A 71,677-nucleotide genomic window follows, 5' to 3' on the forward strand; every position below is an offset into this window, starting at 1 on the left:
ATCATAATATTTTGCTCCTAAAAATAAGCTTGAAACATAATACTTATTCCGTTCTATTAATATTGCAATAATAGACTTTTTGCACTATTCATCACTCTTGTTTGACCATATAATATGATTTATATGTTAAGCAAAATATAGTCATGTGGGATCTTGTTGGATTCATCTCATAAAATACTTTCACAATATCAACTTTTTATAATTTTTACTGTTACAAAATTATAGATATTTAGCATATAAAATGTGTTTTGAAATGCGTAATTTCATCCTTGTTACAATATTAATAGAACGGAGGACGTATATAACCTAGAGCTCTTTGATTTGCAAACTATGTTCAAATGCTATGGTTTAATATTAATGGTCATATTAACTTTGTTCTTGTTGGTTTTGCCCTTAGTTTAGCCGCCGTTGCCACCACCACCATCGATGCTCCTCTTCCTTCCTTTGTTTATGATGGCTTTTCTAGTGCACTTGGCCTTCTTGCCGTCGAAATTGCCTCAGTTAGACGCTTATTATTCTGCCTCTATATAAAGGAGATTTCGATCGTGGTGACATTTTTTTATAATTCAGAAAATAGTGATGAAGATGTACGTCGATGTCAAAATGTCAAAGAATTGGCATGAAAAACATGAATTTTTTTTTAATTTTTGATTTAAGGCCTAAAATTTAGGCTCAAGGTATTAAGTACAGGTATATACCGTTGAATTTTTATACAAAAATATATTCCATCTAGAGTATTGTAATTTATTAATAGTAATTAATTTATTGGTAAGGCATGAACTAGTAAATTTTTTTTTTTTTAAACATGGCATGTAATTTCATAGTTAAGTAAGAAGAATTGTAGTATATTACATCATTCCATGTACAGTATTTTTGGTAAAATAATCGATTTTTCCATAATTTTACTTATTTGTTGTTGCTTGCAACGTTTGTTATTGGGTGAAGGGTTTTAAAAATAGAGATAGATAATATGATGATGAAGTATAAGGTTTCCTTAAAAAAAAAAAAAGTATAAGATTGTAGAGTGACGTTAATCAAATCTCATATAGCAATTTTGAAAGTAAGCACTATGCTTTAATTTTGATATACAAGTGTCTTTTTTTGACACTTAACAAATTGACAGGTACAATCATACTCCATTTGTTTTTCTAAATTCGATCTACTCACTTTTCATTTTTATTGTTTTTTGAAATCTCTATTAACTTTTTTTTTGTTTATGACAACAATATTTTTTTTTAATCATCTACAACCCCATTTTGCGGCCTGAGATCAATTGTATTAATATTGTAATTCCCTTACTCACTATCTCTCTCCTTTTTATAGTCAAAGGACCTACATGTGCATGACCTCCATTTTTACTTATGTTTTTTAGTTTGCGTAGTTACAGTAACTTATATAAGTAGAATTAGGTCAAATTAAATCCAAAAAAAAAAAAAAAAAAAAAGATATGATAGGGTGGGCAAAGTGCATATCAAAGTTATATCCCATAATCTTTTTTGGGACAGATTTACAAAGACTACAAACAAAGGATTCGTTAACTTTTAATCTACACAGACAAGCTAAGCTAATTTAAACTTGAAAATCAGTTTGATCAATGCATTTGGATTCAATACTATTCAACGCGTCTTTAACTTCTTTAAATATATGGTGATGAATTCGACTATTTGAGCACTGAATGTGCATTATGGGTTGCTCATTGCTTGATAGGTTTGAATAAAGTCTACGTACATCTAAGAGATAGAAGAGCTTTAGTAACTGCTTCCCCACCAAACAAGCCGTAAATGATATTTTCTAAGAAACTTAGCGCTTATAGCAAAACCTCATCACATGTGCATATATAGAGTTATAAGATCCATTTTCCAAGCACATTACTTCTACCTATTACTGATATAATTCTCAAATGACCAATTCCAATGAAAAAGAATCACCAAATTTGAAATCTTCAGCAAATTAAAGTGCATGACCAAATCAAGTGATTTATGTATAACTTGCAATTGTACATATATGCTTTGACAAATAATCATAAAAATGCATCATAATTAAGATTTCAATAAGCCGTCTCTTTGCCTAAAAGCACATCACGTTCCATATTTTCTTTTTGTCATCTCAATTGAAATCGTACTCATTGAATTGTAACCCTTATACACAAATTCATTTTATTAAGTCGGTGCAATGTATGTCTACCAAATTCGAACTTATTCAAAATTTTGGTAGTTAGTCACATAATTTTTTTTTTTTTACCTTTATTCTCACCATAGTGGAGTAGTCTCAAAACTCTCAATGATTAATAATGTAGAAAATGTCTACAACTTAAAAATAAAAAAATTAACCATAATATTTTAAAGCGAATATATCACTACTTCTTCATTCCATTCTCTTTTTGCTTGTACTAGTAATCTTTAATTTGAAAAGAAAGAAATGTTAACTAAGAAACAGAATATAGGAAAATAACATAAATATTATATAAATAATAATTAAATTCATATCGATATATACTTCAAAATGTTAATGTTTTAGAAGATTTTATAACGCGTAGTTGAAGATATTGATGCACATACAAACAAAAATGAAAAAAGGGAGTAAAGAAATTCAATTTTAATTAAAAACATATCGGGTGTTGATTTTGGTCACTAATAATTTGTGACTAATTTAATTGAACGGTAAATTTTAAAAATTAGTCGTTAAATCAATACTATTATTTTAAAACACGAAGTTGGAAGGGCACTTGTCCTCTTCGTGCCTTTCCTGTTTCAAAATAATTTTTTTTAATTAAAAAAAAAAACAATCATACATCTCTTCAATCTCAATCCCTAATCTTGCCTATTCAACAAAATAATTTTTTTCACCAATATATATATATATATATATATATATATATATATATATATATATATATATATATACCAAAAGAATAAACTCACGCTTATAACTCAGGTTTTTTTTTTCCTAATTTTTATGGGGTCTTCTTCTCCAACTGGCTCCAAAAACTTCCATCATCAACCCATACCATCTGAAAGGACTGAATCAACAAACACTAACCCCATCATCAATAATACAATCAACCATTTTCATTGGCGTCTTTTGGCTTCTCTCAATCTAATTATATAATGTTTCCATCTTTTTCATCTTTATTAGTATTTATATGATCGTTATCAATTAAATATATTGAACTTTATCCTGTTTAGGCATTCTACAATACATTTGAAGATCAAGGTACATTCATTTTATTTTATTTTTCTACATTATTTTGCTTATCAATTAATTAGTATGGTCGACATATCAATATTAAAAATTTCAATAATTTAAATTTTAATTGCCTGTTTTGGTGCATGTTCATGTTTATAGTAATTTCCAAGTTTTCAAAAGTCATATATATTTTGGAAGATTCAAATTGTGGTATGAATTCAAATTTATTGAAGAGTCGCAGTCTAATTTTTCACCGGGTTATTTTGAAATTAAGAACTTTTCTGTATTTTCTAAATTGGAAATTACTTCCTTTCCTTCTTTTCCTCATTCTCTTCCACTTCCCTAATTCTGTAATTGATACATTCTAAATTATACTTTGTTGCAGAGCCCTTAAGACATTGCTTAGTTTCGGATACTAATCGCTATAAATTTCTTATTCAACTTATTCGTCAAAATCAAAGTTAGTTTTTTGTTTTAATTTCGTTATATTGATTTTGTAGTAATATATGGTTGAACGATGTTATTAATGTATAAAAAATTGATTTTGGGCCATCTGTTAGTATATTATTTTAATGGATGAATTTTATTTCTGCAGTGTTAATCATACTTTGGATGGCATTTTTTGGTACAAGACTGTATTTGACGATAAAATTGATTCAATTTTTTCACTACTTAGCATGTAGTTGTTGAAGGTTTCATTTTTTTAGTATTTTTATTCACTTTCCAACTAATTTAAATTGCATTTTTGATGTTAAAATTTTACTTATACTTTCACTTATAATGCATTGTTTGATTGTTTCTGATAGTCGTGGATCCATTATGGGTTGCGGTTTTACTTGGTGATTGAATATTGGTGTCTCTTTTCTTGCAAAATGCTGAAAATCAATATTGAGGATTTAGATGAATATTGTGCATGTCAGTTTTTGCACATACTGTGAGTTTGGAGTATAAAGTTGAAATCCCGTATTATTTTATTAATGTTGTGTGTCAAAAAAAAAATATTAATGTTTATTTTATTGTCTATTTAAAAAAAAACAGGCATTAATAACTATTATATATAAAGTTTATTTTAAACAAACAAAAAACTACAATACAAAAAACAGCCGTGCATTCCTGTCAAAAAAAAAAAAAAAAAAAAAACCATACGTCACACGAGTTTAAGATTAGTTAAATTTCAAAACTAGTGCCATTTATCGACTAAAGATACATTGACTGACTCTATCCAACCATTATTTATCAATATGTAATTATTTTACATATCATTTTCCACTTTTAACCAACACAACTTGCCAATTAATAAAAGCGTGGATTATTGTTGTGCAGTGTCATCATTTTTTAGTAATACATAAACAAGTTACAGTACTTCGTATCAATTTATTATTAGTTTACTTTTAATAAATTTAAGTTGAATGCAAAAGAATAACCCGAATCGTGAAATATTTCTAGTATGAAGTTATATATAGCTAATATAATGCTTAATTACGTTGATCAGAGTTATCTTATTTTGTTAAGCTTTTAACTATGGAGCATATTAAGGGAGTTCGTTCTAAACCCCAATGGCTCCGTCCCCTAGAGTCCTACGCACTCTTCACATCCTAAGACTCACAATTCATTCTACTTGAAAATCATACTAGTAATAAACTAAATAACTTCAAATTAGTATGTGATTTTGAATTTATACCTCCCTGATATGACATTCTAAATCAATATGTTACATTTTAATTAGCCAAATGATTCCCTTAATACAAGAAAAAGAAGTAAAAAGGATAAAGGATGGGCTTGACTACATTATACATGATCTCCCTTGCTAGAATTAGATAAGATCATTAGACTTTAGACATTTAAAATTAGGGTTACATTTTTAATTACCAACGTAAGAAATTGGTAATAATGAAATAATTGAATTATTTGATGAGATTAGACTTAGAAATTGGGCTAGAAAAAAACCTAAAAACAAACAAAAAGAACTTGGAAAATGTCAAACCTATGAAAAGGAATTTTTTTTTTTTTTGGTGATGTAATAATTAAATTGAAGGTCAATTTAGTAGGTAACCTTTGCCATAAAAAGTACAGTAGATTAATTGAATGAAGTCGTAAGTTCTAGAATTAGAGTAACAGTTAAAACATAATCATCACACATTTCTTAATTATTATGGCCTTCTTACGTTTTGTGGCTACTGAGGAAGACATGTCTCATTTACCGTCAAATCTAAGATTTTTTCTACAGGTTTTTTTTTTTTTTTTTTTTTTTTTGTTTTTTTGTTATCATAAAGTCTATTTGGTTGAGCTTCAATGATACTTTAACGATCAACGTACATTAGGGAAAACGATGGACATTTAATTTGATTAATTTGTTTTGAAATTTGATGATTTCAACCGATATGACATTGACTGAATAGGTAAAACTAATTTACATACATCATACTTCGATATGTTACTATCTTAATGGTATTATTAAGTCGTGATATTAAAAATGATTTTGCTAATGGTATTTCTTTTCATACAACATGTTCAAATGTCATCCACCCTTATTTTAAAAGTGGAATATTTAGCACTTACATTTTAAGCATAAAGTATTCTTTTGTAAGAGGGCGTGATGATGTATAGATCCATTCACGGACTCTAATTATAACTTAAACTTTTAGTTGAACAGGTTATTACTTTGCATTCATGAACTCCCTATCTAGAGGCTTGGACCATACCATACTAATTATAACTTAAACTTTTAGTTGAACTGGTTATTACTTTGCATTCATGAATTCCCTACCTAGATAGAGGCTTGGACCATACCATATTGGTTTTCGTGGTTCCAAAATTGTTTTACCTCCATTACATATTATGTGCAACGTTTGAATTTTTTATATCTCATAAATAATAACCAAAAGTTGTACATAATATATAACAGAGGTAGTGTGTAGTATATTGTTTGGAATTTCAATTAAATTGTGATTTACGGTTAAATTAGGTGAGGTTTCCAAATATGTTGTTAGTTTTGGTGCCAAAGCGCATCCAAATTGGACCATGAACAACCCGGTTAGTCATTTTTTTTTTTAACAGGTAAGATACGCGGAGGGGTGGGGCACCTCTTATCATAGGAGGTGTGATGAGGAATCGAACCCACGCCAGTCGGGGGGGAGATGGAGGGACTAACCATCCCTCCATCTCCATGATCTTCAACCCGATTAGTCATATAGCATTGTGCATAATCAAACGTTTTTACATCATAAACCGCTTGTCAAATGAAAAAGAAAAGTAATAACATTCAAAGTACCAAAGAGGCTGTCATAATACCCTTGTAACCTTCATACAGAGATTCTAGATAACACGGATTTATAAATTTATAATTATGCATGTCACCTCAAAAATTGCGTTTGTCGGTTGAATAGGGTAGAGAGAGCAAAATGTGGATTAGTTTTACACGGTTACTCGTACGGAGTATTACACAAATACACACCCTCGTTTACCGTCTTTACATCAACTTACAAGTTACTCCACAAATTAGCAGATTAATACTCCGTACTCCATTGATCATTACATATGAAAACGAGTGCAACTAGGTGCATAACAGCTATTTATTTGGGATGTATATAAGAGGGCTAATTGGTAAATTCACATGACACTGGATAATTTTGTATTTTTTTTATGGTTACAGTGATATTTTTTAACATATTATTATACATGTATTTTATACTATTAGAGTATAGGTTGTCTTAATAGTGCTATTTATGTAATAATTAGGGGTGAGCATGGGTCGGGTACCCGTATCGTTAACACTAACGGTTAGAGTAACCGATAACCAATATCACTAAAAGTGATATCCATTAACCGAACCGATAAGTTCGAGTATCCGGACTTCGGGTACCCGGATTTTCGGATCAGTTATCGGGTGCCCAATAAGATATCCAATAATGATAATCAAACTTAAAAAATGTAGTTACTATGATATCATTCAACACAAATTAACAACAATACCACATGATCTTGACCAAATTATTTATAATATTACTAATCATTTATATTATAAATGATTATGAAGTAAAATAAGAGTTTAGATTTTGGATAATTAGGTTTAAGTAGGAAAAAAAAATAAAAAATTGTTTATTGGATCGGAAGGTAACCATTAATTTTAATATGATACCCAATAACCATACCCGATAACAAATTATCGGATCAGGTACCCGAACTGTTATGGTTATCGGATCGGGTACCCTAATTTTTGGATCGGTTACGGATCGGGTTTTCGGGTAGTTTTGCTCAGCCCTAGTAATAATGGTACAATATTTGATGTACAATTGACATACTTTATTTGTACCGCTAGCTAGAAAAACACACTACTACAAAAACTAGAATAAGAAACGAAGATACAAAACGGTTAACTTAGATAGGCGATCTCTAGGATTATATAGAACGCCTATCTAAGTTAACCGTTCTATTTGATTTATTTTAATACTTTTATTAAATTGTGATTTTATTATATAGAACACATTTCTTAGTTAACCGTTCTATTTGATATATCCAAATTTTACACTTATAATATAGGTCACCCCTCGTAGTTAACCGTTCTATATGTTTAACATTGTTTTTTTTTTAAATAAAAAAGAAAAATCTAATATACCAAAAGGCCCAAAATTATAACCCTGACTCCTCTTTCCTCTTAGCCGTCATTCACTCATTCTCCTTCATAACTTCCCCTCTTCTTCTCTCACTTCTTCCCTCCTATGAAACCCTAACTCCTTTCTCTTCTACCTTCATCCCTCAATGTTCTAAAATCGACAAAGAGAACGGTTATCTTTGCTAACTGTTCTCTTTTATTCATTTTTTTAGAAGCACATAAAACAGAAAAGAGAACGGTTATCTCTTGCATATAGAACGCCTCTTGTACTCGTTCTCTTTTCCCTTGCATGTAGAACGCCTCTTTTACCCGTTCTGTAAATTTTACATATCGCTTAGCAGAAGAACGCCTCAGAAGGCGTTCTATAAGACCTATTTCAACCGTTCTCTATTCCATTTTTTGTAGTAGTGACATTTACTTCATCCGTTCTTTTTTTATTGCACCATAGGAGTTTGACACAAGATTTTTGGTAGTGGAAAAAAGGATGAGAGAGAAAGGTAAAAATATAAGATTGCCCATGTGATGGTATACATAAACTAAAAAATCAAATGTTGAAAAGTAAGGATATAATTGGTATTTGTAGTGTGAACACAAATATTTCTTTCCTAAAATATAAATGGTGCAATATTTGTGATACTTCCTTAAAAGGCAAGTGATGCAATATTTAAAAACAAAGGAAGTATAACACTAAAGCATTTAATGGTACTATTTACCTATTTAATGGTACTTTACACCAATGTTCATATTTACTACTCATCCACCACTTTTTTTTGTCTTATTTATGCTATTTACAAGACAAGTATATAGGAGCTATGCGCCAAGATTCTCCATAACAGACGACGAACTATTCCCTTCGTCCCTTATACAATGCCCTATTTGCATTTATATATGAGTCAAATTTTAAAAGTTTTGACGTGGCCACGTATCTTGGATATAGTACTAGACTAGTATAGTACCCGTGCAATTGCACGATTTTGATAGTTTAAATATTAAATCTCACAAAATCGAAATCAAAGTTAGCCTAATGCATAATAGTGATATTTTTTACATTATTTGATTATTCCTTCTCAATAATGTGTATCATGTTATCGCGTATTATAATTTTAATTCAACGTTGAATAATTTTTATTTTTAATTTTTTAAATTAGAGATATAAAAGGGTTTATAGTCTTATCTCATATATTACCTAGGGATGGCAATGAGTTCAGGAGCCGACCTAAATCTAATTCATATTTTAGGGTCTGGGTCCTAATTAAATGGATCTGGGTCGGATCTGAGTCTTAGTGCAATGGATCCGGGTCTGAAAAGTTCAAACCTAGACCCAACCCAGATTTGACCCATAGACCCGTAGATATTTTTTAATAAAAAAATGACATAAGTCATAAGCTGTCTAATCTAAAGAATCAGATGAAAGGAAAATCTAAAGTACCTAACTCCAAACTACAACCGGTACTGCTCCAAGGGCTAGCTCCTACTCTCATCAAGTTGGTTGTCATATGTTTAATAGTATTTTTTTTTAATGTATCTTTTTTATATGAAGCTTATTTTGATATGCAATATGCAGCAAGATTACTTAATGTATGTATATGACTACACTAGTAGAAAAAGACAATTGGGAAGCGGTTCAAAACCCCTAATGGGAAGCGATTTTGAACCACTTGGGATCGGGGGACATCCCATTACCCCTTTAAATGCAAACCGCTTCCCACTTGAAGGGAATGGGAAGTGGTTTAATGCCTGAATCGCTCCCCATTATGGATTTAAAAAATAATTTTTTTTTTCACAGAAATTGATACACAAAAATAAAAGATATGTATAAAAAATATATATTTCCATTAATAATTAGTTGTAATATTACATTATAATTCAACAAAAAAAAATACTACTAAAGTCACCACCACACACAGCTATTCCGCCACCACCTCATCTGACGCCACCATCGCAACCGACGCCACCCCGCATCTGAAACATAAAAAAATAAAAAAATAAAATAGCTCAAAAAATTTACTCATTATGCAAATAAATTGAAGCGAAACAAATTCATTAACCCATCAATAAATTTACGAACCCTAACCAAATTTCAATTCAAAAACTGCAAATACACCATAAATCTAACCTTTATTCAAGCAATCAAACATAAGCTAACCCTTCAGAAATGCATGTAGAAGATGAAATTTGAAAAAAAATATAAAAATAAAAAAACTAGATCTAAATTTTTACCTAAATTAATACTCCGTGTAAGATCTAAAAACGATGGTGGTGCTCGGTGGGTGTCGCGTCGTTGGAGTTTTTGGTGTGGCGCTATTGCTCGAAGGTGCTAGGTGGTTGTTGCTCGGTGGGGGTTGGTCGGTGGTATTGGTAGGTGGTGTTGGTCGGTGGTTAACGGAGAGAGCAGAGAGGGAAGGATATGGAGAGAGGACGTGAGAATGGAGAGGAGAGAGAAGGACATGGAGAGATGACGTAAGAATGGAGACAGGAGAGAGAAGGAGAGGACGTGAGAATAATGAGGGGAGAGATGAGAGAGAAGAAGGAGCTGGAGGGGAGAGAGAAGAAGGGCGTGAGAAATGAGGGGAAGGAGGAGAGAGAAGAAGGAGGTGTGAGATATAAGGAGGGGTGAGAAATATTAGGGTTTCTTTAGCAAATAGGGAGCGGTTCACTGTTCAAACCGCTTTCAATTATAATATTTGGCAGCGGTTCACCCATAACCGCTCCTTATTTGTATGTTTCAGGTTTCTTTTTTTTGGTGGGGTTTTGTGGGTTTTTGGAAGCAGAATTCAATAACCGCTTCGCATTTAGGGCTGCCCATTTTCTTTTTTCTACTAGTGCTATAAATATAGTCACACAAGTAATAGGCAAGTTATTATCTATTTAAAATTTAAGTGATTATTAAAACTCGAGACCTGTTAGATCAGTGGATCCGGGTCTAATTTTTTTTAGACCCATTAGATTTAGGTCAAATTTTCGGGTCCACCTCCAATAATCTGGGTTTGGGTCTTGTCAAACTTGACCTATATTCAACCCATTTTCATCCCTAATATTACCCATATGTGTACTTTTGGTTTAATCAACATAATAAAATTTACTCTTCGTCCTATAATGTGGTCACTGAATTTTTAATCAAGTAGTTACGCCCAAGATAAATATTAAATCCTAGCTTAGGTCTAAAGACAAAGATAAACCTTTAGCAAAAACATAGTCAGCTTCCACCGAAAATATGAGAACCACACAAGTAAATTTACCTTCGTCAATTCTATCATGCATTGGAAGTAGCTAGGAAATCACCATTATCACAAGTATTGTGGTCGACGACATGCATAACCGGCCACTAAATTCTGGATTAAATCCACTTGATTTTCATTATTGCCAGTAATTTAAACATCCATTTTTTTTCAAATGTAAGATTTGATTGTGGGTGATAATTTCTACATTGCTTTGCAGTTCCAAGTTAATTTATTTTTTCCTAATTTTAATTGCTGAATTGATTGTGACAATTGCAATTCTACTTTGTTGTGCATAATGATATACATTTGATAAAAATTTGATAATTTTGAAAGTTACCGTGCATAACTTGATAATTTTGAAAATTACCGTGCATAATGATATACGGTTGATTGTGACAATTATACTGTTATTATATAATTAGAGGCTACTAAGTTAGATTTTTTTTAAATACTTTATTGCATAATGATATACTATTGATAAAAACACAATTTATGCTCATCATTATAAAATGATATAAAATATGGATATAACTCATATAAGGAAATACTACACTATTTTAATCATATATATTAGATAATATTTTGAAATCAAGGAAATCATATTGACAGGTTCATATACTATGCCTAAATATTATCTTATTTCCTTCTCATATATCTTTTGGTTTATTATTGTTTATGACATTCTATTTTCGTATTTTTTTTTTTTTGACAATTAACAATAATATATACTACGTACTTGTATACATTTAGTTATACATGATAGCATATACATTTTTTTTTTTTTTTTGTGTTATAGCATATACATTATTTACTATTAATCTAATAAGATCACTATTCAAAATCTTGCTTTATGATTTATACACAGCTCAAATGCCTTATTTTGTTAACTTAAATCTATAATATGATATTTGTATTGTTTATACTACCATATTTAGTTGTATAAGATATCCTATATATATATTTACTATATTTAATGACACCGATTATTGGTTATTAGTAACTAAACAGACTCCTTTAGATTGCATATTAATATATTACAACAAAATTTAGAATTACCATAAATAGCATTCTATAATTAGGCGGGAAATTTTTCATTGTAAGAGCGACATGTGTCAAGTTTTAGGTTAAGCGTTCTCTGTTTTAGTATATATATATATATATATATATATATATATATATAGATTTCTTAAGGCAATTTTAATTGACAGGAGTATGTAAATAAAGTGAAAAGATATATCTCTCTTTGACATTCATCACACAATTTTGTGTTATAATAACGTTTCTTTTGAGAAAGTACATTAATTTTATTTTTTAACATTTTTTCTTTCCAAATGTTCCCCTTTTTATCTCCCTTCAATTCTCATCATATGTGTCCTTTTTTTTCCTTTTTCTTTTTCTCTATACCCCTTTTATAATTTTTATCAAGCCGACTTTGTCTACCTTAAAAATATTCGAATGTCACATCTGATTTCCAGAAGGTGAAAAATACAACTTCCAAATGGAAAAAATTACTATTACGTCCGTTTTTATTTAGTTGATACCTTTCTTTTATCACGTTTGTCAACGCATTATTTTAACGATTAATATCTCTAATTCTCGACAATGTAAAATTAAAAAGTGGTTATTAATATAATATACATTTAGACGATTTAAACAAGAGTCTGCTTGACTATGTTTTAACATAGCTATAAATCACAAAAGCTAGTCAAAGTGTAGCTTATGAATAGTGTAAAAGTCAAAAGGTGTCAACTTAAAAAAACAGAGAAAGTATTATTTAGAAACATATATATATAGAGTATTCAATGTAACTACCATAGATGATGAGCCGAGGCATAGTTAGTACAAGTATTAATTCCAATACCAAAAAATTAAGGCTACACATACAAATACACAAACCATCCAATATGCATGTAGTACATGAGTCAATCAAAACCCATCTTAGCCATGTCCTAATACACATGCATTATTGGTTATTTGTATCAAGACATACAAATATTAGGAGACAAGAAACAAGGAAAAGAAATTAGCATACTTTCATGACCATTTTGGTCCACCTTACTCCCACAATATCCCCCACATTTTCCTCCATCTTTATTCCATATGGACCCCATTACACCAATATAATCTCCCTTCATACGTTTTCTTCTCTTCCATATATAAACAACCTCCAAAACCTCTTTTTTGATTAGTCAAAATAAAACATATCCTAAGTTTTTTTTTATATAAAGTTTATACAACTTTTTATATGGATTATTATTCTAATGGCGATCATGAACATAAATTATTTTATTCAAACACTATGAAGATGAAACAAAATATTTTTGTAAGAAGTAGTGGGTTTAGATCAATTATGGGGATGCTTGTAGCAGCCTTGCTTTTGTTGGTGTTGCCACAAGTGTTGCCGCCTACGTTGCCGCCACCGCCGTCGTTGTTGCTCTTCCTTCCGGTCGTAATTATGGTGGCTTTGTTGCATTTTGCCTTGTGTTTATCTCCTAAAGTTCCTATCATAATTGATGCGGATTATGCTTGCATTTGATCCATAAAGAACAAGCTAAGCTAGCTGCTTCTTTGATCTAATGTTGCTATGAGTTTTTTTTTGTAGTGTTGATCAATTATCAAAAAAAGTTGTACGCAATTAGTATATATCTCTACCTTTAGCATATATTATGGTGTACAATTTACTTAATTTTTTCTTTTTTAATTTTATTTTTTTGGAAATGTATATCCTTTAATTTATAGGTTACGAAGTATTAATGTCAAAGAGTTTGAACAAGTATTTCTGATTTGGAAATTGAAGGTAATAATAATATCAATTCAAGCGGATTTCTTTCTGAAAGTTGGAGAATATATGTACAAGATATATATTTAGGCTTATATATTTACTAATTTGAAAGAATTTGTGTTAATTCCTGACCAATTTAATAGAGGAGATGATTGAGTGGCTAAATTGGTCTTTAGTTTTTCGTAAAATATGTTTTACTCATTTGATTTTTACTTATTTGAATTGAACTTATGATGTGCTCATTTTCTCATTTTACTTATGTGATGAACTTATCTTGTTCGAACATACTTTAATTTACGTGAACGAACTTACTATACAAAAGACTTTATTAGAACATACGAAGTATTTAATTAGTTGTTATTTGAATTTGGGTCCTTATCATTTTCTTGAACTTGATTATCAAAAGATTCAAAACTTATTATTAGACTTTATTAGATTTCTTTTAGTTGTAAATTGAATTTGAAAAACCCTTATTCATCCTTGTTAGAAATTATTTTTCTTGAACTAATGTAAATGTTTTCAAATTTATTATATGAACTTATATTTTGGGAAATAAGTGAAAATAGGTGAATGGAAGAGGTCCTTATTGTATTCTAGTCAATTCTAGGAGGATTTAATTGTACAATAAAATTGGAAGAATTATGTTAGAATTCACCATCAAGAGAAATCAAAGCTTCCCCAATTCAATTGCATCATTTACTTCTTAATTAAAAAAAATTAGGTCAGTTACTCAGTTGTACAGTAGTAATTAGTGTGCAAAAAGAATATTGTATATGTTATTGTTTGCCTTGTTTTATGTTTATGAGTTTATCATCATAATCTTTATTGATGTAGTAAAAGCTTAAAGCCTATAGTTAACCGGCTGCATATAAAATTGAGGATTTGTTTCTCTCATGCCACATGTCGATTGAGTTTGGTTGTTAGAACTTTTTTTCAACCTATAGATAGTCTAGATTCTCATCCTTCTAAGTTTACCGCTCTCTCAACAACTATTAATCTCGTGAAGGGAATTCACAAGTACTATGTGAACAAGATGCAACTAACGCACGTCATATCTGTAAATTACAAAGGAAATTTACAAGTAACATGTGAGCAAAGAGTAACTAACGCATGTCATATTTGTACAAATGTATATCATAGCCCCATAGTATACTTACATCTCTCTACTAATTTTATCATTTTTTACTTAGTAAAAATTCATAACTCGCTGATATATATAAAAACAATTGAGAAAAACCTCATTAACAACCACTTTCAATAGAAATTTGTTATACTTCTTGTTGGCATATGGGCGCATAGGTGCAAAATAAACTATCACGAAGACACAACCCTTGTGACTATATATGTGGCCTAACAAGCTAAGAGTTCAAATTTTAGGTTGTGTAACATGTCTAGGTATGTAAGAGATTTCAAGCAAAGGAGTGACATGACGCGACTCGGTCATGAAAGTTTTTCCCACTAGTTGGCACGCGCCATAAGACGTGCATGATGTGGCATTAGGCCTGACCCAACATGGCGCCTGTTGTTGGTAATTGCCCTCTTAAGCTTCATGTCAAATCTCCACATCTATGTACGTGCTTTCCTCTATAGTATACAATACCACCTTTAGTTATAGTACTTGATATATCATTATGAAAATTCATAAATACACATTCTTAGAAATTCAACAAATATGCCTAGGATGTTAACATGAAAACTTTCTAAAAAAAAACAGCACATACAAGTTCATTTCTATCACGTTGATTAGTAAATTAAAACATCACTTATATACATAACAAACCATCAAATAACTATTGTCATTTATGGAAATAATATGTTAATGGCTACAGAAAGATGATCAAATTACAATGTAAGTGAGTCGCGAATATTCACGAATCAAACAAAATAGTGTTCGAACTAGACAGAATTACAAAATGAACTTTAGATTTTTGTTCGAACCCATTTACTATGCCAACAAAAACTAGTTATGATCAACCTTGTTCATGAGAGTAATTCGTGAACTCATCAGCTCATTCGCACCCTTAATGACAAGAAATAAGCTCATAAAATGAGCTTTGGGCCAATTGGATCAAACCACAAAGTGAACTAAAAGAGCAAGAAATAAGCTCAGGTCTATAATACCCATTTCACATTCAATCTTCACATCCCAATCAAAATTCGATCTTTGACCTAGGGTTACAATCGAAATTCGATCCCCAATTTTTCTCTCTCTCTTTCCTCACTTTCTCTCTCACCGAACAACAATGGCGTTGCGTAGATTCATCAACGAGCTTCGAGGTGTTACAGTGAAGGAAGTTCCCGACAAGGTGAAGCCTATGCTATCTTTCTCCTACCTCAAGGAATCATTCGCCAAAGGAATCGACAGTTACCATGCTAAATACATCGAGACTGATTCAATCATGCCTCTTTACCATGTTTGCTTTGGTGGTATGGCCTTCTCTTACCTTGTTGCTCTTCCCGAGGAACGCCGTCATCTTGAGCATGCCCAGAAACATGGTCATTGATCTCCCTCCTTTTTCAGGTAATTAGGTTTTGATTGTTTGAAATTGATTGTAATTGATTGAATTTGGAGCTGGTTAAATTGATTGGATTGGAAAATTGATCTTGAGGTTATTGGTTTTTATGATTTAGGGTTTGATGTTTTGGGAGTTTCTGATGAAATGTGGTTTTTGATCTTCTCGTTTGCCTCTGATTGAATGATTTACTCTCAGTTTTTTGGGTTATAATGTTGAATTCTGTGTTTTTTTTTTGTCTGTTTTTAGTTGAAATTGGATAACTTTGAATTTGGTAATTGGTGTGAATTTTCCGTTCTATGCTGAAGGACTGTAATGATGCGAGTTACTGCTCTATTATAGGTGAAATGTGACAATTTTTTGTTTCTTGATCGGTTCCGTTTGAATCTTTGTCGCCGAATTAAGAAAATCTGATGAATAATTTGATTTGTCATGCTGACACTTGTGCTGGAATCCCTTTGTCTAGAAATATGAATCTGGTGTTTCAAGTTAACAGCTAGGATACCAAGTTTTGTATTCTGCCATGGGTGAAGATTTAGACGCTTATTGAGGCATAGTTTTTACGAAGATGCAAGGGAGTTGGATGGATGAGGAAGTAATCTGGTGCTTTGTGATATTTGGTGACAGCCTTTTTCACATTATGAACTGATAATAGGATTTTATGGGTTGCTACATGTTACTATTTAGAAAGTGTGTTAAGAGTAGGGATGTCACGATGCAACCAATTAGATTCTGATTATGAGTGTGAATTTCATTAATCTTGGAGAGCTACAGTTGGTCTTGCCTTGTGTTAACCATAATGTTTCACTACTGATGTATGACGTGCGGTACTAGGTAGTAAAACTTTGAAGATGACTAATGATTATGTGGTTATTGAAGTAGATGCAAGGGGGATTGAGGGCAGGGCGAGGAAGTAGTCTGATGCTTGGAAATGGTGCTTTGTTCTTCAGGAAGTATTTGTGGACAGCCTTTTTACATTATGAACTGATGATAGGATTTTATGGTTTGCTACATTTTACTGTATTAGAAATGTGCTATGAGCAGAGATGTCACAATGCAACTAATGAGTATGCAGTCATCCGTTTTGGAGAGCTACAGTTGATCTTGCCATTGACTACTTATGTATGATGTGTGATACTAGGTCTTATAATTGTGAAGATGTCTACGATTATGTGGATATTGTAGTAGATGCAAGGGGGATAGGGTGTCTGGTGCTTGGAAATGGTGTATTGTGCTCGAGGAAGTATTTGGTGACTGCAATTTTTACATTATGAACTGGTGATAGGATTTTATGGGTTTCTACTTTTTACTGTATAGACATGGTGTTTTGTGTTTGAGGAAGTAGATGTCCATGATTTATGCTTATTCTCAAATGCATAGTTTGCTGATAAATGCTGTAGTACCACCTAATGTTTTAAGTAGCATTTCAATTGTGTCCATGAAGAACCATTGTTTTCTTGACTTAAATCGAATAGGTACAAGGCTTACAGAAGTACTGAAACAACCTAGCTAATTGTCTTCTAGTTGTGGGCATGGTGTATGTGCATGCGTGTCTTCTTGTATACTCTATATAGAAATGTAGGGGAAGTTAGTATATGAGGTTGGGTTGTTGTGTTTTACAACGTGACTTTTATTGAACTTCGTATCTTGTAGCTTATTTTGCGCTGGATTCTGCATGTGTTAAATGTAATAAACTAGCATAGGGGGAAGGGACACTTTTGGTTATGCAATTTAGTCAATTAGTATATCCTTTTTTTTTTTTTTTTTTTTTTTTTTTTTTTTTTTTTTTTTTGGGGGGGGGGGGGGAGGGGGGCAAGAGAAGAGAAAAAGGAAGTCAGAGTGTATAATTAGACTACAGAGGCTATTAGGACGAAAGGATGAATTAAGCTTTACTTGTTTGAGGTTACTTTACTTTTCTTAGCATTGGGAGTGTCCACTGTCCAGCCACTCAAAAGTGCTGGACCCCATTTGATGATTTAATTGCATCGAATTTCAATCTACTATCAATTTCCCCTAACTTTACACATCTTCCTTATTTTTACATTTCTAACATTTTTGTCTATTACAAATTTGTATTTGACGGTGCGAATTTGACGAAATGGAGTTTTCTTGAGTTCTTGTTTCGTTACCATTCTTACCAACATTTGAACAATAAATGGAGGAGATAATAAGGACATGCTTTGAGAACTGTAAAAAAATTCTTGAAAAATACTCAATGGAGCATTCTCTGTACTCAAAACAACTACCACATTTTTTTATTGGATGAAGGATCTCTCCAGGTGGTGGCGATTTCCCTTCCTGAGGTGGAGACAGAGAGTGATTAAAGAGGTCGAGCAAGCATTTCAGGCAAATATGTTGGTGGTTATGCTAGTGACAGTCAAGGTGATTAGAGTTCCAAACTGAAATTCTAGTGTTGAAGGGCAAGGGGTTCTCAATGGTGGTGCAGTGGATTGGGGTCTGGTTGTTTTGCAGACGTTGAGGATTTTTTGAGAGAGGTGATGCTGATGGCATCTTATCTGGTGGCCCTTCGCCTGCAGTAGCTATTGTGGTAGTGTGGTATCTCTTACCAGATGAGTTTTAGAGGTTGCAGATAATGTGTTCCAAACCGAACTGTGAACACCCCTAGAGGTATCCACTACCACAAGAGGGTTTTCATTCAACCCAAGTTTAAGAGAGGAAAATGGGTGTAGGAAGATACGCTGGTTGTGTGGTTCCTAGGGGTAAACACTTTTGTTTCTGCAGATTAGTCAATTAGAGCAGAGAATTTGTTAGAGAGAAAAGAGGTGAGAATGTATCAGAGAGTATCAGGGTGTGATGAAGTAAACTAAAATTGGTTGTGAGTTAAATTTTTTATTTTTGACAGGGTGAGTTTTATTAATTTGATGTTTTTTACTTAGCATGTGGAGTGTCCAGCTATTGAAAAGACTTATAATGCGATCCTCTTTTGATGATTTTATTTTATCAAATTACAATTTATTATCCCAACTTAACTTCTTCCTTGTTTCTGATAGATTCACTTATTTTATTAGAGACAATCTGACGACCCTATTTAAATGTTCTTAGGGGGTTGGAGAGATGAATGAAAAGAATTGTTGGCTGGTGTGTTCTTTGAATGTGGTAGGTGAAAGCTTTTACTTTATGTTGCAAGTTAGGGTTATTTTAAGAGGTCTGTTAGAAAGAAAACAAATGAAGCTAATAAAAGCTGACGTACTTAGTAAAATGATGAGGTATGTGATGAATATTAAGTAAATATCCAAATTGAGTAAGGTGATTGAATCAGTTTAGTGCAAACTTGAATTCTACCATTCATTGATAACCAAAATCAATTGTTCTCAAGTCCAACTGAAAGACGTAGATCCTGAAACATCTTATCTCAGCTCATTCATGATGCATTCCATATCCTACTGTATAGTTTAGAGTTATGGAATTGAAGTCATAAGTAGATCTATCTTTGGAATTGAAGTCATAAGTAGATCTATCTTTCATATGTAGGATTGTTTTGATGTCGGAGTTGAAGTCATAAGTGGATTGTTCTATGGGTAGATGTGTAACTTGAGCTCATGGGTGAACTCTGAACTTTTGTTGCATAGAAGAGCTAATGCTTTGTTTCTTTAATTAGTTAATGTTCTTTTGCTCTTAGTGCCATATTTGGTAGCCCTTTTTGTGAGCTTGGTGGATGACTTGGGCACATGACTGAATATTTGTTGCTTGGAAGAGCTATTGTTTTGGGTTTCCATTTTGATTTGTAAGTAAGCTTTGCTTACAACTATCATGTGGGTCAGTCAACAATTATTTGGTAGGGCTTTATCATGCACACCATATACTGATATACTGCTTTGTAATGAAAATGATCGGAAGATTGTTATGGTTTTTGGAGGTAATATTTCCTCTGGATTTCGTTTGGTTGCTGTTTTTAGGTGATTGCTTTAGAAGTGCATTTATTGATATTTCTTGTGAGCATGGGTTGCCCTTTGCTCAGTTTTCTTTTCATATGAATGTTGTCTTACCAGAACTGTTTTTTCATGTATGCAGGTTGAAGTTTGCATGTTTGGGAGGTTGCTGGAGTCCGTCAAGTTGTTTTTTTTTGCTTTTGCCTGTTGAATTTGTAGAGTGCTTCACAGCATTAACCAAAAAATAATAATTTTTGGGAACATATTGATGGGTGAGGTTGATATTGTAAACCTCTGAAAATCAATTGAATCACTGTTCTACATATTGAAAATTAACCTTTCCAGTTTTGTGGAAATGTAGTGTGTTACTACATGCGTAATTATCATTCCGTTTACTGCATTGCACATATCCTTCTAACCCCTGTTGTCACTCTCTAAAGAACCTGTTTCTCACCACAGCGTGATCATTCGCATCATGTCGCATAATCAAGTGCAACAGTTAGAAGCTGGACATAGGTGTATGATGATAATCCCCGCACACATGAAGTATAAGTGTATAACGTCAGCACACTATGTGCATGATATAAATAGCAAAAATCAATTACTATGTAAAAAAAAATAATCGCTATTTCAGCTTTTCAATACTCTTTCCTAACTCTGTAATACTCAGATTTTTAAATGCCTTAAAAATTTACTTCAAATTTTGAGGATTGAATTTTGTGAAATGGGTTTACTTTCATGATATAGAGCCTAACGTCGTTTGTATTCTACGCTTTAATCAATGTGAAGATTTCGACAAGGATGTTATGGCTTTCCTTTCTTTCACAATGAAGGTTATAACTAAAAACTAATTTAGATTAAAGACCAAGGGCATAATTGTGTCATCTTAATAGTTAAGATAAGTTGAGACAGTTTTTTTTTTTCCCTCAAAATCTTCAGATAGTATTGTAGCTGATTTTTTCTTTAAAAAAAAAATATTGTAATTGATTTCAGACAAAATAAATTCAAATAAGTTCATACAAAATAAATTCAAATAAGTTTAAATAAATACAATATATAAGTATAAAAGGAGCTCAAATAAAATTTAAATTATGTTTTAATCCAAATAAGTTCAAATAAGCTAAGCTCTGTTTGATTCTTGTAATTTTATCTGAAATACTGATGTCAGCCTGCCAGAAAGGTGAGAAGGACCCTACATTTGTGAGGGGCACGTGCCCTGCATTAGGTCAAATAGGATAAGGTGCTTAAAGCCGACTCTTTGCTTAAGCTTGGCACGAGCACTTAATATGCCATTAATTTAGAAGACTTCCCTTCCTCCGATCCATATTTGAGGATGAAGTGCTATTTGTATTTATTCTAATATTTTTTTTCAACTGGCCTAACTACTTGCATGCACCCCACTATGCAGCAATGTTGCGATCTTTGGTGTCATCCAGAATCTTCTATTTCTAAATTCTTGTTACAATTTGGCTAATTACAATTTAAAATTTATAAATTTCCCCTCCTTTGAATTTTCTATGATAATTTTATCAAATTAATATGATAAATTAGTCAACCATCATCATTTTACATATAAGCAGGTCAATTGTCGATTGAACAGTGTGTGGTTGAAAAAATTAGGTTTCAACATGAGTACAATTTTGTATATACTGACAATGAGAATCGTTATTACTTTCTACTATTCGTGATTTCCAAAGCGAGATTAAATAAAAAACATACGTACATCTAACAAGATCTTATTCATATGCGCTTGGTTTAAAAAAGGTGCATTATTCAGAGTAATATCTATCTAATCAAGCGTGTTTGATCACCCTAAACTCAATTAATATGAAGTAGTGTAACCATTAATACATTTTATACAAGTATATTATAAAGTAATTAACTTTCCAAAAAAAAAAAAAATGTATTCTTTAATCTTATCAACATTTTATAGATTATAATAACTCTTAAATCATTTTAGTAAGGGGGGAGTTGACACTCTTAAAGTCAATGATCGAACATCATCCTTCAACGTCTTCTTTATTAATTGATTTAGCATCAAATTTATTCGATAAAGACATAAGATGCTATAGGATAGTTATGTTGTACATACTTATCTTAAATATTCCAATTTGACAAGTGTCTATTTTTTATTCATTGCTTATTTTTAATTTAATTTTTTTTACGAATTTTACAGTATAAAATTATACTAGTATACAGTTATCCTTAAGATGTGATACCAATAAAAATGATTAAACACTATAAAAAATAATTACTCCACAAGCATTCACAAGAAATGCACAAGCTCATTACACGCATAATTATATAAACATCGATTATAAAATTTATATGTAAAGTTATACTTTGTTTAAAATAAGGTTAATGATAATTAAGTTTAATAACGGCGTAAGAATTCACGAGCCAAGCAGGTTTAATCGTCACTCTTTATTTTTAATTACTTGTTATAATCCAAATACATTCATAAACATTATTAAATCAAATCACTATATATATAATCGATCTAATAACTAACTTGCCATATCATTGTCATACATTGCATCTTATCAAAGCAAATAAACCCAAGAAAAAACTTACGCGTTTTAAAAACCTTTCAAGAAAATGTTGGCAATGTCTCCTTTATGCCCTACTACTTTAGGATGGGAGTATCCCTCAGAATTAGACACAAACCAAGAATTTGATAACTTCGATTTTGATATCGATATCGATTCTATGTTTCTTGCTAATCACTCATCTTCTCAAGCACAAGATTGTGGAGTTAATCATCAAGTATTGTCTAGTGATCATGCTAAGCAAAGCGAATCGCCACAAGGTACAAGCTCAACAGATCAATTTGATGATAATCCTTTGTTATCGAAGAAGCTTAATCATAATGCAAGTGAGAGAGACCGAAGAAAGAAGATCAATGACATGTATTCCTCTCTACGTGCTTTGCTCCCTGCAACTGATCATAGGGTAAGCACTGTTTTTTAGAACAATTATTTTTTCTATCATTTCCTCTAATTTTTACAAGAAAAAAGGTTTATAGCGTATTTATAACATACGGAGTATAATAAAATTGCTCTTTTATAAGGAAATTCTTTTATTCGAACTAGTACAATATTTACCGCTGTTAAGACAAAGTTATTAGGTATAAACTATAAACTATAGAGATATATTTTCGTGTCAATTATTTTTGCCTTGACTATAGTAAATATTATTTTGGAAAAACCATTACTAGGTTTTGTCAATTAATTGACATGATTTTTTACAAGTTGATGTAAAAATTAAAATTATATTTTGCCATTATCCAACTTACGTTATTCTTACGTCCAAATTAAATATGTTACATATTATTGCAATCATTAATTGCTTTCTAACATGCTTAAATTATGTTGCAGAAAAAACTAAGCATTCCAGCAACAGTTGGACGGGTGCTTGAATATATACCTCAACTACAAAAGGAAGTGGAGAAACTAGCTCGTAAGAAAGAAGTAATTTTATCAAAAAAATCAGCATTACAAGGAAATGTTGGGAAGATTATTCAAGAAGAAAACCCCAAAAAATGCATAGTTAATGAAACGACGTCGTGTTCAATTTCTTCAAATAAATTGGGTGATAAAGAAATGGTGATTCAAATATCGACATTTGAAATATTATCAATTTGTGAGGTGCTTTTGGTGCTTGAGAAGAATGGTTGTATTGTCATTGATGTTTCATCTTTTCAATCTTTTGGAGGAAGGACTTTCTACAATATCCATTTGTGGGTAAGTTTTCTAATTGATTTCATTACTATAGAACATAAAAGAGGCTCTTTCTTATAATAGTACATTGTGAATTAGTGTCTAGGACTTCGAGGAAAAATTGAAATAATCACTAGTCCAAACTATGGTTGGTCTACTTTAAAAGTCGTCAATAATTTTGAAATTTTAAAATTGTAATTTGAGTTACTTGTTTGTTTATTTACCCTATCAAACCCATGTAAAGTAAAGTATCATACTATCACGTGACACATTATTATTTACCTTAGCTTACTTTTATTTTATAAGGTAAGCATTAAATTAAGTACTTGCATGTTGTTGTATGTAACAGACGGAAGGAGCTCAAGGAAGCTACAACGTAAACTTCGAGAAGTTAAATGAAGTGTTGTTGTCTCTGCTTCAAGAACAAAAGCAGATGCAAATGCAGATGTATTCCTAATGTATTTGGTTGAGGAATAATAACCAATTCAAGTATATAACTCGTATATGCAAATGCTTTTTTTTTTTTTTCGTTTTGCTTGTTGTATACAGAGCTATAAAGGATATAAATAGTGGAGCCGCTTAATCCAAATTCTAGATATCAACTTACAAGATTTTATGGTCTAAGTTAATTTACATTTATGTAATTTAAGTGTTTTAAGAGCAGCTATAAAATTTATTGAGATGTGTAGAACTCTAGATTTCAATCACACATTAATCTCATTTGATGTTAAAAAGATGCCTATAGATATCCATTCAAGTATACGACGAATAGATTTAAAACAGCTTTAGCAAGAAAGATGTACTTCATTGTGAATAAAAAAAAGCATGCCTTCATTAGGTGTTCGGGTAGAGCACCTTTTTTTTTTTTTTTTTGGGAGTTTTTTTTTATATATATACTCCGTACATGAGTGCTTTGTATAGTATAAAACTCCGTAATTAGTTTTTAGATTCGGGCGATGCCCCAAGTTATCACATTAATTTCATGATTGAAATCCTTATTTATATTTAATTTTAATAAAATAACATATAATAATAATATGGTAATAGCTTAGTGGCTAACTCTATATTTTTAAAATTTAAGGTCATGGGTTCAAATCTTAGTGAATGAAAGACTCGATTGATTGAGAAAGGTGCCACGTAGCAACTAAACTTCTTTAGGAACGCTTTTTAATGTATAGATATAATATACTTGAGTGGGAACTTGAAACTGTTGGACTTTGTTGGGCCAAGCATGAGGAGAGACAACTAATACATTAGTGAAGTTCCATCCTAAAACCATATGAAAATCATATGGTTATATTATATATTTATACGTTATATATGTAAGCTAGTCACTTTATTTTCAAAAACTTTTTAGAATTGATGTCAAATGATATGGAGTATAACTATTTTTATTGCATCGTATAGAGTTGTGAAAAACCAACCTGATTTAAATATGGCCCAAACAAATCCTAAAAGACTCAAACCTAAATTTAATCCATATACACACTAGCCTAACATGACCCAAATTTGATACGACTTGAACACACAAGATCCGGATCGAATCTAACTTACACGCCTGATTCAATAGCTCTAGCTATAAGTCTCTTGAAAGATTTGAAACATAAGAGGGTATGCTAAGAACAAATTATTAAGTGGAAACCAATTCAAATTGAAAGTATAACTATTAATTTAAGGGTAAGAGAGGAAGGGACACTAAGATTGTGAATTTTGAAGATCATATATATTAATCTGATAATTGATTATAGATCATATAAATGTTTAGGCATTTTTTGATCAAATTATATCATTATTTATAATAGTAATTTGAATCTTGGGTCAAAATCTCCCTGACTTTTAATACGTTTGGGAGAATATATAAAAATTGAATGTCGTGATGATAACTTTACTGAGTAGTATAAACTTTAACCTTTAAAAGTTTTAACACATAATAACTTTTTGATGTTTGCTATGAATGTTTATTTTTTTTTTAAAGTGAATTACTTGATTCATAGCCACAAATCTAAAAATAGAAAATTAAGCTTTCTATGTTGGATACTTTTAAAAGTTTTAATAAAATACAAATATGATAGTTGACAGGTATATCTGTACTTCCTTGATATATATCTAATCTCGATGAATTTTCAAAGTGACCAAATCCAATGGAAAATAATTAATACTTCGTAATGATTACAAATTAAAGAGTAAAGAAAGGCAGGTCAAGACTCAATAAGAGATGCATATAACAATATCAACTACTAGCCATTTCATGCTTTGTAAAATTGCTCCTTTTGCTTTTGCATGCTTTGGGACAAAAAGAAAACATGCAAAAACACTTTCTAAACAATACGTCCCCTCGTCTCCAAGCACATCACGTTCTATTTTCCTTTTGCAATTTGCAAGCTTATACATGGGCCGATACGTTAATAGTCGGTGGCCTGGTGCCATTAGTTTCCTAGTTATTAGCCATGTATACCAAAATCGATATTTAGTTGTATTGAGCATTATTCGAGTTTATTGTCAATTAGTTTATTATAAATTAAAATTTGAATCAATACTATTATAATAACCATATAAATTATAATGTTGTTATTATTATTTTTTTTCCAGAACAATTATATTACAGCGAGACAAAATTGAATTATTTTGGTAGGGCAACATTATGGATTTAAATTGTATGATCAGTCAGGAATCGATTTTTATAATATGTGCATTACAGTTCAAAAATTAAAGTTTTCTTAAAGTAGAATGATTTATGTTAATTATAAATCGTTACTTACTTCTTTCAGTTTCTTTTAATTTCGCCTTTAAAAATTGAGACTTAATAAGCAAGTTCCTGCATGAGTATATTTTTCTTACATAAATTGATTAATACTCTTGGATCAAGATATTTCTCTATAAAAAAATATTTTAAATGGGACAAACATGAAGGATAGGAGGGAATACCTGTATTTTATTAGAACTAACAATATATATACATTATTATTGAATCTTAAGAAGTTTTGATGATGATGGATATGCAAACTTCAACTAATGCGATTTCTCTAAGTATTGAATTAAAACAGGTGAAATTGACTTTGAAAGTGGAAGAGTAACCTATCTATGAAGATCCAAGGAGAAACAAAAGAAAGACAAAGAGATAGAAGAAGAGTTCATCATTGGAACTAGAAGTGATCCCTAACACGATCACAAAGAGAAGCTTCCTAACAGGAGCTTTAAAGCAATCTGAGAAGACTAGCTTGGACTGTGTTGAAGAAGCAAGTTCCACAAGAACTTGGACTGCGAGTTCCAGCAAGGAGCTTGAGTGTTGAAGACAGCAGGAACTTGATCCTGGTCTACGTAGAGCCCAAGTATTCATACAATGCGAAGCTTGATGAGGCAATTCGGCAAATAGACTAAAAGTCTTTTAATTAAGGTTTTTATTAAGTTTATTTTTACTAGGATTGCTGTAAATATGTTTGGTTAATTATGCATGAAATCTATTAGAAGCGTGGCAAAGCTTAATAATATGGAAAGTTTTAAAAAGATAAGTTTTTAATTTATGGAAAAGATCTTTGACAGATTTTATGAGATAAAATTTGGTTTGCAAAATAATAGTCTTTTTCTAAATTCTATCTTTATTGAGTTTTCCAAAAGATTAATTTCACATTGGGTTTTATAAAACGGCAGTTTTCATTATTTTATCTTTTAAGAAAACCCTACTTTACATACAAGTGTTTCTTGTATACTCGTATAAAGGAGTGATCATAATTGTTACAACTTTTGAGTTTATGCGTGAAAATCTGAAGACTGCTTAAAGAGTAAGTTTGCCAAGTTCATAGCTTTGTCATATTAGTTTTGGATTTCATGTGTAGCTTTCCAATCACATATTAGTGTCAATAGTTTGTATTGTTTTGGGTATTGGGTGAGTGATTAGCTTTTGCATACAATGTGGTAGGCTTTGAGAGTGAAGTCGAGTGTTTAGTACGTACTTTGGGAGTGCTGTGTGGAATCTAAGTCCGGGACTTAGGTTGGGTTGGATAGGGTCCTATCGAGTAGCAAGTTCAGTCAGGAACTTGTGAGAAAGATCTGCGATTGTAATAGGTTGTAACTAGGAGTGTTGCCCTATTATAGTGAAGTGTTTGGTTTTGAAATTCCTTGGAGGGTCGAGGTTTTACTTCCAGTTGGGCCCTGGAAGGTTTCCTCATAAAATCCTGTGTGCATTGCAAGTTCCTTTAATATTCTATTTTATATTTCCGCGAAAAGCTGCCACTGGGAACTCACTACAATTCACCCCCCTCTTGTAGAAGTTCTTCTCAACTAAAAATTATAAGTTTTACAAATACTTTCTATGAAATTTTGGTTAACAAGGATCATAATATTTTTACCTGATTTATATTAAACTTACTCATAATTAATTTTTTGATCACTAACATCGATTATACCTATTAAAAATTAGTTTTGCCAATTGAAACTATGTACAATCTAAATTTATTAGATAACAATTTTTTGAGGGAAATTTTATTAAAAAACATGATTTTTCTTCATTATATTGTTATAGTGTACTGTGTAAATATTCTTAAAAGTTATCAATTTTTACAAATTAACAGTAATTTTTACTAAATACATTATTGCAACAAAAGTTAAATTGGGGAGGCAAGGATTGGATGTTGTTGTTCACTGTGACCTTTGCAGGACACGAGAGGAGGATTTACAACAACTGTTCAGATTTTGTAGCTTTGCACAAGATGCATGGAGGGCTAGAATACTCCAAATCCACTTAAAAGCTAATAATGCAGACCAATCAATCTTTGATTGGATTCTGTACTATATCCGGCTGTTAGGATGGTTACATTGGGCATAGAACTACCTTTTTTTATAGCTAACCCTTTGGGGTTTGTGTATTGCGAGGAATATTAGGGTTTTCTGCCTTCAGGGGGTTGTAAACTTGTCAACGCCAGCTATTATTTCTGAGGGCTTACGGCAGCAAGGGTTGTTTACTAAACAGTTGGAGGATAATTTAAGGTGTCTTCACCCACCAGAGATTATGTCTGTTTATCCGCCTTGGGTTATGCGTGCAATTTTGCATGATGGAGTAATCTTGGTTGATGGATCTTGGAACAACCATACTTATAGGTCAGGAATGGGATGGTGTCCGGAGATTGGGGGATCAGGGCCTCATGGTTTTTTTTGGGAGGAGCTTACTATGGCTTGGCACTTTTAGCGCTACACGTGGAGATGAATGCCTGTCTTGAAGGGCTTCGATGGGCTACCAACAGGTGTTTACAAAACGGCTATTTCACCAAATGCCACTGACAAATTACGAAATTCATCAAATGCCATCGAACTTTTCAGAATTCACCAAATGCCATTGACAACTAGTATATTAACACAACGTGCCATTAATGATGCCAGGACGTTAGTTGGCCGTTATTGCGAAAATACTATTTTACCCTTTCTTTGTGTTTAATGCCGCCATTAAGAAGTTGACTGTCTGACTTCTCTTTTTTCAATTATTCAATTGTTGTTGGACCTTGTTCTTCCATAACTTCTCCCCTGTTCTTCGAAAGTTCACCAAAACTGAAACCTTGAAATCTCTGGCAACGAAGAAGCAAAGTTGGAGCATTGAACGACGGAACTCTGCAACAAGTTCGAACCTTTTGGTGTTCTTCATTCTGGGCGAACCCAGAAGTGCGAGGAAGTAGTGCCAGAACTTGAAGGAAGTTTGAAGTGCAAAATTCAGTTTGAGGGGTTGGAGATAGCACGCAAGGTAATAATCTATCCATCGATACTCTATTTCGCTTTTCGATTCTGATTTTTTTACGAAAATTGTGTTAGGGTTAGGGTTTTGCAAGATGATCAGTGCAATCTGTGTATTTGAATTGGCCTTTGTGAAATATTGAAAAAATGCATGTTAAAAACTGGAATTGTGGGTATGAATCTGTCAATGTGTGTTTTGGGGTAACCCGGTTTGTGTTTATCGTAGTAATTGTGTGCTTGAGAGTTAAATTTGCGAGTTGATCAGTATATTTGAGTGCATATGTGTTTGTTGATATGAATGATGTGTGTTGAAGTGCATTGTAGTAATAAGTAATTTGTTGTTCTTAGGATGAGTTCAGTGTGGCTTGATGTTCATTACAAAGACCAGGGGTTTGATGTGAGGATTGAGGATACTGACAGAACAAGTCTAATGGACTTGTTTGAGTACATGTTTGAGGATTCAGAAAGGCAAAATGTGATCCTTCCCAAATACTTTAGTTTGTATGTAATGCCTCCCATGACTAATAGGAAGTTAGAGTTAACTGGGGATACTCAAATGCTGCAAATGTGGGATTGGTATGAAGGTAGGGAAACAATACAAGTGTTCTTAGAGGAGAAGAGTGGACCTAGTGTGGTGTTTAAGGATGTTGTAGCTAGTTGGGAAAAAAGGCTTAAGGCAAAGGCTGAGAAGGAAAGAATAGAACTGGAAAAGGCCAAGAGGGTGGTTGAAGAGCAGGAAGCTGAGAGGGAGCTTATGGAACATCAACAGTATCAAGTTGCAGTTGAGGTTCCTGTTGTAAATGCAGAGGAGATAAATGATGTTGAATATGTTAGAGTTTTTGCCACCCCAGAAGCTGATGTGGTATTTCCTGGGGCATCACAGCCTCAACCTGAACAAAGTACACAACCACCAACTCCAACAAAAAACTCTCAACCAGCCTCTCCTTTTAACCAGCCCAAGAAGCCATCAGCTAGGAAAAAAAGCACTCCTAGGAAAAAGAAAACCACTCCCAAAAAAAGATCCCAACCCCCTCCTCAACCACAACCCTCCACACCAGTCCCTGAACCACAACCCTCCCCACCTGTCCCTGAACCACAACCCTCCCCACCAGTCCCTGAATCACAACCCTCCCCACCAGTCCCTGAATCACAACCCTCCCCACCAGTCCCTGGACCACAACCCTCCCCTGATCCTTCCCATGTACCTGTCAGTGAAGAAACAGAAGTCCCACCTCCACCTCCACCATCTGCTCCAGCAAAAAAGGGGAGATCAAGACCTGAGGGATTTAGGTCAAAAAAGACTGCTTCTAGCAAAGGTAAGGGGGTTGGTGTCAGTCTGAGGAGATCAGCAAGGAACATGGCTACAAATGTTCCTGTCAGTGAAGAAAACTCTGATGAGTTTGGAAGTGACAATGAGGATGATGATTATATACTTTCTAGCAGTGAGGAAGATGATGATGAGGCAGATCTCTGTGATTTCATAGAGGATGAAAGAGACACAGATGACCTTCATGATGATGTTCCAGAGAAGCAGTTTCAGGATTTTTTGGATGGCAGTTCAGCAATGGATAAAACATATAAAAATGGCAAAATTTGGACCAATCAGGAGTTTGGATCCATCACTTTAGAGCCATGGCTCATATTTGCAGACAGGCAGTCATTTCTAGATGTGTTTAAGGACTACTGTGTCCAAGAAGGGTTTGGGGTTTATGTAGAAAAGAGTGACCCAACAAGATTGATAGCAAGGTGTGCTATTGACACATGCAACTGGAGGATTCATGCCTCCACTATGAAAGACAAGATCAGCTGGGCAATCAAGTCTCTAACAGGAGAGCATAGTAGTTGTGGGAGATTGGAAATAAATCCAATTGTGAGTTCTCAGTGGCTGTGTAGGCATCTTCAGTCAGACATTCATGCCAATCCTGACATACCAGTTGATGCATTACAGAAACTTTGTATGGAAAGGTTTAGGCTACAAGTGAAGAAAAGGCTGTTGTACAAGGTGAGGGCAATGTCCAAGGAGATTATCCATGGTGGTTATGGGGAGGCCTACTCAGTGTTGCCTAGGTATGCTGAAATGGTGAAGGAGACCAACCCAGGTAGTTATGCCCTGGTCACATGGGGTGAGGCCACTGCAACTGAGCCCCCAAGGTTCAAGGGTTGTTTCTTTTCTTTTGCTTCCCAACTAAGGGGATTCTTGAGAGGATGCAGGCCATTCATTGGCATTGATGGAGCCCACCTGAGTGGACATTTCAAGGGCATTCTGCTAACTGCTGTTGGGATTGATGGGAATAATGAGATTTTTCTCATTGCATATGGAGTGGTGGGTTCTGAGAGTATTGACAGTTGGGGCTATTTTCTTAGGAATTTGAGGTGCTTGTTTGAGAAAGAAGGTTGTAGGAGAGATGATTGGACCTTCATCTCTGACAGAATGAAGGTAATCCACCCTCATATTCTTGTTCTTACATGTCACTCTTAGTTTAGTTTCTCATGTTTAACAATTACTCATTACACTGTTTTGTATGCAGGGGGTTGACACAGCAATTAATGAGACATTCCCTAGAGCAACAAGAAGAGTGTGTTGCCAGCACCTATACATGAACTGCAAGGCTAAAGGATTTAGTGGTTCAACATTTCACAAGCTGTTCTGGATAGCAGCTGATGCATACAACGAGTATGTGTTCAACAAGGCAATGCAAAAGATAAAAGAATACAACCCTAAGGCTGTTGAGTACTTAGAGAGTTGCACTGAGGTCTGGTCAAGGCATAAGTTTGATCCTGCCCTCTGTTGTGACCATAACACAACAAATTTTGTGGAGTCTTTCAACTCATGCACCAAGCCATACAGAGATTTACCAGTTCTGAAAATACTTGAAGGTACGACTATTTTTGCATACTGTTTTGAACCATAACACTACTATGTTTGCATACTGTTTTGAAGCTGAACACACAAAAATATACTGTAATCCATGTTGTTAACACCTTTTTTTTTTTTGCATACTGTTTTGAAGCTATAAGGCAATGGGTGATGAAGAGGATTGGCTCAAGGTTTGACAAATCACTAACCATGGGGGATATGGACCTGACTGAGTATGCAGACAAGATTCTACAAACAAGATCAGATGAGTCAAGGTTATGCTATGCTATTCCCTGCGGTAGGGATGAATTTGAGGTCAGAGACCAACATGTCCATTTTCCCATCAAGCTGAGCACTGGCATATGTGGTTGTGGGAAATGGCAGCATTCTGGACTTCCATGCAAACATGTGCTGAGGGTCATATACCACCAGAGGCTGCAACCAGCAGACTTTGTAGCCCCCTGTTTCAAAGGGAAGGCATACAAGCTCACTTATGCAGAGCATTTGCACCCTATGCCTGACCCATCACAATGGCCATCAGGGAACCTACCTGACATATTGCCCCCTTTGGTGAAAAGAGCTGCAGGGAGACCAAAGAAGCAAAGACAAAGAGGGCCAAATGAATCTAGGAGAGGGAAGAGGCATGCAACAGTAAAGTGCAGCTTATGCAGTGAGTTGGGACACAACAAGGTCACTTGTTCATCAAGGAAGAAAAGGGCTGCAACTGAAGCAAGCACATCAGCCACCACCTCTCAAGCCAACAACAGAAAAAAGAAAGCAGCATGGATGCAAAGTTTCTCCTGTTTTTAGTGCACACCCAGTTTCTCCATGTAATTTTTGAAGATTGACAGTGTTGTGTGTGCTATTTTGTGTAGTATCTTTTGACTATAAACTTGTAATTAAACAGGAAGCATCTTTTGGGTACATGATTTGAACAGGAACCAATTTTTTGGGCACAAAATATAACTTCAGTTTTTATTAAATTTCAATCCAATTACACAATAGTTTACTTCAATATTACAAACATCACTACTACACAAATCAGTACCCCTAATTTAATTATACAATCCACGACTTTCTGCTGTTGCTTGATTTTCTTCTTCAACAGTTTCAATTCTTCATGTACATTGCTTTGGCCTGACCCATCCCTTGCATAACAGCTTCCCCTGCTCTGACTTCCCATGCTTTGACCTTCTTCATGCATCACAACCTTGCACCATTTGAAGCTATCACATGCATCACACTTATAATAAAGCCTTTGGAGATTTGATGTTGATTCTGAGCTTCTAATTGCATATTTTCTACCACAATTGCATATAAAAGTAATGGCATTTGGTGAAATATATAAACTTCTCAATGGCATTTCATGAATTAAGAATTTCATTAACGGCCAACTAACGTCCTGGCATCATTAATGGCACGTTGTGTTAATATACTAGTTGTCAATGGCATTTGGTGAATTCTGAAAAGTTCGATGGCATTTGATGAATTTCGTAATTTGTCAGTGGCATTTGGTGAAATAGCCGTTTACAAAATGTAACTACTTACACAGATTTAGCGTCGACAGTGCATATGTTGATTAATACTAAGGTTACAAATATATATTAGCCTGAAATGAACAGTGGATCACATTCGTCATTTGGGAAAAGGTTTTGACTGGTTTAGTATTCTCAAAGTGCAGCGAGAGACCGTCCAAGCAGCGCATGACCTGGCCACTATGGCTAATAGTAGTTTTACGTCCTTTAATAATTTGTACTAGTTTTTGTTTAGGCCCTAAAAAAAAGAAAAAGAAAAAAAAAATTTAAGGAATGAAATTTATTACCGTCATTCAAAACTGATTTTTTTTTACTGAATATTCACTTAATTAATTCAAGATTAATTTACACACTTTTTATCATCTAATTCAAAAATTGTTTTAACTCTTAATATTGGGAAATTGTTGTAATCACTACTGAAATAATTGAGGTCTCACACCCTCTTACATCCAGTAAAAAAAATCAAGAAATTTCAATCACATTTACTATTTTAATAATAATAATAATAAAAAATAAATGTAACATTTCGTATTAGATTTACATTTAGGTTGAGCTGATGATCAAAAGATAAAAGAGCCTGTCCCAACTTGCATGTATCATATCTTGTTCTTTTTATTCTATTATTATTATTCCCTTTATCTTATATTATAGTATTATAGTGCTCATTTCAATTCTTATGGTTAATAGATTCGTCTTAATATGTAGTTCAATAATATCAATAACTTTTTATAAGTTTTATTATTGCGAATTTAAAGATATTGATGATTAAAAGTTGTTTTTAAAAATTGTGCATATGGAAATAAGCACTATATTATGGGGACGGAGAGCTCAAATAGAGCAGCAATACCCTGTCGATCTCAAATATATCCAGCCAAAAGTCCCTTGATAATTTACATTTTAATTTCTACGATCATCTTTATTTTAGAGTGTGTTATTATTGTTATTATTATTATTATTATTATTATTATTAAGAAAATGTTATACAGAGTGCTAAGGGTTATATGTAAGGAGCTAAAAATGGAAAAAACTAAGGAAAAGCTGAAATTAATAATCCTACCTTTTTTTACTCTTCTTCTTAAAATAGTTCCACTTTTTAATTAACTTATAATTATCCCAACTTTTATACCCGTATTCTTTTAACGGTCCTTGTGACCAGTTACCGGGTAATCAAGTCCTTAATTCCCTATTGACTTAATTTCCCTCCTAATTTAAGAATTCTTTAATCTTCACCAACTACTACTCCTCTGTTAGCGCCATATTACTGCTCTTCCTCTGTTAATTTTTTTTTTTTTCTTTAAAATTTTTTTCGTTCTCCTCGGTGCTCATGTGAAGGCAGTGAACTGAAATCTTGCGTAAAAAGGGGGAAATTCGTGGACTTGGTGTATGAATTCTACAGCAGCAGCAGTAAAGAAAATTCTTATTACAGAAAACATATATAAACCCTTATAATTGTGATTGGTTTTTGTCAATTTCGAATTGATCTGTTGTGAATTCTTTGGTTGTGTATTGATTAGAGTATATTAGGAACTTGTTGATAATTAGGGAATTGTGACGTTTTTAATTTGGTGTTCGTAGTGATTAGTGACTGACCCCTCTTCAATGGCTTCAATTGTTGAAGTCACTCTTAAATTTTGGCATGGTGGGAATTTTAAGAAGGATAAGAATGGTGAATTAGTGTACATGGATAAGACCTTTAAGATGAGAATTTAGAATGAGAAGATAAAAGCTTGTGGGAAATTCGTAACAAAGAACAGAGAAGATGCAGGGAAAGGGAGGAGAATAAAATTGAGAAAAAAAATAAAGGTCATTAATAAAATAACCAACCATCAATGCCACATGGATAGGTGACTGCCAAGTAGGTTAGGAAACCTGCTACTGCAAGTGAAAACAGGTGAAAGACCATTAAAAGAATATGGGTTTAAAAGTTGAGATTATTATAAGTTATTTAAAAGTGGGACTAATATGAGAAGATAGGTAAAAGAGAAGATTATTAATTTCAATTTTTTTCAAAAATTAATGAAAATGTGACATTAATTACATTGATGTGCGTGTGATTTTGTCATGCATTCCTAAATTAATACCAAATAAGGAAAGGTTGTTAAATGGTTATTCATACCTCTAAGGGTTACATATAGCATTACCCTTATTATTATTATAAAACTTGCAATTATCATTAAAAATTAAAGTAAAAAATAAGAGAATAATTTTTTTTTTCTTTTTCTTTTTTTTGAAATATAATGGAATATTTTTTGGAGACTTGTAATTGTGGGGCGGCACCGTGGTAGGCCTTAACTTTGGTCCAAATGAGTTGAGACTTCCACTTCTTGTGGCCTTATATCTTCAAGAGGTCTTGTCTTGTGTTGAACCGAAGAACATAAACCTTTTCTTTTCTTTGTTTCCTTGTCACTTCAAATTCTTTTAAACGTTTATGGAGTACTACTGTACTACCTTAGTTCTTTATTTTCTTTGTTTCATTGTTGAGTCACTTCAAATTTCCTCAATTATATTTGTAATGCATATATAGTTTCTTATCACTAACAACATTTTAAAAGTTGATATTTTAAAAAGTACATAAAGACGAATTAAACAAGATCTCACGTAACTTTGTTTTTCGTTAGATGTTGTAAATAAGTCATTATATATTGTTAAAGTAGAATATGTAAATATAATCAAAGTCAATTTTTTGTAATCATAAAAATACATCGTAATGTATAAAGAACACAAAGATATACTACGTATATGTTATCTATTGCTACATTTATATATATCTCTTATGAAAGTTTTATATCAATTGCAAACTAGCTTCTTCTTACACAAGCTCTGTATCACATGGGTTAAGGGGCCGTTTTGAAACAACCCCTTAACAATGAATGAATGAAATAGTATAAAAAAAAGCATATGTACCTTGATTTTATAACAATATTGTTGATCATGTTCAAATAATCTAAATTTAACTAATTTGAAAATCTTAGGTTGAAAAAACTTGAATATTGGCTCTAGCTTGAATAAAAATATTACAAACTGTTGGAAAAATTGTGTTTAAAGATTAGAATTATGAACATACAAACAAGACAAGAATGCATGAACTGAATTGGTGTTAATTAGTTGTAGTAATCTGGGACCATGTACTATTTGGGTCTTCAGTTGTATGTATTAATCAATTCAGTCAGGCCGCCATGTACTATTTACCATATATATCATATCATATTACTAATAAATAAAGCCGGTTTCACAGCCAGGTCACGAGACAGCGACATTTGACATTCCAGTTTTTCGCCAAGTGTTGCGCCAAGTAGGAAATAAATATGTATTGTTGTGACACATATGATGCTAACTAAGCGATTTTTGGATAGATTTTTTAAGATAAGATAGTATCACAGGGGTTACTCAGTCAGTTTTGTAGGGGTTACTTTGTCCGACCAAATGGTGTGGCTAGCCGCATACAAAATGCATTGTTATTTAATTTATTTAAAAAAATATTAGAAAATCAGTAAAAATAAATTTTAATCAGTAAAATTAATTTTAGTTTGGTAAAAATACTTTTATTTCAGTAAAAATAATTTAAGTTCAATAAAAATAATTTAAATAATAACGTATATCTACAACAAAAATGTAAAAAGTATTATTATACTAATATAAGCCATATGATATTGTATGTCTAGATATCGTACATTATCAGAACGAATTATTCATTATTATTTTTTTTTACGGGATCAGAATGAATAATTTGACCGTATTTTAAAATTTTACCAACCATCTAGGCATTGTCCGGACACAAAACTAGTATATATATTATTTGAATTTTAAACCAAGATGATATGTCGAGGGATTATTGGTTTTCTCATTTTCTCATTTCTCATTCTAGCAATTCCCTATATATATATATATATATATATATATATATATATATATATATAGGTTCACCCTTTGGAGTTTGGGCTAATTCGGATTCAGGGCTCAATTCTAGAAGGTTAGGTTACAGTCTCCTCCCAATTGTTGTTGTAGAATATCGAACACGCAGTCCTCCATACCATGTGCAACCCCAATCACCACTACATCAACAGTCAATTGGTACATGTAAGTAGTTGGAATTCGAATAATTAAATATATAAAATATAACATTCATTACACTAATCTAGTGTTCTACGCGTGATTTTGTCATGCATTTCAAAATTAATATAATTTTCTCTTTTCATAAAACTTAACTATAACTCCAACACATATCAAGTTGAAAATTCTTAAGATTTAGATTGGTTGATTAACACTTTAAGTGAGGGATAAACACATTCGACTACATAATAAACATATTGGGCAATGAGTGGAAGTGTCAAAAATTGACCCGACTAACCTAACCCGAAAGCAAACCGATCAAAGTTCTCCTTTAAATTTCGACTTGTATGAACAGAATAATTTATCATGACTCAAATTTAACATAAACCCTACTCAGCCTCACCGAATCCGATCCATTTGTTCGAATTTGACCCAATAATTTAATATATTTTGGGTATTCCATATAGAAGGTTTGACTCTTTTTTTTTCTCCTTTTTTTTAAATTTTTTTTTAATTTTTTTTTATTTTTTCTTTCTTTCTTTTTTCTTTTTTCTTTTGAGCAAAAAAGGAGGTTTGACTTAAATTATACTCGAATAATGTTAGGAGTGTAGGACTATATGTACAACTATTTATGTATAACTATTGTTAGGAGTATAGGACTATATGTACATATAGGACTACGGATCGAATATGGAGGGGAGAAAACCTACTCAAAGAGTAAAATGTTAAACCCCTTTAAAATTTATATTTCAAAGAAAAAAACAAGTCATTTTTAAACAAAAAGACTTGGAAAATGACAGCCATTGAGAAAGTCTGGCCTGAAGTTTGTTGATACCAAAGAAAATCTTTCATTCAAACGTCAAAGAATGATTTTGAGATGAATTGGTAAAGTAAAGCTGTGACGTAACAATTTTAACGTCAATTAAGTAGGTAACTTTGTTCATAAAAAGTAGATTAATTGAATGAAGGCCATCTTCTAGAAAATACTAAACAGTTAAAAACATAATCATCACAGGTTTCTTAAATAATTATGACATTTTTAACTCTTACAAATATTATAAGTTGAAAATGAGGGATACTTCAAGTAGTTAGAACTAGGAATGAGCATGGGTCGGATACCCGTACCATTAATACTAATAGTTTGGGTACCCGATATTCAATAATAAATATGATATCCATTAACCGAACCGATAAGTTCGGGTACCCGAACTTCGAGTACCCGGATTTTTAGATTGGTTATCGGGTACCAATATGCTATCCAATAATGAAAATTTAGACTTTATAATCTAGTTATTATGATATAATTCAACACTAATTAACAATAATACCACATGATCATGACCAAATTACTAATAATATTACTAACCATTTGAATTATGAAGTGAAGTAAGAGTTTAGATTTTGGATAAATAGATTTAAGTAGGAAAAAAAAAATGAAAAATTGCTTATCGGATCGGATTGGGAAACCGTTAATTTTAAAATGATACCCAATAACCGTACCCGATAACAAATTATCGGATCGGATACCGAACCGTTATGGTTATCGAAACGGGTACCCTAATTTTCGGTTCGGTTACGGTTCCGATTTTCGGGTTTTCGAATAATTTTGCTCAGCCCTAGTTAGAACTCCCCTTTCGATTCCAAGTGATCGTGATCAATTCTCATCACCCGTCCTAGTGGCTCTCTAAACACCAAAAAACAAATATTATAAGTTGAAATTAAAAGGTGCAAATCACTTAAACAAATTAGTTTTAGGTTCAATAAGTTGGGTTAAAAGTCCAATAAGGTACAACAAGCAAGTTCTACTCGTAATAAGGTTTAATTAGGCCCACTTCTACATTTATTCTCTCTACCACTTGCAATTAGGTCTAATAAGTTTCATTAGAATCCAATCTGTTCCAATAAGTTTCAATTAGACTTAATAAGTTTAAAAAAATTCAATTTAAATAAGTTCTTGAAATTTCAGGTGAAGAGAGCGTACAATAAATTTAACATTAATTAAAAAGACCTATTGATGTATAATTGGTCATGCATTTTTTCTAAATTAAAACTAAAATGTATTGAATGCTTAAATTATATATAGTCGGAGGTATACACTTCCTTGTTGTTTTTAAATCACAACGTTAGAGATTTTTTGCTTGTTGATGCAAATTTATAAATTTAATATCTTAAGTTGTATTCTAATAAAGATTATTTTTTAAAAAAAACCCTAATATTTTAAAAGTATTTTTTTTTGTTTTTTTTTAATCGAATAAGATCCCACGTCACTATTGTTTTACCAATGCATAAATCACAGAAGATGATTAAATGAGTGTGTATGAATTATATAAATTTTCATACTTTACAATTTAAAAAGAATGGAAGAAGTAACAATGTAACAAAATAAACGTTAAAACGTCTTTTATGTTTGTTAGATAATTAGATAACAAAATAAGGTTAAGCTTTTACCGTTACTTGAGATATAAAAACATACTTCGTATACAGTAGCATTATAGCCCCTTAATTGTTGGTCGATCTTCCGCGGAAAATGGTGGGGGGTTTTGGGGAGGAAGGAACATTATTGGAGTCATAGTCCTAGCTAGTTCCATCCCACCTTGGTTGGACCAGGTGATATAGGCTGGTTACATGGACCCACACTCCAATCATCAACCTGCTTCTAATTCATGGTGGTCAGTTAACTTTAATGCATGAAGAAGCATCTAGAATATGGTACCATGTTTATACAATAACAACTCTAACAAGTACTCAGCTCGTACGTACTAAGATATACGTGGAGCGATAATAATCAAGTAATAAGGATTATATTGTATCTCACAATAATGAAATTTTGGGATCAATCTCTATTAGGGACAACTTTGGGGCTGAGAATTCTCTAGCCCATCCCCCTTCCCACCCCACCCCTTTTAAGGAGCCTTATCTGTTAACTTGATCAGGTTGATTTGTGAAGAGGTTCTGGTCCGATAGAAAGTCTTCTCCTCATCTACAAAAATATAAGGTGTAGATCCATAAATTAATTATTAGCCACTATCCTCAGTGCTATTTACTCATGTATATGTGCGGGGACCGTTCAAACTATATATATATTACGGCCACACAAACTTATTGCAATAATTGAATTTGTATATAATTCTTATGTTAAGATCGATATGTATTTGAAACAAGATTGTTTTATGTATGTGCCCCTACCCTAATTGAGATTGACAGGCTAAGATATATATGTAATACATATCTCAAAATAAAAATTGTTTAATTGCATGAAGAGTTGAAGACTGTAGTGTAGTAGTATGAGTCAACCCATAACCCATATCTTAATACTCATGTATGCAATATGCGTCATTGGTTATTTGTATCAAGACATAAAAATAGCAGACAAGAAATGAAATCTTAATATAATTGCTGTCCAATAAGTCCACAATTTCTCCATCTTTATTCCACATTTATATGGACCCCATCATAATATAAATCCCCTTCATGTCATTATCATATACTACTAATTTCTCTTCCCATATATAAACCTCTAACAAATTAAATGTAGTTAAATTTGAGTAAATAAATCTTATACATATTTTTTTTTTTTAGTCTATTTGTAATGGTAATCATGCACAAATGAAGCAATATTCCATGAAAAATGAGACCCAAGTTTTGTGAAGGAAGTGGGTTTGGGTTGTTTATGGGGATGCTAGTAATAGCCATGTTTTTGCTAGTTTTGCCACAAGTATTGCCGCCAACGCTACCGCCACCACCGTCGTTGCTACTTTTTCTTCCGGTCATAATAATGGTGGTGTTGTTGCATTTTGCCATACACTCACCACCACAACTTCCTACTGTTATTGATCCTGATCATGCCGTGACTACGGAGTTTTAACTTTTGAGTTATTGTTCAAGCAATATTCCCTAGTTCTTTTTTTTTTTTTTTTTTTGAGGAAATCCTTAGTTCCTAATTTCAACTTAAATATGCATATATTTGAAGTCCATTGTTTTTTTCTTTAATCCTTTTAGGTTATAGGTATGTAAAAATTATTTTATAGAAGTCTCAAAAAGAGATTATGTATTTTTTTTTTTTTTTTGAGGAAAAAGAGATAATGTAATTAATAATCAAGATTTGATTTCAGATCAACTTTGAGTAACTAAGCTTAGCTTGAACAATTGTTTGCTTTATTTTGTATATTTCTCTTTCTTTATAAGATATTTCTATAGTTTAGTAAAATGGGCAGTCATTTTTCCACGAAAGAAATAAACTTTTTCAATGAAAATCACCATATAACATATAGTTCTCAATATTGATATATGCGAAAGAAATAAATTATTTGTGAAAGAATCACTTGCCAAATAATGTAAAAGGATTAGTGTATTTTGTGTTTGGGGTGAAGGCTTAGCTTTAAAGTCAATTTTACTGTCAAACATGGATATATGATACAATAATTAACTTCATAAGTTAATACTGGAGTTTGATTGGTATGGAGAAGTGAATCCTTTGTTTTGATGATAGTATGGTTTATTGAAAAATTGAAAAGCCTCGCAAAATTGATCTTAAATGATAATAAAAACATAATGATTTTCACAAGTATGAAAACATTTTGCTGGCTCATTTTGAATTAGGAAGGGAAACGAAAGCCTTTTCAATTTTTTTTTTTTTTTTGTTTTGTTTTTGTGTGTAATTAGTTTATTAGTTCATTTAGTTGGTGTCTTTATATCCCCATAAGTTTTCCTTATTAGAAGTGAAACAAAGATAAGTATAAAAGTTTTAATTAATACATTATAAAACTATGCCGTACCTTGTGTTTGAAAAAGTATTCTACTCATTTAGGTTATCCATACTCATAAGTTTTCCTTATTAAAAGAGAGATAAGGATAATTACTACTTTAAATAAATATGCATAATGAAACCATGAACTGAAGTATACTAGATAAGTAAATTTTTGCACTTCACATATGACCTTAAAAATCGTAAATGAGTTTAGATATCATGTTTGTGGCGGCAGAGCTATCATCTTTACAACACAAGTGATTTCAGATGAATTAAAACTAATTCTTAATAAAATGTAAATAAATTTTTAATTTTATATCATGTCAGTAAACATTAGATAGACTTTTATGATATTAAAATCTAAAACAATTAATATTATATATACATTATATTGCACATATATATATGTATATTATATATATAATATGGAAAATCCTTCAAATTATTTTTACCATTAGCCAGGGTGGAACCTTTAGCACCTCACGTATGGTCTTAAAAACTGTATTTTTAGGTGGATATACCAAAGGTTGTTAACATAATAGTAATGATTGATGTGAGTAGGACGGAGGACTAGCATGAAAGAGATTTAAAAATCATTAATATTTGCAATATGAACATTATTATATATGTTTGTGAGATTAAAATAATGATCAAATACTTACTTCGCTATATATATACAGTATCAACAATATGATAAGAGGGCAAAACCCTTTCTACTTCCCAAAAACATTGCAACTCCAGTGCTTACCCCATTCATAGCTCCAAATATAAATCGTTGATTAGGAGAGTGAATGTGTGCAATGATTGGCGATATTACAACAAGTTGATTTAGCAATGTTGTAACATCCATCCATAGAGAATTCGTGCCTCCACAATTGTTCTTGTAGCTATAAGAGGATTAGAGTTTTGTGTGTTTAGCCAAAGACCGTGAACAATGAATTGAAGGATTTCGAGCTAATATGTTACTGCCAAAACATGGATTTATGGCACAATAAATGACTCTATAAGTCAATACTAATATTCGAACGCTCGTAGAATTGGTCTTGAAGGAAAATAAAAACAAAATTATGATGATACTCACCAGTACGAAAATATTTTGTTGGTTCCAATTCATTTTGGATTGTGAAGGAAATTAAAACAATACTTGTGTGTTATAGAGCATAAAACTAGAACTAAAGAGAATTACTACTTATAGATAAGCTTATATATATCATCACTAAGATCATTACTAACACTATTACACATCGAGGGCGGAAACGGTTTTGTTGGGTGTGTACGTAATTGATTTGTTATTAGTTCATTTTTTGAGTTTGGATCGGGGATTCAAAGCGAGTAAGTTACATTAGTTCTTGTTGAGTTCCGAATTGATAGACAAGTTCAGGGTAGAAACTTGTGGAAAAGATCCGTTTATAAGTAAGTTATAATTAGGAGAGTTTGACCTATTATAATAAAAGAGGATTTTAGATAAATCCCTAGAAAGTCAAGGTTTTACTTCCAGTTGAACATGGAAGGTTTCCTTATAAAATCAGTTATTGTCTTCTGAATAATTCAGCTTTTGTTTTAATTTCGCAAAAAATTGCCTATATGGATTGGAATCCACTATAATTCACCTTTCCTCTTATAGTAGTTCAAAAGGTTTAATTAGTCTCAATTAGCATATTCAAATACAATTTTGAGATCAGTTTCGTAGTAGTACATGAAACACTTCTTAATTGGTGTATAATTAATATTATGAAGCTACTATTTTTCACTTTTAATCAACACATACTTTTTGTCTTTTGTTTTACTTCCTAAAAGATGTGGCTATTAGGGTTGTGAATGAAGTTGGAGACTTAATCACATAGAAGAGAAATGCTTCACATTACTTGTGTGTGTAATTGTTGATCCTATAATAGAACTCCCCCCCCCCCACCTCTTCCCCACTAATCAATAAAATTATGGAAAATTATAGAGTTCGACCTCTAGTTTTGTAGAATTTCACATGGTAGGATTTTTAATTTTTTTTTTTTTTTTTTTTTTTTTTAATTTCTTAGTTCATGACTTGGGCTACACCCATTTATGGTCGTGGTGTTGGCTGCACTAAAACGGTAAAGCCATAATTTAGTCTAATTTGCCTTACAAAAATAAATACTGAATTGGGGAGAAAAATGAGAATGTATTATTATTACTCGTATGTCACAAATTCTTATATGTGGTCAGCTATTATAGGGTTATGTCGTCAGTGTTACAGGGGTTACTTCATTCATCAGTGTTATAGGGGTTACTTTTTGTTCTACTACAAACGACCGCTTGATGTGGCCAACCGCACACAAAACTTGCTATTTTTTTTAATAAAGAATGTATAATTATTTAAATTAATATAAAATTTAATCTAAGGAGAAAATCCATTAATTATAGTTGTAACCGCAACTTTAACACGCCCAATATTATCTCATTCTCTTCAAACCCCATTGAAATTTTCATCTCATATTCCTTCCACCAATTAAAACATTTATCACCCAATAAATAAAAGTAAATCTCCTTGCCTTGCACAAATTTTCTAAAGTTTTTCTTTTCAAAAAATAGGATTGAACTTAGAGAGCAAGGGTTTCAAAAGCCTATTTATTCTTTGAGTTTTTTATATCAATTTTTTATTAATTTAATCTACAATGACTAATCACAAAAACAGTCAATGCATGAGTTGGAAATCCGCCATATTGATGGTGGTTTTCACGGTGATACTTGTAGCAACACCACACGTACTCGTGGATGTTCCGCCACCGCCGCCGCCGATTATCCTTTGTATTCCGCTTATCATCGTTGCTATCCTCTTTTTCTTGGGTTTTTACATGCCCTATAAACTCCCTGATCATCCTAATATTGTTTTTCCTTAATTTGATGATATTGTAATAACTTGCAAATAACTTGGTATTAATTAATTAATAGTTATTAAAATATCTTCGTTGTGACAATAATCCTTGTCTTTTTCTTTATATGTACGTACTCCATGAATCTTATCTTTGCTGATTTTGCTGACTTTTTCATTCTTACTAATGTGAATTAGGAGAATAATTTACATAATTAATGTCAAGTAATACGCCCCATGTACATGCATGCATGTTAGTTAAAAAAAAACAAGTTAAGTATTATTTACTATTTATTGGATTATTTATCACTATTTGTAAAAATTGAACGCGTAAATTAAAAGAATTTAGGTCACCATTGACCCCATTTATCTGATGCACAAACGGAAAATACAAAACCAATTAATTTTTGATGGAAATCTCATACGATTGTTTTCCCTTAATTTTTTTTTTCTAACTCACTTGCATTATATGCAGTTTTATTGCTTATGTGTGAACAATTATATGATTATATTTATAATTACTTATAAGTTTAAATAATTAAAATTTGATATTCGAATACCGCACATTAAAACAAATCTAACAAGATCACATATTATATAATTTAAGTTTTGTATATTGGTGATGAAATACGATTAATGTTTTTGTAGTTTGACCCATGAATAATAAGTGAATAAAACAAAAACGATTGAATGTAGAACTCTCTCTGTTTTAAAATAAATGCCCTACCTTGACAAGACGAGTATGCCAATGCATAACTTTAACTAATAATATCTTTAATTATTAATTGAAACTATAAATTATAAAAAGTTGATATTTGAAAAGTAACATTGAGATGAATCTAACAAATACCCAAGTGACTATTGCGTATAATTTTTCTTATATACTTGTATATTAACATTGGTCAAAATAATTATATGATTATGTCATTTTGTGAATTGTGCAAAAAGTTAAAATCGGATTGAAACAAAGGAAGTACTCCCTCCGTCCCATAATACTTGGGACGTTGGGGTGGACACGTAGTTGAAGAAAATTATAAGTGGGTTTATTTAAAAAATTTGTTTATTATATAAAGAATTCTCTTTTTGTATTTTTATATTTTAAGAAAACAAAAAGTGAAGGAGGTGGAGTAATGAGGAGAGAGAAAATGTTGGATTTAATTAGTTTTTGGGGTTTGTGGTCCCAAAAAGAGTATAGGAAAATATTTTTTTTATTAGTGGTCTCATTTCATATTTGGTAACGTGTCAAGTATTTTGGGACTGACGAAAATAGGAACTGTGTCAAGTATTATAGGACGGAGGGAGTATATAAACTATACAAATTTTTACATGTGGTTGGTCACACCGTGTAGCAGGAGTTACTTATTCAGGGGTTACTTATTATTTAATAAGTAACCCCTGCCGACCAAGTAATCCCTATAAGTAACCCCTGAACAACTGAGTAACTTCTGAATAAGTAACCCATAATAGACTGAGTAATCCCTGAATAAATAACCCTTATAAGTAACTCGTGACCGATTGAATAACCCCTGAATAAGTGACCCCGATTACACGGTGTGACCAGCCACACAGAAAAAGCACCAAATAAACTATGTACCACTTTTGTTTCACAATATATGGAGTGTGTTGAATTTTAAGTTTTAATATTTTTTTTTTTTTTTGGTTATAACGTTGGCTATAAATCTGTACATATGGGTAAGAAAATGAAGGGACGAAGTAATAAACACGCAAAATTGACAACGGTTACTATAATTATAATCCTTGGTTAATTGGCCCACATAATAATGGGTTTTCGAATCAACGAAGCATCATTGGATAGTAGGTCAAAAGACTAGCGTATGGCCTGGTCTTATGGAGTAAGGCAATACACACCAGTTAGCATTAATTAGTAAATGCTTGATTCAATATTATTACGGATTAATATTGGGCAGTGAAAAATTCACGAGGAAAACAAGGGAGTGGTTTAATTTGTTGAAGTTAGCACTTTAGCTGGCGCCTGAAATTGGAACATATGCATGTTTGACACTTCTTGCTCTCTTTCTTTCTCATTTTTCACGTTTATCAACACAAAGTGATAAGTCATTACATAATCAACAACCACTAATTTAACTTAGTTGCCTAAGATGCATGAAAATTGAAGAAGGATGAAACTAAGAAAGGAAAAGTTGGTGTTAATCATGCACCCTAAATATATACTTCACGGCCGGTCTTTGACATAAATAGTTTGTCTTTGACAACATTGATGCAATGGCTTTCACGGTTGCACCCGATAATGTTGCTTGTGGTGCAGAGCGCATTAAACCCCATTTGCATGCAGGTCATGCACCTATGTCATAGCTGGTCTTAATATTAATGTCAATTTTTTCCCTTAACTTTTTAGACGTTAGGAAAAAGTACGAGTTTCACCAAGTGAGTCAAACCTTATTAATTTGACATTTATGGTACGTATTTCCTCGTATTCTTAAGTTTGACAACTCATATAGTAGAAGACACTAAAAGAGGGAATAAATTTTTTTTTGAAGTAACCAGGCATATAACTTTGTAGACTGTCCCTTACCACTAAGTATTTCTTACTCAAGTACCCACCTGTCTATTTGGTGTCCAAAACAACATAATGTACTCTATATTATATCAACACTTGAGCTAAAAAGTTTTGGTGAGATTTTCCATTTCAAGTCTTAGTTCTTTGCATCCATCCCACTTGTATATATATTTTTGCTAGTGCCAACTAGTTGTTTCAATCAAATAATAAGCATAATGTAGATTATCAATGCACCAAACAAGAAAGTATGAATCCATGATGTAGATTAATAAAGGTACAACCATCAAGTTGCTTCACAATATATACAAGCGCAAAAAAAGAAAATTAACTAGCTAGGATTTTATTTCTTCTATACTATAATATCATCTCATCATGCCAATATAATATTGTTTTACTCTCTATTATGGAGAATCTGATCCTCTAACATGATTATATAACCTAAAGTATATATATCAGAATGAAGTGATGAGTAGCAATAATCGATTTTTTTTTTTTTACAATCCGTAACAATTAAAGGTGCGACGCTCTATCTACCTGATTAATACGTACTGCTTATTTGAACTAATCTTATCCAATTCAATTTGATCTGAACATATCAAATCTTATTAGAGCTTATTTTAGTTATAAATTGAAATAAAGTAATCCTTGCTTTTCATGCATAGACTTATCATATCTACTTGTATACGAAGTATTTATGTTTTCTATAATAAGTGAAATTAAGCTGAAATGAACAAAACAATGTAAGTCTTAAGAACATGATTACATTTCCCTCAAAAAAAAAAAAAAAAAAAGAACATGATTACATTATTAATACAAAAGAACTTAAATTTAGATGATTTTTACCTTGCCTCATGTCTCTCATGCAATATTCAATTTACATTGTGAGACCATAGGAAATTGAACTTTAAGGTCATTAATATTTTTAAATGTACTAGAATTTTTCCGAATATTACAATAGTACTTCGTATATGTAACAGTGTATTAGATACGGCCGAATATAATTATAGAAGTGATTGAGTAATTAATTACATAAAATTGGCAACATATTGGATTAGATGTAGATTAATCATGCCAACTACTTCAATTTGTGCACCCAATAAAAGAAATTTTATTTCTTTAAAGAAAAGGCCAACTACTTGGGTAAGAAAAGGACAGGAATTTGGTAGAATCATTTCCTCAAATATAATTATATGAAATTTACATGCAAAGAAGCAAAAGATGCATTGAATGTTGTAGGAAAGTGTACATCACGTATCCAAAATTACCTCAAATTTTTCTTAAGTCGTACTTGTTGGTGGACTCCTTAAATCCATCGACTAAACAAACAAACTTGAACCTTATTTTTCATTTTGTCAGATTTTATACCAGCAAACGTGCTACTATGGAGTATGGACCCCTTTATATATATATATTTAAAAAAAATTTAAATAAAAATAAAAGAAATTTTTTTTTGAATTTTTTTTTTTGTAAGTTTGTTATGTGGGTGGTCCATATTCTCAAGGCCTACCCCTAAACTTAAGGGCACGACCCACAATTGAGTTATTTAATACTAATTTTAATTGTTGTTGAGCAATGGTTTACGATAATATATATATAGCTAATTAGCTACTGTACTAATTCAAGGGGCGATGACAGCTTATACTATGCATGCAGTTGTTTATGAGCTTTAAAATTCACGGGGCGACCGTAAAGCAAAATTATGGTAACAGAGGATAAGGGTTTTGAGATAGATAAAGATCCAGTTTATGTGCTCGACTAACTAAAATTGAACTTATTAAGCTTATTAGAGATTACGTGAATGTATATTTCTAGAAAATGAAATTAGTAAAATTGAATTGTTTTTAATTTTTTTTTTTTTTTATACTCGTAATAAGTAGTATGTATGAGCAATATTAAAGGTTATATGTATGCATAAATACAAATTTTAAAATTGTATGAAAATAAATTAAATTAATTAAATTCATTGTTGATAAATAGTACTAGTGGTATACTGGTATTAATGGTTGTGCATGTACAAACACCAAATTCAGAATTCATGACAATTTTACTTGCAAAACGAAATCAATGTATTTAATGCTTATTGAAATGTATTAATATTGGTGATAATTAAATTTTTAAATTGGGCTATTAATGTTTTGTTTTTTCTTTGAAAATTTTCTTTTTTGTTGAACTTAAATTGGCCTCTCTAGAACAACGCTTACTATTACCTGAGTAGCTACGTACTATCATGATCTTCAACTTCAAGCTAACCCTTTCTGGAATTTCAACCTTTTATAACTATAAAAGGAAAAACTTGTTTCTTTGATCATGTTTATACTTTTTTTTTTTTTTTTTTTTTTTTTTTAATTTTTAATTAGAATTGTGATTATCTTTCTCATGATATATTCTTAATTAGTAATAATGAACAAGTAGGAGAATTTATGATTAGGTTAACTACCATTTGTTTGCTAAATTTTCAAATAGATTAACATATATAGAGCATCTAAGAGAAGAGGAACCAAACATGACTTGATCAATTAGTTAACTCTATTTAGTGTAGCAACTTTTATGTGTGGCTGGTCACACCATAACCCCCTAATCGAATATAGAGGTGTTAATTCGGATGTTCGGATAGGGTCTGATGAGGTCGAGTCGAGTTGGGTCAATTTTTAAAGTTGAGCTATCATGTTAAATTTTTATGCCGACGCGAGTCGATATCTGAATCGGATATTTTTCGAGTCGGTTTCGGATCGAATAAGGTCGGGTGTGATTTTAACACCGCTAATCAAATATACCGATGTACGCACGCATTGGAGGACCAAGGTCCGTTACAATGTTACATGGCGCCCAATAAGACAAAAAGATAAAACGATGTTTTCAAAGGTTATAAAAGGAAATAAAGGGTGTTATAGGGTGGTGGTATTTATATATGCTTACTTTGACTCATTCCCTTCTTTTGTTATTTCATTCATTTCTCATAACCCAAATCTCTCTCTGTTTTCCTCTCTCTCTCTCTCTCTCTCTCTCTCTCTCTCTCTCTCTCTCTCTCTTTCTTTCTTGACTTCAAATTTCTGAAAAACAATAAGATTCAAAAAAACACACAACATTGATTACTATACCAAAAGAGTCAAATCAAATATACAAGATGAGCTGAACTTAGAACAACTCATGAAGTAAGCATTTAACACACAAAAGCAAAACTACACGCATTATCATCATTATTATTATTATCGTTCCACATTAGACATAAAATTTGTTGGTATTACTTTACGACTACTACTAATACTAATACATTAGTTGTAGTAGTTGGCCTATTTATATTTATATACTACGTAGTAATTAATATTGAGTATTATTGGATGTGTTATTGTAGGAGGACATCGGCCGCGATGGTGGTGTTGATGGTGTCGATTACGGCGTTGTTGTTGATTCTTCCGTTGTTGTTGCCACCGCTTCCGCCGCCGCCAGTGCTACTCTTATTTGTTCCGGTGTTGCTTTTGCTTCTTCTCTTTGCTTTGGCTTTTACTCCTAATACATTTCCTCCTCATCCTTCTAATTCCTTTGTTTTTTCTAGCTAGCTAATCTTTACTTAAATTTTGAGTTGATTAACCCATGTATATATATATATATATAATTCTTACTTTAGATTTCTGCAGAATTTTGAGAGAAAGACTGTAAGATGAATTCCTTTTAGTATTAGTTTTCAATAGAAAAAATTCCGCTATTCTTTTGTTTATTTTAATGTATATTGTTCAATTCTAGTCATTTTTGTAGGTGTACATGATCATCAATTGTTACTTTGTTAGAATATATATATCGAATCTTTGCAGATTTTATTTATAACGGGTTTATTGCATACAACAAGTTTAGTTTGTTCGTCTGAATCAACTATGGATTATTTTGAAATTACTGTTCACAATTTATAAAATTGTTTTAGGTACTTAGAATAATTTTATGGTGTGCTTTGATTATGATGAAATTGATGATAAATGGTCAAAGTCATCAGTAAGTTCTATTTAACTGCTGTTAGCTTTTTTCATGCAATGCCTTTTGAATTCCAAATCTTGGAAGAAATAATGTCATTCTTGTCATCGATGCATTCAACATTTTACCTACATTGCATGTCTTTGATTTTTGATTGAATCCAAAATTGGCAACTTCATTTCACTTCAGCAATGGTATGTAATCTGTCATACAATGGATGTTTTTTTTCTCTCTTTTTTTGTTTGTTGGACAAAAATTTGATGAAGAAACTATGTACCGAAGCAACGCATATGATGCTCCTTTGCACATTGAACCGTACCCTTTCTCGATGAGCCTTGTGTATCCTACACCCTACTGAAACCTCGATCAACTGGACAAGTAAGGGCCGTGCTGTGCAAAGCTCACGTCGTGCCCAATACAAGAGAAGAATAGCCGTGTTGTGTCAAATTTGTGTTGATCTTTCATAAATGGAGTCTATGCACAACCTGAGCTATGTATTTCCCCATCAACTTTCTTAATATTGCATTTAAAAAAAAAAAAAAAAAAAAGAAGGCCTTAATAATTTTCATATTTCTTTTGTAAAGTGAGTCAACTCTTTATATGGACAAATTTGAAAATGATATATGTACGCATGGCTCACCATTGTATCTCTCATACCGTGTCGGACTTGTTGTAGGTTCATGCAAAAGCCGGTCAAATTTCTTGCAATGTCTGACTGGCCTAGTACCGGCCAAACCCATGCCCAACTCAACTCTTGAATGAGCTTCATGTATGCCCCCCTACGCCCTACCATTATTCCGAAGCAAAGCCTCAAATTTCAAGCTCCCTATTCGAAAGTTTTCTACTTAGGACTCTTTAATCAAAAGTATCGACATAATAATCAAGACACCAAGCAACCCATTCTTGCTCGCTGCTTAGCTTTAAACCACTACCAAGCCATCTGCCAGTATAAGTTGGTCAATTGAGAACGTATAGTTCACATTGTGATATGAGTTTAAAATTATAAACGGAACTAGGATGATTAAGGTTCCAAACTTACGTATTCTTAAATCTACTATGTTATGTACACAATATTTTAACTTACTTTAAGAAAAATAAGTTCAGATAAGGATTGATAAGTTCATATAACATTTTTTTTTTTGAAGAAAGATGAGTTCATATATAGCACTGTCAAAACGATTTGACAGTTCGGTTTCGGTTCGGTTTGAAATCGGGTCGGTTTGAAATCGGTTCAAATGTCTTACGGGTCGGTTTCGGTTCGGTTTAAATAATTATCGGTTCGGTTCGGTTTCGGTTTATTCTTGAACGGTTTAAATTCGGTTCGGGTTATAAACGGTTCGGTTAGTAAACGATTCGGTGCAAACGGGTTGCGGTTTGTTAACGGTTCGGTGTAAACGGTTTTTAACCCGGTTTAAATTCGGTTCGGGTTGTAAACGGTCCGGGTTGTAAACGGTCCGGGTAGTAAACGGTTCGGTGCAAACGGGTTGCGGTTTGTTAACGGTTCGGTGTAAACGGTTTTTAACCCGGTTTAAATTTGGTTCGGGTTGTAAACGGTTCGGTGCAGACGGGTTGCGGTTTGTTAACGGTTCGGTGTAAATGGTTTTAAACCCGGTTTAAATTCGGTTCGGTTTGTAAACGGTGCGGGTTATAAAAATTCCAGGTAGTAAACGGTTCGGTGCAGACGGGTTGCGGTTTGTTAACGGTTCGGTGTAAATGGTTATTATCCCGGTTCAAACAATTTCAGGTTGGAAACGGTTCGGTTGTTTTTTGGTTTAGTTTTATTTTAGTTCGGTTATAACTGGTTCGGTTCGTTCACGGGTTTGGTTCTTCTACGATTTAACATTATTTAGATCGGTTTTATTTCAGATTTACTAAATTACGGTTCGAGTCTGTTTTTGATTTCAAAAAATTTTGTACTACTTTCTAACTTTTTGCTAGTTAACAAGTTTTATATCAAGCCGAGACTTCATCACTTCATATTGAGGCATCATATTATATGCAAATTCTCATTAATTTTATAAATACATATCATGTTATGATTTAAGTTTAGCTATACTGATCTTACTAGTTTATTATGAAGTAGATTATAAAAGTTTAGTGCATTAATGTATTATTGTTTTACTATCAGATTATTATCTGCTTCTGATTTGATCATTTAGTTAATAGTGTCATAATCATGATTTGATGAGTTGTTGTGACATCGAAATTTGCAATTTGGTATTCGATACTTAATTAGTCAACAAGACTGATAATTAAGACTCGTTTATCATTATATATTTGCATAAAGTTATACATGAAGATATTACAGAGTAGTTTGATTTGTATAATGAAAGAAAACATTAATGAAGAAGAAGGTAATGTTGATTCCTTCAATCGATTATACAGATACATAACATATAACCATCTCATATTCTCATAGTTAGATATTATTAGTATAAAGGGATGAGAAACATAAGATTATTATATTTTTGTATATCCTTTACTGGTTTACCCTTAAGGCTTAAGTCACTAATTAGTAATTAGTAATTACTTAATTAGACTAACAAGTTAATCAGAAAGAGTAACTTTTAACTTGAGTCTAGTAGATCAAATACTGAAATGGTATTAGTATATTACCGAGTAGGATAGTCTAGTACGCTGCTAATCAGTTATGCAGCTATGCTAAATTGACAATTGCTCATATAGTCATATTAGTCAATCACTCATGTAGACATAACTCATATCTAATTAAGTAATTTGTATTTATGTACTAATCTACTAGTCAACTATATCATTTATAAGTTTACACGATTACAAGTGTATTGCTTATAGGTACAGCTAAACTGATATAAATATAACCATATAACAAATCCGTAGTACTTCTAACTCTCTAAGATATGACATCATTATTTATTGAACAATTTTCGATTTTTTATTAATCGCAACGCCTAGAAATTACACGCTAACCGATTCACATTTTATAATTTAAAGAACTTAATATTTTAATGTGTGTGTTAAAAAAAATTATAAAAGCTGATATTATGAAGGTGAATATCGTTTTATCGGGATCCGAGAAATGTAATTAGTTTTTTTTTTAAGTCATGTAATTAATTAATTGTATAAAAGTTTGTTTAATGTTATTAAAATAAAATTAAAAATTTTGATTTTTACAAAGTGGAAAATTAATTTCATTTTTTTGGTTGACAATTTCAACAAAATATGGTGGGAAATTTCCCTCCAAAAACCAAAAGGAAAAACACATTTTAGATTTAGAATTTAGATATTTTGATTCTTTAATAATTAAATAAACATGTGGTTCATATATTATGCAAAAGAGAAAAAAAAAAAAAAAAAAAAAAAAAAAAAAAGTGAAACGTGAAACTGTGAAAGACTGAAAGGCAATTAGGTTCTTCATTCATCCTCTTCATTCCACAGCATTCACCGTTCTTCTTCTTCATCCTCAAATCGAAGCGTTGAATCCTCACTCACTCTCAAGTTCTCAACTCTCAAGCTCTGAACTCTTAGCCTTCAATAGCTCAAAGGTAAATTTTAGTTAATTGTTTTTGTTTTCGTTTCGTTTTTTTCGATTTTTTTTTCGATCTCTCCATTCTCGTTTTTTTTTTTCATTCTCCAGTTCTCCATCTTCAAATCTTCCTCTCCTTCAAGCCGTCACTGCTCAAAGGTAATTTTATGTTAATTTTTTTGTTTTCATTTCGGTTTTATGTTGCTGATTCGTTATTTGCAGGATTTGCATGTCTTTATTTTTTGATTTTTACTTCTGATTTGTTCATATAATTTCATATAATTTCTGATTTGTTCATATAATTTCTGATTTTTTGATGTTGTTCATGTAATTTTTAATTTTATTGTTCTTGTTGTTCATTTAATTTCTGATTTTTTAATTTTATTGTTCTTGTTGTTCATTTTTTGTTATATCTATTTGTGAGGTGTTCTGGCCTTACCAGCTTTGGCTATGCTCAGTTCTGATCAGGGTTGTGGTTGTAGTACCATGAGCAACAATTGAGTTGATTTGGTTACCTTATTCATACTCGTGGTTTCTTTTCGTGTTATTAATTGTGCTTGGTTTTTTTCAGGCTGCTGTGTTGTTGTTGGTCTGCCTTTGTGACTGTTTGCTGTTTGTTGAGCATTTAAAATGTATGGCTTTGTCTATAATGCTCTATTAGTCTTCAAATATACTGAATGCTATCCTTTGTTCTATCAGTTGCATTGTTCTCTCATTAGTGTTTCTGTTTATGTGGGTTAATGCTGAATGCTAGCAGGATTTTTTGATTTAAGTTTGGGTTTTGTTTTGTTGCAAAAGTGCAAGTGCATTCAGATAGGAGTTGTCTAATAGTGTTTAGTATATTTTAGGACTGAATTGTAGATGGACTACCTCAGCTTAGAGCATGTAGTACTAGCTAGGGTCTGTCCTGTGCTGCTGCTGTTCTAATGTCTGGCCAGATCTGCTAGATGTACAAGGCTAGATTGTAGGATCTGCTGGGTGTTTTCTGCCCTGTTCAGAGCAGAGTCTTTCTGGCCATGGTTTGTGCTGTCCTAGTTGATGTCTCTGCTGCAGGCTGGGTGCTGGGGTTGGTTGCTGCTGGTTTTCTAGGGTATTGCAGCTGTGGTTTTGCTGTCGTCTTGTGTTAGCTGGGCTGTGTTGTCTGTCTGTTGCTGGGCTAGGTTGCTGGTGTGCTTTGCTTGAAGCAAGCAGGTCCGGAGCTGCTGTGTTAATTTGCCTATTTTTTTTTATTTGCCCTTAATTTGCCTTTTTTTTTCACTTGATTTATACTGTTGTGTTTTTGTTTTTTCAGCAATGGAGCAAGAGTTTATTGGTTTTGATGAGGATTCTACTGTAAAGAATCAAGATTCTACTGTTCAGAATCAAGATTCTACTCAACGTACCACTAGTGGTAGTAAGCGTGGACGAACATCAGATGTTTGGAGGTATTACACCTTTTTTGATAAGATGGTTGGTCTTGCTCCGATAAAATATGCTCGATGCAATGTTTGCGGTAATGAATATAAAACTCCAGGTAATGCTGGTACTTCAACTTGTAAAGCTCATACTAAGACATGCATGAATAAAAATCCACACCATCCTGGAAATCATGAAAGTGGTGTTGAGCTCCTGTTTAATCAAACACGTCATTTACAATTGCTTGCTAGAGCTATAATTTTGCATTCCTATCCTTTAAGTATTGTGGAGCATCATGGCCTTAGGGAAGTTTTTACGAATTTGAACCCCAACGTGAATCATGTGTGTAGAAACACTATTTTGAAACATTGTATTGATGAGCATGATAAGTTTAAGTCTTTGTTGTTGCAATCTTTTTCGGGAATTGAAGGTAGAGTTAGCTTCACTTGTGACTTGTGGACAGCATGTACTAATCGAGGTTATCTTACTTTAACGGCACATTATGTTGATAAAAATTGGTGTCTTAGGTCTAAAATTCTGAATTTTAGATATTGTGGTCCTCCTCATACTGGTGTTGAGGTAGAAAAATTTGTGTTAAAACTTATTGGGGAGTGGAACCTTCAGGGTAAAGCTTTTGCAATGACTGTTGATAATGCTCGATCCATGGATGTTATGGTTAACCTTTTGAAGAAAGATTTAATGTTGACTTCTCCTCTTCCTTGTAATGGTAAATTTTTTCATATTCGATGTTCAGCTCATGTCTTGAACATTATTGTTCAAAGAGGTTTAAAAGAAGTTGATAGTAGTGTTCAAAAATTGCGTGAGGTTTGTAAATATATTGATTCTTCAGATTCTAGACTCACTCAATTTGAGCATGCTCTTCATGAGGTTAACTGTGTGTTTAATGGAAAGTTACGTCTTGATGTTGTGACTCGTTGGAATGCCACATATACGATGATTCGAAAAGCTTTGGAAGCAAAGGAAGCCTTGAAATTGGTTATTGATAGGTTTATAGGTTATGAATTCAAACTTTCGAATGATGAATGGGATACCCTTACTAAAATATGTAATTTCCTAAAGCCATTTCATGAAATCACTGTGTTATTTTCTGGTTCAGAATATCCTACTGCAAATTTGTATTTTGCTAGTGTTTTAAAAATTGAGCACACAATAAGTAAAGCCCATATAGATCCTAAACTTGCACCCATGGCAAAAGTTATGCTTGAAAAGTTTGAGGGCTATTGGGATGAATATAGTTTGATCCTATCAATTGCTATTGTTCTTGATCCTCGTTATAAGCTTGTTCGAGTGATGAAGATGTTAAAAGTGCTTTATGTTGATGAGGCATGTGTTGAAAAGGCGAAGGTGATTAAAGATGCTCTTTTGGAGTTGTATAACTTTTATTCTTCTTTGTCTTCCGGTTTTACATCAAGTACAAATGCTCCACCCTCCATCCCAGCTGTTATCGAAAATTCAAATGATGATGATGAGGAGGATGACACATCAAATCGGCCATCGATGGAGATTGATTCTTATTTGTGTACTCCTCGACAACCAATTTATGAAGGGCAGAAGTACGATGTTCTTAAGTATTGGGAATCTCAAAGTAGTGTGTACCCCATATTAGCTGTTATGGCTAGGGATGTTTTGGCCATTCCTATTACATCGGTAGCCTCAGAGTCTTCTTTTAGCATGGGTGGTCGTATTTTAAACAAGTATAGGAGTGCGCTTTTGCCTAAGAATGTTGAGGCGTTGGTGACCACACAAAATTGGTTACGTGGTTATGATTGTGATATTGAAGAAGACGTCCTTGAAATTGGTAAAGAAGTGATAGATGAAATTTTTGCATCTAATTAAGAAGACATGGATGTTGTATTGTAGTGAACTAGTGATGCTTAATATATATTGTGTTGCTTCATTGCTAAAATGTTTTAATCTCATAGAACAAGTATTAATAGTTTTAGTCACATTACATATTGATATGTTGTTCCTTTTTTTATCTCGAGTTATTGGTTATTATTTATGTCCCGCTAAATATTCATCTTGACCTGCAACCGACTCACTTCGTAAATGATCTGCATCGACCCACACTGACCCACCCAATAACCACTCCTAGTAGTAAGTAGTTTGTAAACGGTTCGATTTATAAGGATTCGGTTCATAAACAGTTCGGTTTATAAATGGTTCGGTTTATAAACGGTCCGGTTTATAAACGGTTCGGTTTGTAAACGGTTCGGTTTGTAAACGGTTCGGTTTATAACGGTTCGGTTTATAACGGTTTTTATGCCAGTTTAAACGGTTTCGGGTTAGAAACGGTTCGGTTTATTTTCGGTTCGGTTTCTTTTCCAGTTCGGTTTAGATTTGGTTCGGTTCTAAAACGGTTTAACATTACTCGGATCGGTTCGGTTTCGGGTTTACTAAAATGCGGTTCGGGTCGGTTTTCGGTTTCAAAAAATCGGTTTTTAATCGGTTCGGTTCTCATTCGGATCAGTTTGAATCGGTTCGGTTTCACCGGTTCGGTTCGGTTTTTGACAGTGCTATTCATATAACATACATTTGGGAAATAAAATTTACTAAAAGTTAATAAAGACTACAACCTAAATTTAATTACAGACACGACATCTAATTAACAACTAAAGTAAAGTCTAATAATATTGAAAAAATTCAAATAAGTAAACCTAAATCTAAATTGTAAACATTCTTCTTATCTTAAACTCATACACATTGGTCCGATCCATCCATATATACCTATCCGAGGCAAGGAAGGAAGGAGTGCGAAACAATCAGTCTAGACACACATGCACAGTTCACAACTCACTTTGAAATACATTACATAAACTAATGAAGCCATACATACATACGACGTAAGAGAGTGTTCAAAATTAAACGACACGCGGCGGCTCAAATTTCCATTATTCCATACAATAAACCAAACGTGTATGTTTTTGATATGATTTATGAGTAGGCTATTAATAATAAAATTGGATTATATCTTCAACTTTAAAAAAACATTGAATAAGTTTCATTCGGTGATACATTGCATCTACTTCAATTTTCTGGTTAACGTGAATTCATGACAGTTTACAATACTTTGGCAGTGAAAAGTTTATATTTTGTAGTTAGTACAATTACCTACTTTTTTCTTTAAAAAAATTATTTCTTTTCTTTGGCTCCCCTTTTCATTCCGGGTCTTCCTCTTGTTTTGTCATCACTAAGCTACTAAAAATTGCTCTACGTGTCGGTCCAAAAATAGTGAAAATAAATCTAAATGTCTCAAAGTAGTCATTTAAAAATTGTATTGTATAAAACCTAATTGCATCGATTTTGGTTCCAAAGTGGTGATTGTTTTGATTAGGTGATCCGTATAAGAAAGTACATCACAGAATCTCAAAGGGCTGAGATTCGAAAACTATTAAATGAAGATGTTAGTTGGAATTCCTTTACCCTCCCTTCTACTTCTAAGTGTCTGACTCGTAAATAGTGGATTAAAAAGGGTTGTGATGATTGAGGTATGGTTAGCTCTACGTAAAAAAATACTTAATTAAATGTAAATAGTCTCATACATATTACATGGGCTCTTCCGATTTCTTGTCCCACACGTTGTGCTATCTTAACTTTACATTAGTCCTTGTTTGGTTGCACTTTAATAATGGGAGAGATACAAATTCATGAAAAATGTGTTTAAGAGTAGTTGTTTGGTTAGCAAAAAGGTAGGAAGTGGAAATTCCTAAGGAATTTAGGATTCCTACAAAACATGAGAATTAATTTCCCACACCCTACCTTGTTCACTCAAACTTCCCACATGTATTTTGGGTTAAATGACATTATTGTCCTCAAAATTTTGGAAAAGTAGTTCAAGTTATAATAATACATGGGTATTACATAAGTTAACCAAACAACATATAGGAAACTAATTCATGGGAAATACAATTTCTTATATGTCAACCAAACACAATTTTAATATTTCCTAGGTAATAAAATTTTCCATGTATTGTAACTTCCTATAGGCATTTAATTCCCATATACAACCAAACGAGGCCTAGAAGGTTTGCAAATTTTCATTGGGTCATTATTTAAACGAACTTTTAACATGAGATTAAATGACTTCTACTTGGGGCAATTACTTAGGGATTATTTTTGTTCCAATGGATTTTCAAATTCACTTTGTATTGCTTTTTTCAAATGAACGTGTCCATTTCTTAAAGTAGTAATGGGCATGGATGACTTGCTCGAATACCATGGTAAAAATCTTCATTGGATTAAACCAAGCTCATGTTAGAATAAGAAACAACAAAAGTGCCCATTAACAATAGAAAATTCAATTGTAAACAGTCATAAAAGATCATTTATATTTAAATTGAGTGTTTTTAAAATATTTTTTAGACAAATTTAGTGATATATTTGGGCTGGGTGTTTAAGTAGGGTAAGATTTTGTGACAAGTCAAACATCCTATAGTTTAAAGCCTTATAAGACGAGATTTGAACCCATCATTAATATAGTGTCGTTATAAGGCCTATTTTTGTAGTGAAATTCTGACACTATAACCACATAGCTCAGTAGAGTTTGATACTCAAACTTATTGATCATAGCCTCATAGGTGATGTAATAGTTGACAATCATTCCTAAAACTCCCTGTGTAAATTAGTTACCTACTAGCTAATTATCTTATTTACTCAGTACTATTTATTCGACGAAGGGTCCGTTATTGACCTAATTGCCCCTAAAACCCAAACACTCCCAAGACCCCGGCCGAGCCATTGATAGCTAACTTTGAACCTTGCAACAGTATTACAGCATTACATTGATCTATGCCAGGAACAACTGTACATTCGTATTAGAAATGCTTGTTGATACCGTAAATTCTAACTAGCAATCAAAGTATCATAGTCAGAAATTGTGAACATAATGATCTAACAGCAATCATGTTGCTTAGAACACAAAACAATTAGGAAACTTGGAAGCATGAATACAATCGACCATTTCTTTTACCTACACAAGTAAAGTACTTGTGCCTTTAATTCACAGTAAAATACTAATTCACAATAAGAGGTTACAAATTAACAAGTTTGATATAGAACTCGAAAGAAGATTATTCCGAAAGATACAGATAATTTACAAAAAATATGTATATTTCCATGAGAATAAATAACTAGCTGACTTATTTAAAATTAAGAGGAAATTGAATAAATATACTGGAAGGTTTATAGAAGCCGAGAAAAACTACTCCATCACTATACAGCTTTATTTCATGGGTAGCAGAATATGTACATATTGAATCAGTCGATGAGGAAAAAAAATGGAAATGAGGTTCCGAAAATTTGGAACTAGGAAAATTATTTATTTGAGTTTGAAGCATCAAAGACACATTATATTTACTTAAGTTATTCATAATTTGGACAAGTTGATCCACAAATTACATGCAGCACTTGTCTGCAGGTCAACAATATACCTTCAGGATCTAAGATTAGATCTCAAGGAAAATAAAACCCCCCCAAAAAATGAGGACAGTTAAGTGTATGAGAGAATTTACAGTGCAATGTATACGGTTCTCCTCACAGTAAGACATTCATGAATAGATCAGGTCCCAAGTCGAGGAAATGAAGACCTTCATCTCGTGACAAAGGAACTCAGCTGAGGCGCAGAGTGTACGTGGCCTTAAAAGGCTCCAAAATCAACCCCTATACATTGAGCAGAAGGAGCAGCTGACTGCTCCCCACCTCTCACTCTTCTTCCAATTCAAATTGTGACGAGTAATCTGGACATCTTCCGGTGAAGAAATGACGTGTTGTAGCAATTCTCTCTATGCAGACTGTAAAGTGGCCTCCTCCTCAGTAGATTTCTGCTCAAACATTGCAGAAGCCTCAGGAGTGTCTTCTTCACTAGGTGGTACCAGTTGCCAAAAGAGTGGCAGATACTTGTCCCAGTCCTTCAGAATAGCAGCACCTTTGGAACTTCCGGTTTTTTCCTGCATTTCAAAAGTTAGGCTAGCAGGTTAATCATATGACAATAAAATCACAAATGGATGACAAATGTTTTCATTTTATAGATTTAAGGCTACAGACGACTAAGCAATTCTTTCCTACAAACATGAATAGCATATGGATGTTACATTGATTCTTTCATGTAATTTGTCAGTGATATATTTTGTCTTGAAGATTGTGGTGTCTTTTGTAAGAATTAAGGCATGATAATGTTTTTAGGTGCTCAAATAACCAACACCATGCACAAAATTGACAAGTATTTTCTAATTTTTGAAATTAGTGGCTGGCTTTGCCCATGATCATGGAGATAGATTGGACTGGAGAGAGGATTTAGATACGCAATTTGAGTAGCTAGTACTCCAATTTTAAAGCAATGGTTAAAAGAGTGAGAAGGAATTGGGAAGGGTATGTGGCTTAAAGTTCTTATTCAGTAATCCTTCATGGTTGTGTCAGTTTAACAAGTACACCGTACCATTTTCTCAATTTTTTTTTGTCATTTCTGAGTTCTGTGTCAATTCTACTAGTACCATCTTTCAATGTAGAGTGCCATTTTTAAATGCAGCATTTTACAAAATTTGAATGTTTTATTTTTTATTTTTATTGTAACGCTTTGCATCATTTATATAAATGTCAGTGTCCTATTTCAAGTACAAGGGTATCAGGTTAAAGATGAATTTGTCCATTGATGAGCGACATTTATATGACATTGTGTGTCATTTTATGAGTGTTAGTACCAGTTTCACAAGTCATTTTTCCATTGGAAGGGTTTGTTCACTTCTAAGTCATTTATAGAAGAAAACTCGAAACTCTTCATAAGACAATAGAAGGCACGTTGTTTCTGCATAGTAATTTTGCTGTTTGTATAGAATACTTACAACATGAGCTTCAATTAGGCTCTTGAGTTGCATCTGCCCAACAGGAGCTGTCACCCTCTGAATTTTCACGATTTCCTTGTTTACCTGATTCAAATACACGCAGTAATTAGTACACTATTTCATCATATTATGACTTTGATAGAGAATAACAAGCACATTGGAGTCAAACATGGTGCTAATCTAAGATAATATGCCATCCTTGAGTTTCTTTACTGTCTTGCCCCAATAATTTACACCTAGAAGAGCAGAAGGTTCAACAAAAAGAATAGTCTTGCATAGCCAAGAACTGGGCTATGTCTACACATGCAGCATTTCTCTTGCAATTAGCTATCATCCCTAACAATGAGCACAAGGAAAACATATTCAGAAATGAAATCCGACCTTTGGAATGAGAGTATCATCTTCATCAAGTATGTATGCCAGACCTCCAGTCATGCCAGCAGCAACATTTCTACCAACTCTGTTGAAGGGAAAGAGAAAGATGAGAATATTTTCTTCTTTTCTTTACAAGTGCAAGATATTTAATATTAGTAGATAAGACTACACTCACTTTCCAAGTATGACAACACAACCACCAGTCATATATTCACAACAGTGATCACCAGTACCCTCAACAACCGCCTCGGCAAGTGAATTTCTTACAGCAAATCGTTCCCCTGCTTTACCTCTTACAAAAATTTGACCTCCTGTTGCTCCATATAAACAGGTGTTCCCAACAATTGTAGCTTCTTCAGGGCAAAATCCAGGATTTTCTGCAGGAGTAACAATCAACTCACCTCCAGCCATACCCTGTGAATATTTAATTCAAAACAATTGTAAATATAGTGATAGGAAACTAAAAAAGATAAACCTGAAATTTGGTGAAAGTTATGGATTTTTTATTATAATAAATTAACAAGTCTCTCATTAAGCAACAGAAGAAAATTTTACTCCACAGCTGATCACTAATTCAGAAATTATCCACCAGAATGCAAACCAAACGAACTTACAGAGGAGAGGGAAAATGGATTGAAAGCCAAACTGTGTTCATTTAATTGCATACTAATCAAAACCCAAACATGAATTCAGGTATTGATTCATATTGCTAGTACAGAGAGCATCAATGTTTTAATTAAGGTTGATGAGGAATGGTCATGAAATGTTGCAAAATCTCCTACTATACCAAAGACTTAAAGTTCAAGAATGACAGATGGCTTATATTATTTGCATATCATTATCATACGGTTCATACCTTTCCTACATAGTCATTAGCTTCTCCAACAAGGCGAATATTCATTCCAGGTGTCAGAAAGACTGCAAAAGATTGGCCTGCACTCCCTTCAAAACTGCAGACATGAATGAGGTTTATTGTTCTATTAGTCCAAACTTTCCATACAAGTAAAGAGTTGACGAATGAGATGCAGCTCTTGAGATGAATAATTTAAAACATCAAATAGACATATTACGTTATATTCAGCTGCCCAGCAAAACCAGTGTCACCATACTTCTTGGCAATAACACCTGCTACGCGGCCACATACAGCTCGGTCCACATTGAATATCTTAACAGTTTTGTTAACAATCTTTTCGTTCTCAATAGCATCTATAATCTGCAGGAGTAGTGAGAGAGAACTTAGAGATTTAATTTAAATATCAATACCAATAGAACCTTCTGGACTTGGATGTATCCATATTTAAAAATACAATTGCAGAGCGCTTATTGTAACAGACTTGAAGATAGTTAATGAACATTAAAAAAAAGATACGATTATGTTTTTTTAATAAAAATAAAAATTAAAAATTAAAAAAAAAAAAAAGATTATCTTATGTTACTTGATCCTTTAGTCGTACTTACGTATTTGTCACAGTTACTATTCTCGCAATGCATTTAACACACTATTACAATAACACTTAATCCTGTAACTGCTTTTCCATAATATATTCTCCATGTTCACTAACAATAAATGAGTAGGCAATTAGGCATTAACCAAAAGTATGTTAATATAGCAGGAATAGTGATAGACCGAGGGAGTGTTACTTTTACACATTGCTACCGGTCAACTCTGGAATCTATAGTAAAAGACAAAATTGAATACAAAGACTTAGCAATTTGCATGCTTTTAAGCCATTCTTAATAGCAACTACCTGGTGGGTTAGCTACATAACTCTTTGCCATAAAAGTATCCGTTCTTGGTCATAAAATGTAGCAACAATAGCTACAAAACTTTCTAGCCATAGGAGTAGCATTTCTAGCAACACATTATCATTTGCAATCCTAACCTTATGGAATCAGAAATTTTAAACGAAACAGCAGCACCAACATAAAAACACAATGCATAAAAGTATAGAAAAAAATGACCAAGTAAACAAATCAAAACCAGACTAGAAAAGCCTTCACGACCATGGTATTAAATCTCAGCCACATCACCGCATCACGAATTCACGATCCATTGTAAGGAATTTTGAGCCTACCATGACCAAAATATTAGGCCACAACAACTGCATTGCTCGTGATAGTGGTTCCGCAGCCATTACCGCAATCGCAGCAGCATCCAAGATTCAAAATCATGTTCATGGCCCATTTGATAAGTGGTAATGGGATTGATTAATGTGCAAGGAACATCTTGTGTGAATGCCTAAGGTAATGCTAATCAACCCCAAAATCTCTGTTTTTCAACACAAAATTTCTCTACCATTCATTTTCACTTGAGAGAGTATTCGGTGATGGAAATTTATGAAGAAAAACACAAGTTTGTGGATTGGGTAGCATTACCGTGGACATTAGGATTAAACTTGTAATATTTAACTTAAGTTTATTCCCAATACAGCCATATATACCACCTACCAAAGAGACCATCAATGCCACAACAAATTTTGCTTTTCTTATTGAGGTAAGAAATAATTTATGATTCCTAAATTTACCTCAGGATCTGAAAGTATTTGATCATCCAGCACCGGTCCATTGGTATGAACTTCTTGTTTCCTGATGGCAGTGCTGCTCATCCTTGGTAAACCAACACTCTGGAAATAGATTTTGTGGGGGGGGGATTCCCCACCAGTTAGAAGAGAATTACGTGAAGTGATGAAGAAACAATCATATAATTATACATATGATAAGTTTGAACTGAACATACAGAAAGTACGTAGTTGAGATCAAGATGTTGAGTTTTCATCAATGAGATGTCTCTTGGTTTTAGAATATCTGTTCTCCCAATCACATCATCCAACTTCTCAAAGCCCAACTGCGCCAAAATCCCTCTTACCTGGCAACCATTAAAATAGGTCACTGCATAAAGACTACATTCATGATATTGTAAATGTATAACCCAACGTCCAGCTACTACTAAACCACAACCACATTATGTCCCAGTACCCCCATAAACTGATTGTTTGTAGAAGTCTCAGAATCTAAGTAAACAGTTAATTACCTCCTCAGCAACATATAAAAAGTAGTTCACCAGATCACCGGGCACACCAGGAAATCGGGCACGTAATTCTTCCCTCTGTTATTAATTTATACGAGAATGAAAGTATAAGAAAGACAACCCCAGGAGAGAAGAAAAGTAATAAAGTGTAATAGCAAAACAGTATACCTGGCTAGCAACACCAACAGGGCAGTTGTTCGTGTGGCAAATGCGAGCCATAACACAGCCAGTAGCTATCATTGCCAAAGATCCAAAACCATACTCATCAGCACCCATTGCTGCAGCCATCATGACATCAACCCCACTTTTTAACCCACCATCAACTCTCAAAATGACCCTTTCTCTAAGTCCATTTGCAATAAGGGTCTGTACAATAATTTAGTCCGTAATGAAATGAGAAATTAGATAACCAAAAAGAAACATTTTGAGACCTTCCTATGCTACACAAACCTGGTTGGTTTCTGTAAGTCCAAGTTCCCAAGGACCACCAGCATGCTTAATAGAACTTATTGGGCTAGCTCCAGTTCCACCATCATGTCCTGATACCTGCAAATCAAGCTGTGAATTGACTCCAGTCCTAAATTGAAAGTTTGGAACACAAAAGGATATGTCGTCCCAATACAGGACAGAATATACAGTTGGTTCATTTCTCATGTCAAGCCACATTGATTCCCGCAGTCTTGCCATATAGTGAGAGATCTACCTCATTGGTAGCTTCCCAAATCACCAAATCTAATTAAATCTAAATGAACTATCTAGGTTTTCATTGGGTTTCCAATATCACTAAAATTAATAAATTTGTGCTTCAAAGCTCACAAAATTCCACAAGTAATAAGTATAGCTCACTCTCAAGAAGAACACTTGCAGTTAAAAACCCACTACTTCCAGATCAGAAAATATTATGATGCTATGACAAAAAAAAAAAAAAAAAAAAGGGACTGCTCTGAGCTAAGAAAAAAAAAAAAGATTTAAGCTGACTGTTTCCAATGCTGACATGCAATCATGAAACTAACATCAATATATCAAGAGAAGAAGGCCCACATTAATAACCATCACTGTCAGTTCAATAAAATCCTAACTAAAAGGAAATTGTTCTGACATGAATATGTAAGGTACTAGGGTGACATTATGTTTGTGCAAAAGTATGCCCTACTGCAAATAAAAAAAATTAACAATTTACTAGTGACTACTAATTTGACAAATGTGACTTATACAAGTACTTCATTTACAAATTGACCATCTAGCCATGACTAAATTGTATAATTTGTTTTTATTTCCATCTGTTATTTTCAATGTGTTTCTGTTTATTCAGATGTTAGTGTAAGCCATTTTAGAACACTCTAGCAGTGATACAGAGGAATTCATACCTCAATATAACATATGGAAAGGACATTTATACCTGAATGATGTCCGCATTACCCTTTGCAACACCAGAGGCAACAGTGCCAATACCAGCTTCTGCTACTAGTTTTACTGATACCTTGGCTTTTGGGTTAATCTGATAAATTTTCATAATGAGTGAAAGCTGTAATTACTTGTAAATGGATCTCTATGACATCGATAAATAGGATTTGTACCTGATGAAGGTCATAAATTAACTGTGCAAGATCTTCAATAGAATAAATGTCATGATGCGGTGGTGGAGAAATAAGAGGAACCCCAGGTTTCGAGTTTCTCAATCGGGCAATATATGCACTAACTTTTTTTCCAGGCAATTGGCCTCCTTCACCAGGCTTAGCACCCTGTGCAATTTTGATTTCCAATTGATCGGCATTAACCAAAAATGTTGGAGTGACACCAAAACGTCCAGATGCAACCTGAAGAAAAAAAAAAAAGCTTGTAAGATTCAAGAATTGCAGGTCAACCGTTCAACGGAAATAAAGCAAGATTTTAGACAAGAATTTATGCATGGCACTAAAAAGGTGAGACTCTATAGGTGCTCATCTGAGACAATAAGAAGAATCTTTGTAGTTATGAAAGTATAAAAAAAAAAACAAGCTGATTATATTAAGTCACCTGCTTAATGGCACTAGTTGCTGTGTCTCCATTTTGAAGACCTTTTAGATGAGGCAGAGTAGGGGAATACCCATCAACCACATCGGTCAGGGGACGCCATCTAATTGGATCCTGACAAAAAGGAACACCGCCAATCACTAGGGCGCATATATTGTGAAAGACTGGAACATAAAAAAGAAGCACAAAGATTGTTAGCCATGAAAAGTTTTTATAGAAGAGAGTGAATACCTCACCCCCTTCTCCTGAGTTGGATTTTCCACCCAGCCTATTCATTGCAATGGCAATTGCTTCATGAGTCTCCCTAGAGATAGCTCCAAGGGACATTCCACCAGTACAAAAGCGTTCGACAATAGATGTAGCAGGTTCTACTCTACCCACAGGAATTGGCGCCCGGTCACTTTTGAACTCCAGAAGATCACGAAGAACCTGAAAACAATCTACAACACTCAAACCCAGATTCACCAGTTCTTCCTTCGATATGATTTTTATACTCTCTTGAGGCGGTATGTGCACAAGAGTGTTATAGTCATTTTATTGTGATATGGTCCATACGATTACGGAGTATTCTTCCCATCCCAGAAAATATATACAAGTTTAATTGATAATTACTGTATTAAAAAAAATATACAAGTATAAAAAAAAAATTAATATTATAAAACTTTATAATTTCAAGAATTAAGAAACTTAAAATTAATACGAGTACATACTTGTATATAACAATATATTTATATACTAAGGTGTTTTACCAATCAAAGATTGGTGGATTCGGTGGGGAACTCACCTTAAGGTCACAAGTTCAAGTCCCACCAATTATATTTGCTTGAGAGTAGGGAGATTCCCCTTACTTCCCCCTTCTACTCTAAAGCATTGAGTTGTGAAATTGGGGTGGCTTGCTTAGTTTTTGGTGTTAGTGTGTTACACTTGAGGTACACAAAGAAATGTCAGCTTGCTTAAGAATTTTTTTTATTTTTTTTATTTTTTTTATTTTTTACAAAAAGAAAAGGAACTTCATTAATAAAATATAGTCAAACGACACTTACATATAATTAAAAAAAAAAAAAAAAAAAAAAAACAAGAATTCCAGCACAAATACATAAACCTTAAAACTAAATGTATCGCAGATTCGATCAACAATCGCCTTAATAAAAAACTTCATCTAAAGCAATACAATTTGTGAGTTAGCATTGATTCGGCTTGAAATCCACTGATGCGAAGTCATTTGAGTAAAAAATACTCGTGTGTTCTTCTGGATTCTTATGAAGATTATGAAACCCTAAATCTTTAATTCTCGCCATAGAAAAAGAAAATATCATCATTTCAATGATGAAATCTATTTATTAAAACAAAAAAAAAAAAAAAAAAAAAAGTACCTAGTAATTAAGGCTAGGAAAACCCTACCAAGAGAGATGTCAGATTAGTCTTCATAATAGGTGTTGTTTAATGATGGGAAATTAGTCCCACATTGGGAGAATAGAAGTTGGTTATATAGTTGGAAATTATCTTTTCAGTACTTAAGTCTTTAGCAATATTTACAGACACGTTAAAATTTGTAACAAGACACAGAATAGCATATCCCTGGGGAGCTGAATGGAGTTCACGAAATACAGAATCAAGGATAGTGAGAAACTCTAATCTAAAACGTGATTCAGCTCTCTACTTGGAAACTGATTAGAAATGGTAACAGCCTCCTAAAATTTGTAAAAGGCTATGTCAAGAGATCTTGGGACTTTTGAAATAGTTGGCCTCCACAAGAATACAACTATCATTAATCTTTATAACAACAAACTTGGATACAAGATGTCAAAATCTTTCAATTCTCAAGTACAACAGTAATACGACATGCCACACTTAGTGAGTAGTATAAACACAAGGAAAAAAAAAAACACACACACACACACACTATCCCAAGCCTGTTGACGACACTCGCCTGATCGGGCAAAGCCCACTCAATTGGGCAAATAAACGAACAAAACTTTCATCTTTATTTGCGGCCGGTCAAGTTAAGCCCACTCGATCGGGCCATCAACCCTATAGAAAATAAGTTTGCATTCGTGCCCGACCGTGCTAACTTATCTCGATCGGTCCCGAGGTCAAAGTCCTTGACTCACATTAAAATTTGTTATGCTCCAATTATTAAACTTATACACTTACTTCAAGCTAAACTTTTCCTATTTAACCACTATTAGACTTTTTTTTCCAACATCAAGTTAAATAGAATAAAGTAAGCTAATTTCCTCTATTCAACCAATGTGAGACTTTCTTCCCAACAATAAGCTAAATAGAATTGAATTCGATTCTACCAATGTGGGACTTCCATCCCAACATCC

The 71,677-nt window shown here is 32.8% G+C and overlaps 2 protein-coding genes, 1 long non-coding RNA gene and 1 pseudogene across 3 annotated transcripts; 3 read left to right on the forward strand and 1 right to left on the reverse strand.

Annotated features, from left to right (window-relative positions):
• The first annotated feature begins 15,868 nt into the window (after positions 1-15,868).
• Positions 15,869-20,609, forward strand: LOC110711644. The gene is made up of 2 exons (XR_002509387.1): positions 15,869-16,322; positions 20,347-20,609. It is a non-coding gene; the product is annotated as an uncharacterized LOC110711644 (long non-coding RNA).
• A 2,133-nt stretch (positions 20,610-22,742) lies between these two features.
• On the forward strand, positions 22,743-24,380 carry LOC110711797 (transcription factor ORG2-like). Its single transcript, XM_021890223.1, has 3 exons — positions 22,743-23,156; positions 23,582-23,947; positions 24,273-24,380. The coding sequence occupies exons 1-3, from the start codon at positions 22,803-22,805 to the stop codon at positions 24,378-24,380; spliced, it is 828 nt and encodes a 275-aa protein (XP_021745915.1). The 5' UTR covers positions 22,743-22,802.
• A 4,417-nt stretch (positions 24,381-28,797) lies between these two features.
• On the forward strand, positions 28,798-33,459 carry LOC110711755. The gene is made up of 4 exons (XM_021890173.1): positions 28,798-29,651; positions 29,990-32,078; positions 32,170-32,518; positions 32,653-33,459. The coding sequence occupies exons 2-4, from the start codon at positions 29,991-29,993 to the stop codon at positions 33,306-33,308; spliced, it is 3,093 nt and encodes a 1,030-aa protein (XP_021745865.1). The 5' UTR covers positions 28,798-29,651; position 29,990; the 3' UTR covers positions 33,309-33,459.
• Positions 33,460-62,233: 28,774 nt separating this feature from the next.
• LOC110711543 overlaps positions 62,234-71,677 on the reverse strand; it is a 21,448-nt pseudogene continuing 12,004 nt past the window's right edge.

This window comes from Chenopodium quinoa, unplaced genomic scaffold (assembly GCF_001683475.1).
Source record: "Chenopodium quinoa cultivar QQ74 unplaced genomic scaffold, ASM168347v1, whole genome shotgun sequence".
NCBI classification, from domain to species: domain Eukaryota; kingdom Viridiplantae; phylum Streptophyta; class Magnoliopsida; order Caryophyllales; family Amaranthaceae; genus Chenopodium; species Chenopodium quinoa.

Bases quoted from the DNA above. Each gene is read 5' to 3' on its own strand.
- LOC110711755 (XM_021890173.1), top strand. From the start codon at position 29,991: ATGAGTTCAGTGTGGCTTGATGTTCATTACAAAGACCAGGGGTTTGAT. The intron at 32,079-32,169 runs GTAATCCACCCT...TTTTGTATGCAG, and splicing joins TCATCTCTGACAGAATGAAG to GGGGTTGACACAGCAATTAA. The intron at 32,519-32,652 runs GTACGACTATTT...ACTGTTTTGAAG, and splicing joins AGTTCTGAAAATACTTGAAG to CTATAAGGCAATGGGTGATG.
- LOC110711797 (XM_021890223.1), top strand. From the start codon at position 22,803: ATGTTGGCAATGTCTCCTTTATGCCCTACTACTTTAGGATGGGAGTAT. The intron at 23,157-23,581 runs GTAAGCACTGTT...ATTATGTTGCAG, and splicing joins TCCCTGCAACTGATCATAGG to AAAAAACTAAGCATTCCAGC. The intron at 23,948-24,272 runs GTAAGTTTTCTA...TGTATGTAACAG, and splicing joins TCTACAATATCCATTTGTGG to ACGGAAGGAGCTCAAGGAAG.